Raw genomic sequence first — 55,462 nt, 5'->3', positions numbered from 1 at the left:
TGAGCACTGTCTGTGTTCCTGAGTTAATCCATCAGCACTGCAGCTCTCTGGTGGTGGAAATATCCCCACCAGGATCTTGGGGCTCGAGCTGCCTTGCGTCTTTAGTTATTTGTGTCTCCTGTGTTAGGCTCCAGTTACCTCCAGCTTCTCATGGCCCTGCTAGATATCCCCACTGTGATCCATGGAAGTTGCACCATCCTCACACTGGGAGAGAGCATAATTAGGATTAAGCTTCTTAGCAAAGGGAAAGCAGGATAACTGCATGAATGGGCAGAGGGAGCTTTAGAAACATGCCATCAAGCAAATTACTTAAGTTCTAATCCACCAGAGTTTATCCTGTTGTATCTTGGGGTGCAAAATCAGACACTGTTCATACCTGAGTTTGGAATCGCTTTCCTTGGCTCCTGGAAATACTTCACACCTCCTGCCTCTGAGCAGCTCTGCAGTGGGGCACCTTCTCTGACTCATACAGTGGTGTTCCTCCAGGCCCACAGGTGTGTTTCCATTTAAATCCCACAGAATTCAGCCCTTGTACTGTGAGAATCCTCCAGGAAGCTTTGATATTCTATAGCAGCTTTGGCCAGAGGGTCTAAATATTCTCCAGCAGATGTTAATCATCAGCAGGAGATGATCATGCACATGGCACACAGAGTCAAAGCCATGTCACCGGACCAAAGGGGAAGTGTTTTCTAGAGTCATGCAACAGATTGGCTCAAGGAAGAATGGACTGCAGACTCTGCTGGCTCCAGGAATGTTTCTATACATTTATAGTCCATTTCTACACGACGCCCAGCTCTTTCTTTCTGTATTTATTTGCTGAAGATGAACTCAGCACCACTACTTCCCTCTCTCTGCTTCCACTTTGCTGCGGTTCCCCCATCCCCGTTTTGCCTGTGCAAACTGGGTGCAAGTCTGGCTTTGTCTCTCAGTCAAATGATAGTCTTTGTCTCTGCTCGGCTTCAACAAACAGCACAGCAAAGTGCCAAGTAAAGGCTGTTTACACCCTCCAAGTTCCCTTTGAGCCTGGCAGGCAGAACCAGCAAGTACCTCCTTAACTTCAGACACTGTTCTGTCTCTGTTCTGTCTCTGTTCTGTCTGTCTGTCACCAGCTCAGAAAAGACCAAGCTCCTGTGCCCCAGTTTTCTTTCCATCAGCACGTAAAGCTTCCATGTCAAGAGCATCCGAAGCCTGCCTGATGTTCTGTGGGGAGCTTTAGATCCCCATGAGAATGGCATCTGGGGAAAGAAGATAAACCCTGCTGTAAGGCTGATAGTGATAGAGCCCCGTTATTATTTGTTCAATTAAAGAACTCCAGGCAGATGCAGAGGCAACAACTATGTCCCTTAAAGAACTTTGACAAGAGCTGAATGAGTTAATGGCTTATGAGAGGCAGACAAATTATTACAGCTAATGGTTGGGCTGTCATTTATGAGCCTGCGGTATATGGAAGTAACCATTCACAGACCAGAATGTGCACGACATAAGGACCACAGAGTCCACATAATGTCAACTTTAACGGGCTTTTTGCTCTTTCCATTAACGCAGAGCAGGCAGGCAGCAGTTTGCTTCTGGCACGAAGGAGCCACGGAATGAAGCTCTTCATTCAACTTCCTTCATTACGCTTTATTAACAGACTTCGGAACGTTTAATTGGGGAAATAAGTTATATTTAAACTATATTTATTTCACACACCCCATTTTCGGGGGCGTGCGTTGGGACAACGGGGACTGGCGGAGGTGCCACTTGCCTTGGACAGACAACACGGCCACCACCCATTCCAGCCGGCTGGAATGTCGATGCGAAGGGAAGCCTTGCAAACACTGCCACCCCCTGGCTCTCCTTTACATACCCCCAAACCCATCTGTGCTGCACTCCATACCCCCAAATTCCACCGGGAAACCCACGGCGCGAGGGCAGGGATCGGCTCTTCCGCACCCTGCTGGAGGCACGGAGCGCTGCGGCCTACCCGCCGGCCGCCATGGCTCCTCCTCCGACTACAACTCCCAGCAGCCCCTTCGCTGCTCTGCGCTCCCGCCTCCCCTCCGTGCTGCTTGGCCGAGCGCGCAGCGAGGCGCTGTGCCCTTTTCCATTGGCTCCCAGAGCTGTCAGTCACGAGGCGGCCGACTGCCGGGAGGGCAGGCAATAGGATGTATTCTCGAACGCGAATTACGCCATTTGCGCAGAGTCGGGTTAGCTGTGGGTGCGAAGAGGGTGGTGGCGTAGTTGGCGTGGCGCATGCGCAGAGCGGCGCGGGGCGAGCGGCTACGGGGGGTGCTGCTGAGCCCCGGACAGCTGAGGGGGTAAACAGGGGCCGGGCCGGGGTACAGCGGGGCTTGCGGCGGGGGCTCCGGGGGACGAGGACAGGGATTCGCGGGGCTCCTCCGGCTGCTCCTTCCGCGTGTCCTGCGCTGCCCCCTGCATGGATGGAGCCTCGCAACTTCCAGTGCCCGCGGCGCCCGGGAGGCCTGACAGGTAACGGTCCCAGGGCCGGCCCGAGCCCGCGCAGCCCCCCCGCCCTGTCAGCGGCCCCCGTGCCCGGGGCAGGCGGGTCACCGGCCCTTGTGTCCCTTTCCTGGCGGTGCCCCGCTGCTATCCCTCTCTTTCCTGGCGGTTACCCCCACGCCAGCTCCCATCCCAGGCACTCCCCACACCTATTTTCTAGGAGCCTGACCCCATCCCAATTGAGACCTCCCCCCCGTCCATTCCCCCCATTATCTTCCCCTTTATCCCCCCATTTATCCATTCCCTCTCTACCCCTCCTCTCCTTTATCCATTCCCTCTTTATCTCTCCCCGCCTTTATCCTTCCCTTTATGCAGCCTCCCCCTTTATCCAGCCTCTCCCCCTGCTAACAAGCACCTCTTTCCCCTTCAGCTCTGATGATACCTGCATCTTCTGGCTGGTCCTACCCCCTTGTCAGGTTCAGCCTCTACTTCCTCACTCCTCATTCCCCCTCCTGCATTTGGTGCTGCCCTGTCCTCACTTTCTCCTTCCCTTTACTAAGGGCTGAATCTGCCCTGCTTGCCTTTCCTGTGCTAGTCTTCCCGTGGAGCTTTCAGTGAGTGTCCTGCAGCCCTTTCCCTTGGGAAGCAGATGAGTCTTTTCTCCTCTGTCAGCGTCTGCTGCCTGAACTCCTTCCTGCAGCCTCTGGACCATGTGGGTCTTGCCATTGGCCTGTTACTTGTGCTGGGCTGGTGAAGGGTGGCTGGAGGATGCCTGAGCTGTAACCACCCTGTGGGCATAGCAAGGTTGTCTGGACCCGGCTGTGCTCCTGTGCTGCCTCTGTCAGCTCTCAGATCCTACCTCTTCTGCCCACCTCTGTTGTAAGCAGCTGCTTCCTCTTTTGTTGGCCTGCTCCATCTGTCCTGGGGAGCGACTGCTGCTTCTGGCAACTCCTTCAGGCATAGCAAAACCTTGTTCTGAGGTGTCTGCTGCACACCAGGTCCTTGCCTCTCGTCTCGAGGTTTGTTAAAACCGGTCTCTGTGTATCTCTCTTCATTTGATCTGTGACCTCTGGAAAATCAAGATAAAGAGGAAAGGGAAAATAAGTGGTGAGGCTAAAGTTGGGGCCTAAGTGGTGTTTGGATGGGTGATGTCATTTGTGGATGCTTCAGGGCAGGGTCAGAGCAAGCTTCCTTTGGGATGAGCTGTGTATCTGCAAGGCTTGGAGCGTGCAGAGTGCTGCTTTTTTCTTCAATGACCTTGAGTTTGGAGACTGGGGAACTTGGGTGCATCAAACAGTGAGGAGTTGGGTTGCTCATTTAGTGTTGCTCATTGAAGAGTGATCCCCAGAACTCCATTTGGAAGTGGACTTTTCCAGGAGCTGAAAGGGCTCAGAAGGTACTGAGAAGGTACTGACGTGTGAGCCTAGCCCTGGAGCCTGCAGAGATCTCTGCCTTGTTAATTTTTGACTGCAGGTTTAAAGGCTGAGTATTGCGAAAGTTCTGCCTCTGGAGCTTTGTGTTACAGGAGCAGAAGAGGCCAGGAGTGACCTGCAGCTGACTGCACCTCTCTGTGCTTGTGGGTGCAGTGTGAGAAGAGACTGTCACTGTGGCTGAGGTGACAGCTGGAACTAGAGCCCAGCTTTTGAGTCCTGCCTGGGTGTTCCAGGCAGGTTGGGAACAGTGAGGGATGACAGAAGATTGTCCTTGGAATTGAGTGCAGAGATGCCATTGAAGCGGGAGAGAGAAATGTGCTCCAGTGTCAGCTAAGGGTCATAATTTCTTACATGTAGTCAAAGTGAAGCTCCTTGTGGGGTAATCACTGGTAGCAATAGTGCAGATTGATCCAGAATTGTTCCTTGTCACTGGGACTTAATCCTGTCATTTCAGTGTGAGTTGGTTGAGCAAGTTTTGTTCAAAGACAGCTGCATGAATGGGTTAGGAAACAGTATGTCTAAAAGTTAGGGGTTTTGCTGAAAGAGGAGCATCCTATGCCAATTTACATGCCTTTACTGATAACAAATGGCCAGAGGTTTCAAAGGGGCTTTGTGAAGCCTATAGGTGGCTGAGAAATTGGAGTCACAGTTGATTCTTGTCAAAATATTGATGTGTATTTTCCAGCAGACCTACAAATCTTGGGGCATTTTATGCTTTATGTGCTATGGTCAAGTCATAATGTAATTAGAAACTTGTTCTACGTGTGCAATGGTGTGTGTGGTCAGTATAGTCTTTAGCATAAACAGCAACCCTGGGAGAAGGACTTGAGGGTGTTGGTGGATGAGAAGCTCCCCAGGACCCATCAGTGTGGCATGAGCCCAGGACCCCCAAATGTGCTGGGCTGCACTCCCAGAGTGTGAGCAGGAGCTCAGGGAGGGGATCCTGCCCCTCTGCTGTGCTCTGGGGAGACCCCGCCCCTGCAGCCCTGATCCAGGTCTGGGGCAACAGCACAAGAGGGAGCTGTTGGAGTGAGTGCAGAGGAGGCCATGGAGATGCTGCGAGGGCTGGAGCAGCTCTGCTCTGGAGCCAGGCTGAGAGAGCTGGGCTGGGGCAGCCTGGAGAAGAGAAGGCTCCTGAAGGGGAGACCTGAGAGCAGCTCCAGTGCCTAAAGGGGCTACAGGAAACCTGGAGCGGGGCTTTGGACAAGGGCCTGTAGGGACAGGCCAAGGGGAATGGCTTTAACCTGCCAGAGGGGAGACTGAGATGGGCTCTTAGGCAGAAGCTCTTCCCTGTGAGGGTGCTGGGGTGCTGGCACAGGGTGCCCAGAGAAGCTGTGGCTGCCCCATCCCTGGCAGTGCTCAAGGCCAGGTTGGACACAGGGGCTTGGAGCAAGCTGCTCCAGTGGAAGGGGTCCCTGCCCATGGCAGGGGTTGGAGCTGGATGAGCTTTAAGGTCCCTTCAACACAAACCACTCTGGGATTCTATAATGCTTGTTTCGTAGTAGGATCTCTACATGGATTAACTCAAGAACTTAAGTAACTGTCATATTCGTGGTGTGTGTGAGTCTGTAATTGCGACCACTTGTAGCTAATGGACAATGTCTGATGTGGAAAGAGACAATTTGGGACTTTTTGTCCGTGATTCCATGATCATTACAGGTTGCCAAAGCCTTTGCAGCAGTGGAATACCTGTAGAGCAGCAAAACCCCCCAGCTCTGTGAAGGCAAGAAAGGCTCTTAGTCTTTGCAGCCAAGCATACACAGCGCAGGCTTGGATGCTGGTGCTGACATCTTTAAAGTCAGTTTTGGTTTAAACTCTGGCTTATTCCACTTTGTCAAGCACAGGGTTGATTTTGTGGATGATCTTCTTGATCTATATCTTTTAAGAATTAAAGTTAAGATGTGTTGATGAGCTGTTCAGAACACCTCTGAGTTACTGACAATGACCTGTCCAGAGAGTTGGGAAGCTCCACAACACATCTATAACTCTAAAACCACTCACATGTGCTTTGCTCCACTGGCCACTCCCCTGGCCAGTGGGAGAAGGTATCAAATGCTATGGCAGAGGAGACTTGGTTGACAAGCAAGAGAATCTGAGTCTTTCTTCAGGAGTGGTAGGTTTTGAGGGGGTTGAATGTTTGAGGTCTCTTTGGGGTCTAAAGAGCAAAAGAAACCCCAACTGCTCTTACAGAGGAAGACAAACAGGCCCTGGCGGGGAAGAAGTCAGCTGGGTGCTGCCTGGAGAGGGGGACTGCAGATGGTGGTTGGGAGTGTTGTAGGGAAGCTCTAAGAAGAGTGAGACACTGAGATCTGCTGGAATATTGTCCCTCGTGTCTCTTGACAGTGTACTTTGTATTAATGGATCACTCACTTCTCTGGGAAAAGTTGATTAAGTGTCACTAGTCACTGGTCACAAGCAGTGAGGTTGGGTGGCTGGTGTGTTTAATAGGGCTACAAAGAGGAGGGGAGCCTTGGGATATCAGCTTAGAGGTAAGAAGTTTTTAGAGTCCCTGGCCTGAGGGCTGAACTGTCGAGGTGTCACAGTGATGGAGGGTCTCTCTGCCCTGTTGTAGCTGTGGATGGAGAGAGCATTTCTGTATACTGGAGGGTTTGGTAAGGAGGGCAGTCTGTGGGGATCCAGCCCAGGAGAAGGGCAGGCAGAGGCTTGTTAGCTCAGAAGGATGTCTGGGTTCATACTGTTGTGGTTTAAACCCAGCCAGTAACTCAGAACCATGCAGTCACTCGCTCACTCTACCCCTTCTTCCTTCCACTGCTCCCAGAGGGATGGGGAGGAGAATCAAAAGAGTGTAACTGCCTTGGGTTGAGATAAGAACAGTCCAGTAACTAAGGTATAACACAGACCACTGCTGCTGCCACCAATAATAATAATGATAAGGGAAATAGCAAGGGAAGAGAATACAACTGTTCACCACCTGCCGACTGATACCCAGCCCAACCCGAGCAATGATCAAGCCCTTCCGGGTAACTGCCCCCAGTTTATATACTGGGCATGACGTGCTGTGGTATGGAATACCTCTTTGGCTAGTTTGGGTCAGGCATCCTGTGTCTGCTTCATCCCGGCTTCCCCTCCTCCCCGGCAGAGCATGAGACTCACAAAGTCCTAGGTCAGAGTAAGCATTACTGAGCAATAACTAAAAACATTGGTGTTGTCAGCGCTGTTCCCAGGCTGAAAGTCAAAAACACAGCACGGCACCAGCTACTAAGAAGGAGAAAAATGACTGCTACTGCCAAACGCAGGACACATCCCTGCATGCTTGGTCTATCCAAACCTGAAACTGCTTTTTGAATTAGCAGTTCTCTGTCTTGGAGAACTTGGCAGAGAAGTGTTCCTGGAAAGCACATCCTCATGGGTGTCTCCAGCAATGGAGCTTATCCAGCCCAGCTGGCATGTATATGTAGATCTGGCCTTGGACACAAGCAGCAGGGGGTCTCCCCTGTGCTTACCTCTGTGCTGCAGAGTCCAGAGGATCCACCTGCCCTTGTGCTGAGGTGCTTTGCTGCTTCCTCTCCCTCCCATGCTTGTGAGCTCTTCAGAACGCAGTTGGTGGTGTCTGCTTATAGACTCCATCTCTATAAAGAAGCAGAACAATACCTATGGAAAACCAGAGGCCAAGTATCAAAATCTGATCACTTCATCATCTTACTACAAGAATTAGTATGAGATACTGATGATCAAACACAGTCATGGTGCTGCCTCTTGCTGTTAACCCTGGGATGGAAGCAACTCTTGCTTAACAAGAGGGTGAGTGAAGGTAGAGGTGCTTAAAACATGAGGTGTCTTCCTGGTGTCTTTCATGGAGTTAATTCTGGAGTAAAAGGAATATGGATTAAATACACTTGTGATGAACTAATATGTAGGGAGTAGCTCAGTTTCAGGCTGACCAGTGGATTCTGGGGGAGTGTGCCTTTTGTCTGTGTTACATTGGACTGATCCTGTGGCTACCCTGGAAGTCCTGCTTGGGAGCCCACTGCAAGAAACCTGGCTTTTCTTTTTGTTTGGGTGGTGGTTCTTGCTATCTATAGGTCTAACAAGGTTTCTGTGTTCATGGAGGAGCCAGCTGTGTTAGGAAAGCAATTGAAACTTCCACCTGGAACAAACTCGGCTGTCAGGAAGAATGAATTCCTGGTACTTCCTACCCATGGGGAGATGCCTGTGTATGCACACTACCAGGCTTTGGGAAGCAAATGGAAGCTGAAGCCCAGGGCTTTGGAGCTCCTGGGGTACAGGAACCTCATGGATTCGCTGTGCACAGCAGGTCTGCCTCATTCTACAGGCTTTAAATTATTTAGCTTAGTGCATTAAATATGGAATTCCATTAGGAGGGTGGCAAACTCTGATTCCTCCAGGATATACAAGTTCCAATAATCATCCCTTTCCTAGTGCTAATGTAATTGGGTGTCCAAGTGATGGTGGCAATTGAGTGGCTGATTCCAAAGAAACACTTAATGTCCTTTTTGGGGGGGTTGGTTTTTGGCTGATAATCAAATGTAGTAAATGAGAGGAGAGGTGGCCACAAATATCGATGCCTTCTTTACTCATGGTGTAAGAGGTGGTGAGGCACTGGCAGAGGCTGGATGGGGGTTGAAGCAAGCTGCTCTAGTGGAGGATGTCCCTGCCCATGGCAGGGGCTTGGAAGTGGATGAGCTTTAAGGTCCCTTCCAACCCAAACCAGGCTGGGATTCTATAAGCAGACACAGAATGGCTGTGAACCAGATGCTGCCCTGGACTGGCAGGGTCTTTGGCACAGAAACATGGCTTCTCTAGGCTGGGTAATCCTGGAGTTCTGCTTGCTGGGAATTCCTCTGCAAACTCAGGATGTTCTTCAGTCTTGCACTGCTCCTTCTCATCGAGTTTCTTCAATGAGCCTTTATACAAAGCTTTTCACTTCTTAGCCACTGCTATTGAAGGTGGAGTACTTCACATTGTATATGACTGGCCTAAGGTTTGTATGCCTGCCTTTACTTTCTTCCTGTTCTGTCCTGCAGGTAATTAAATGCCCTCTGTGTGGATCTTTGCTCTGGTGGCATGCTTGGATGTACAGCAGCTCTTCCAATAGCTTCTTTTTGTCTGCCCCATCACAAGAAGATGGCAAAAGCAAACATTACCAGAGACATCATCCACAGACAGATCAAGGTATGTGTTAGCCAAGTGTTGCTCCTGGTGAGTGGACAACACATAGAGGATTGGTGTTCATGGCCTGGGAAATACTCGTGGTGTTGCCTTCTGAAAAGACCTCTACTCCTTACATATTGATAAGCTGTGTAAGAAGCTTAAGAGAACAAATACAAAGGACCTGTTACTATCCTTAATGAAGAGGTGGGCTGAAGTATGGCAGAACGGGAATACAGCTCTTCTCCCTAGCAGGAGCTCCCTGTGCTAGTTTGACATCAGCAGGTCTGTTCCTTTTGAATACAAGGATGAAGAGAGGAATACAGCTACTTGTGTTTGAGCACCAAAAAGGACCCTTAGCTAGCTCCCTACATGAGCTTTCTGTCAGCTGCTTTCTGTGTTCTTTTTGTGTGATCTTGCCATCAGAGGTATTTTCTGACTGCAGTAAAGCTAATGATCTCTGTCTCAGTCTTCTGGCTCTCTTTCTTTACAAAGTGCTGTGTTGCTTCCTTTGTGTAGAGAAAAACTTGTCCTGTGGTCGCATCAGTCATCTGATGGTTGCATTTGGTGAAAGATCTCTTAACGTGAAAGGACCAGCTACAGCAGACACAATAGGCAATTATTACTTGGACTCAGAAGCCTTAAATCACTTGCAGCTTTGCTGGTAATCAGCATTCATGCAAGTGGGTTGGTAGTGGCCAGAATAAGGAACTAGGAGCTTGAATGCTCTCTCCACTGTGCAGTTTGGTACCACACTTTGTGGTATAAACTTGTGATTTAATCCATTTGTTTTGCTGCTCTAACAAGGAAGGGATGGGTCTGTGCTTAGAGCCTTAGCCTGGCACTCTTTCACACTCTCTGCTCTCTTAGACTTTGATGCCTGACCTTGGGAAGATTTCTAAGTCTGACACTTCCTTGTAGGAAAAGCAGTATCCCACAGACCTCAAAGCCACTGGGGTTACCCTAACAAGGCAATTAGAACTGCTGCACCTTGCACTGTGCCTAGGAGTGTTTTGGGAATGTTACCGTATAAAAAGTGATTTGTCCTACAAAAAGCCTGTTTCGCTTCTCCTTTCCCCCTTTCTTTCTGTCTCTATTTTGTTTTTCAGTAGTTTTTGCTGTGTGGAGTTCATTACTTCATATGGGGCTGCAGAGCTGTAATGTGGTGTGTCAGTTCTCTGTGACTGCTGACATACTCCTAGTACCTAATCTAATGTTTAATATCGGTGTTCCCATCTCTAAATGGTGCTAATAAAGACTTAAGTTATCTTCACCTGACTGTAGCATGGCACGAGATGAGACCAAGGAATGAACCTCCTTGGACATTATATGTTCCATTCAGAATATGACTTGCATTCCCTGTTCCTCAGGCCTGCCTCTGCAGTTGGCCTTCTTTCATCGAAGCCATCTGCTCATGCATCTGCAAAGCCTGTGAGATCACAGGGGAAACAACTGCCCTGCTTTTCTTCACCTTCATTTGTACTGACGCAGTCCTGTGGCAGCTGCTCTCCTCTCTGTAGAGCAGGCTGTGCTGTGGCACTGCAGCTACGTGCTCCCACTCCAGTCCTGCTGAAAGAAGCCATCTCTAAAGGATGCTGTCCAGTGATATGCCCCAGTATTTGCCCGGTGGTGGTGGTGGTGCTTCAGGGCAGGATATGTGCAATGACAGACATCTCCTGAGCAGCTGTGCTCTAGTACTGCAGTGGCTGCTGAAATCCTTGCCAAGAGATAATGACAGGCATTCCCAAGCTCTCTTGTATCTCCTGGTTATGGCCCGAAGTAGGCACAATATTCTGGCCTAGTGTGGGCATCAAACCTTGTCTTGGCCACCCAGCTGGAGCTTAGCAATGAGAAAAATATCACTTTAAACCAATTCAGGGGCAAGGATTACATACTACCTGCCTGGAGATGATACAAATGACGTCTCCTTCCTACTGGACAGGTACTTGATGCTATGGACACCCCAATACTTGGCAAGGTCCCAGCTTGAGTTTTGAACCTTCTTTTAAAGGGCAAAGGGAGTGTTTTGTTTGCTGTAGTGAGTGTGCTGCTTGTTTGCCTCCTAGGAGAGGGGTGCGCTGGGCTTTGAGCGACACTATCACGTCACTGACCCTTTCATTCGACGCCTGGGCCTAGAAGCAGAGCTGCAGGTGAGTGGGTTGTGCTTAAAGAGCAATCAGGGCTACTTGTGCAGCAGAAGTCTATGAAATTCTCTCTTGTATGGGATAGATGCTGATTACTTAGTCCCCTAGACTGCATTAGAGCCAGGAATAGCTCAGTGAGAGCTTGTGTTGAGCTTTCTGCATTACCTAACACACACCTACAAGAGCCTTTAACGAGTGTGTAGCAGCTAATCCCAATAGTGGTGCCTGAAGAAGGCAACTGTCAACTGTTCAAGATACTCAGCTGGGATGTTGAAGAGGGTAATGTGTTGCCTAAAGAATAGGTTGTTGTATTGCAGTCTGACACGGCTTAAAAAGATCTTAAGCTTCTCTTGGTTTGGGGGAGGACAGATTCTTTTGTTCTCCTTTTCAGTTGCATCTCCTGTATTAAACACTGCTCAATGCTCCCCTAGTCTTCCCTGGGACAGTTGTTAGTTCATTTCATAGAATCATAGAATCATAGGATATGTTAGGGTTGGAAAGGACCTCAAGATCATCTAGTTCCAACCCCCCTGCCATAGGCAGGGACACCTCGCTCTAAACCATCCCACCCAAGGCTTCATCCAACTTGGCCTTGAACACTGCCAGGGATGGAGCACTCACAACCTCCCTGGGCAACCGATACCAGTGTCTCACCACCCTCACAGGAAAGAATTTCCTCCTTATATCCAATCTAAACTTCCCCTGTTTAAGTTTGAACCTGTTACCCCTTGTCCTGTCGCTACAGCCCCTGATGAAGAGTCCCTCCCCAGCATCCCTATAGGCCCCCTTCAGATACTGGAAGGCTGCTATTAGGTCTCCACGCAGCCTTCTCTTCTCCAGGCTGAACAGCCCCAACTTCCTCAGCCTGTCTTCATACGGGAGGTGCTCCAGTCCCCTGATCATCCTCGTGGCCCTCCTCTGGACTTGTTCCAACAGTTCCATGTCCTTTTTATGTTGAGGACACCAGAACTGCACACAATACTCCAGGTGAGGTCTCACAAGAGCAGAGGGGCAGGATCACCTCTTTCGACCTGCTGGTCACACTCCTTTTGATGCAGCCCAGGATACGGTTGGCTTTCTGGGCTGCGAGCGCACACTGCAGCCGGCTCATGTTCATTTTCTCATCGACCAGCACCCCCAAGTCCTTCTCTGCAGGGCTGCTCTGAATCTCTTCTTTGCCCAATCTGTAGCTGTGTCTGGGATTGCTCTGACCCATTTGGATGGAGATGGGTTATACAGTCACTCAGCAGCAAGGTGCTTCTAAAGGAGTTACCAGAAGTGCATTTCCCATGCGTTCCCAGAGAGCCTGTACATGTAATTTGTCAGCCTAGCCAAGGGCTTTGGAAGCAAAGTCACCTTTCAGTGTGTGCAGCAGGAATTCCTCTGTAGCCTCTGAGATTCAACTGCCATTTTATTCAACACTACCTATTTTTGTCTTATTTATTTCATTTTGCCTGTTCTAACCCAACTGCTAGAGCATGGCTGGAGGTGCTTATCTGCTATGTGGGTGGGTTTTTCCACATTGGAACAAGCTGTTATGTGTGGGGAGCTCTCTGTGTCCTTGTCTTGGAGCAGCTCTGTTTGAGAAGTCTGAAGTTTCTGTAATCCTCTCTTCCCATTATGTTTTCTTCCTCAGGGTCACTCTGGCTGTGTCAACTGCCTAGAATGGAATGAAAAAGGAGAGTAAGTATGTGGCGTGACTCAGGGGATCAACCAACTGATAACTGCAGGTTCTCCCAAGAGTAAGGTGCTTCCCATTCCTAGTAAAGCTCCAGCTCCAAGTTTTGAACTATAGTAGAGCACACACTTCAAAAGCAGTTTTATTTTGTTAAATAGATATTTATATTATTAGAAATGCCCCTTTCGTGAGTTCAGAAGGGAAATGGTCAGCCTAAGAAGTGGAGATTGAAGCCTGCTTCTCTTCTCTTAAATGGTATTACGGATTAGAATGGAGCTTTAGGATTTGCCCAGCTGGTGGTGACCCCACCCCCTTCCCAATGCTCTTAAAAGCTTCTGCTGGGGGACAAATACATAGGGGAGTGAGGCAGAGCACTTAACTCCTCTGCAGTTTTAGAGGGAAACTAAATACAAGAGCATTATCTGCATGAGAAATGACTGGGTGGAAGGAAGAGCATGTATTTATTGTCATGCCTCTCACAAGATCCCAAGTCTGATGCTCTTTAGAATGACTTCCCAGTAAAAATGTTGTGTTCTTGAAAGAGATCTGGCTACAAGGAAGTAAGTTTAAACAAGCTAATGGTTGGGGATGTCAAATGCTTTTGCTTCATTGACATAGATGTAAAAGGCAAACAGTGCCTTGCGGTGTCACTGCCACACCCTGCACTTAGTGAATCACTACATGAGCCCTAGCTTGGGACTGTTTGGGCCCATCTGAAGTCCAGGAATGAATGCCTTGGCTTGGGCTTATAGATGATGTGGAGCAGTTCATGCAGCCAGGCTAATAAGCATAAAGGAGGCTCTGCATTTTGTTGTTGACCAAATGCTCCTATTGTCTTCCCCTGTGCCACTGGTGTCTGTGCTGAACCAACAAAACCCACTCACTTTATTGTCCATGGAGTTGTTGTTTGGCTGATTTAGCTCCCTAAACTGGCTCAATGGATGGGTGCATGTGGAGCAGCAAGAACACAGAGCTGAGAACAGAGAGGGAAGTGGGCTTCTTAGAGCTGAATTAACTTACTGGGTGCCTGTGGTCAAAGCACTGCAAGAAATTGGTCACAGCTTAGAACAGAAGAATACATGACGCATATTTCTCTTCTTCTTCTTTTAGCTTGTTGGCCTCTGGCTCTGATGACCAGCATACCATTGTCTGGGATCCTTTGCACCACAAGAAGCTTCTTTCTATGCACACAGGACATACTGCAAACATCTTTTCTGTCAAGGTATATCATTAGATAGAATGAACAACTATCAAAATGAGCAACCTGAGCAGCAAGAGAACAGATCCTTGCTGGGAAACATTTGCCTGCAAGCAAATTCCCCTGCCCAAAAAAATAGGATTCAGTATTGCTAATGCTAGGAAAAAATACCTGCACTTCTTAGGTTGTCCAGCTCCCACGTTTATCTCATGCTCCCTATAAAGTCAAAGGGAATGATTGTAGCAGATTAGGATGTGTGATGAAGAGACTATTTTGTGTGCTGCTGTAGCTGGTGCCTCCTGAGTGTGGGTGCGTTGCGACCTAGGTAAGAGCCCAGGTCATACTGTGTTCCTAAACCTGTGGGAACAGGTTCAGCACTTCAGGTTCGAATGTCAAATGTGTCTTCCAACAGTTCTTGCCACATTCAGGGGATCGGATCCTCATCACAGGAGCTGCAGATTCCAAGGTGCATGTCCATGACTTGACTGTCAAGGAGACCATCCACATGTTTGGAGATCACACCAACAGAGTTAAGCGGATCGCCACAGCTCCCATGTGGCCTAACACCTTCTGGAGTGCAGCTGAAGATGGGCTCATCAGGTACAAAACTCTAGTTGTTCTGCCCCAAAATGAACTGGATTAGGCTCCATTGCAGTATATGTTATGCACACATCTGTCTCTCTCTGAAGAGCTTAAGCTCATTTCTCCCTTTCCTGGGACTGGAAGGATTCATCTTGAAATGTAGACTCCTCTGATAAAGACTCTCCTCAGCTCCTCTGTTCTCCTCTACTGCAAAGGGAGGCCAAGAAAGGAGCAGCCTCGTTGAGTGGGAGATACAACACTGAGCAATGTTTTTCTCCACAGTCATTGAGACTCTTCAAAGAGTAAAGTTACTATGAGACTCTGTTCCACTTTTCATAGAGGCATACACCAAATGACGTGAAGGACACACATGGAGAAATGCATGTTCACAGGAAGCTGTGCCTCCCCATACTCAATAGACAAGCTAAGCCCTCTCTTAGTGCTGATTCTGTTACCTGGTGCACAGATTGACCCTCTCTTCCCTTTGCAGACAGTACGACCTGCGAGAGAACAGCAAACGTTCAGAGGTCCTCATAGACCTCACAGAGTACTGTGGGCAGCTGGTGGAGGCCAAGTGCCTGACGGTCAACCCCCAGGATAACAACTACTTGGCAGTGGGGGCAAGTGGCCCCTTTGTGCGGCTCTATGACATACGCATGATCCACAATCACAGGTAATGGCTCTTCTGGGCAGACAGGAGTGGTCCAGGGATCTGTTCAAGGCTCTGATGGGAAGGGGAAAGACAGGGAGCAATGTCTGGGGCTCACTGAAGTTTTGCCCAGTCTGTCTCTGTGGTGTGGAGCAGGCTGGTGAGCGCACAGCTGTATAAGCAGGAGGCCTTGCCCTTGTGTGTGAGCAAGAAGTGTCAGTCTAGACCAGGCTTCCAGCAGTTGAATGCTGTGGTCATAAGGCTGTTCTTCTTTCTGGTTAGGAAAAGCATGAAGCAGAGCCCTTCAGCTGGAGTACACACATTCTGTGACCGACAGAAACCCCTCCCGGATGGTGCGGCGCAGTACTATGTGGCAGGTACTGGCACCTATGCTAGGGGGACACTGATGGGACTTAATGCCTAAGAAGTGGAGTTCTACCTGTGACAGAAGCAACCACTGCTTGGAACAATTCTCTGATACAGGGATGGTCCATGGAATAGTAGTTTATTTCACTTCTATGCTGTGAATTCTTGTTTATGGTACCTGCATAACAGGTTACCTGCGTATGTTACCTGCATAACACTCCCTGATTTGGCAGTGGTGTGTGGTGGTGAGCTGGCCTTCCTTCTTGGATAACTGGGAGGCTATAGGTTTCTTCCTGGAAATGGTCCCAGCAAGGCTGCTGTTCATTGTCATCACTGTCTTTCTGGCACAGAAGAGAAGTGGCTTGCCCTCATTCTGCAGGTGAAGCATCAGTGCTGTAGTATCTGGGCAACAAAGGTGACATTCTGTCCAGTGCTTGTTAGTTACAATCTTTTTTTTCCCAAAAATGTTTGGTTTTTATCTAACTCTTAGACCAGCATGTTCAGCAGACCAGTTCTGACAGTCTTGCTGCTGCTGAGCCCCGCTAGAGGATTTCTTGGGTCTCCTGAATTGTTCATGCAACACATCTGCTGTCTGAAGCAAAAGAACCTGTGTGTGAGCTGAATATTTAGGAGCTTTGGGTTGGTTGTGCTAAGGGCTCTATGAAGGGAGTCTGATGAGAGGGTTGAGGATGGAGATATTTGCTTGCAGATGGCCATGAGTCACAGAGGCCAAATCCAAAATGAATCCCTAAAACTGAGATTTACTGGGTTCTGCAGCCTTTGTTGCTAGCAAACTAGTTGTAAGCCAGTCTTTATATGGAGATGGCCTTGCAGAATTGATATCTAGAGCTTGTGAAAAGGCAGCTATGCACATCTGTGTGTTTTCGTAGAATCATGGAATGGTTTGGGTTCAAGGGACCTTAAAGCTCATCCAGTTCCAACCTCCTGCCATGGGCAGGAACACCTTCTACTAGACTAGGTTTCTCTAGCGTGGCCTTGAACACTGCCAGAGACGGAGCCACAGCTTCTCTGGGCACCCTGTGCCAGTGTCCCGCCACTTCGTGGCAGAGGATTTCTTCTGAAGATCTAAATATGGTGGCTGATGGAAGGATTCAATAAGTATCAAGGGGAAATGGAAAATCACTTCATACATTGCTCTCCTACCAACCGCCTGTAGAAGGGAGCAGCTGGGGTGGGACAAAGCCAACAGTTGCAAGTGAAGCTGATGTGTATGGACCATTTCTTTTCCCAGGGCACCTTCCAGTGAAGCTGCCAGACTACAACAACAGGCTGAGAGTTCTGGTGGCCACATATGTCACCTTCAGTCCTGATGGCACTGAGCTTTTGGTCAACATGGGAGGGGAGCAGGTAAGGAGGCAGCTCGAAAGCTTCATGTGGGGCTGTGTGTGTTGGGTCACCACACATTGCTGCGTGTTTAAAAAGGGGTGTAGCCACTTCTCTGTGAGTCCTATGATTGATTTTTAACCTGCTTTCTGATTCATTCAGCCTAAATGCCTGGTGTTAGGGATTGATTTGTTGTGCTCCCACTGATCAGACTTGAACCACATTCTCTTTGGGTTTCCCAATTCCGATTTTACCTTCTGAAAGAGGGAAAAAAACCCAGTTCTGGAACTGACCTGTGCAGTCCTAGGGAAGATTTCGTAACTCATTCCTGAAACATCAGACTGCTTCTGTACTAGAATCTAGTGAATTAAGGAACTTATGGAAGCAAAGGCCTTCGCCTGGAATCTTGATTGCTTTAATTAGAAGTGATATTCATGGATCTTTGTAAAGCCTGTCAGTGAAATGAGAAAATACTCCTGCCAGCATTCATCCACATGGATGAAGTAGGACCTTTGCTTGTCCTCGACAGATCTTTCTCACACATGCACTCATTCTCTTTGAGAGAAGGTGCTGGGTTAGATGAGTTGCAGCTCTGAGCTGAGCTCTCAATTCCTATCCCAATGTTACGCCAGGACTTTGCAGGGCTGCTTTCCAAGCTTCTCAGGAAATCCTGGTTTCATCTTAGAGACACTTTTGCCTTGGTTTAGGGTTTTCTCACCTCTTCAGTAAGACAAGGCTCCTGTTTTCCAGTGTTCTACTTTCTGAAGCCAGTGCTGGAGTGGGACACACCACTGGTGCTGCTGTCAGCCTGTGTGTACCCATCTTTAACCAAGGTTCCCAGTTAGAAAACTGGAAATAGCAGAATGCAGGTGTGGAAGTGAATACCCAGCCAGCCCTGTGTTTCTGTGACTTGAGCAGCTATGCGTCACTCACTTTTGTCTCGTTCTTTTTCTTCATTCCTTAGGTCTATTTGTTTGATTTAACATACAAACAGCGACCGTACACTTTTCTCCTCCCAAAGAAGTGCCACACTTCAGGGGGTGAGTATGATGCTAGCGTGGAAGTGAGTGAAAGGCAGAGGGAAATTGTGTACTACACAACTCTTTTCAGTGGTCAGCCCAGTCTGGGCAGGAACAAGGAAAATGAAGCAGGGGTTGGCTGTTGCTGGGTTGTTTCTGCAGTGCAGTTCATACCCTGGGTTCTAAACCCCTTCTAGAGAGTGACAAAATGTGTGTCTTGAGGGGAGAAGTGAGCTGTTGCATGTGTGAACTAAGGAGAACGCTTAAAGCTGTGCACAAAGAATAAAGTAGACTTCGTAGAGGGGTTGAAGACCTGGTATCCTGCCTTCAGCTCAGGGGGAAGCTTTGTGCACAGGCAGGAAAGTGGTATATTGTTTAAGCTTACTAGTAAAACGTTATCCCCTCATGCCTGTTATCCCCTCCTTCACCCATTAGGAAGGAGAGAGAACAATTTCTTCTCTAGTCTAAGAACTGGGGGTTGGAACTAAGTGATCTGTAAGGTCCCTTCTAACCCAAACCATTCTGTGGCTCTGAATCAGGCCTGACACCAGCATCCCTCCTGGTGCTGAGATAGTTGAATCAAAGTAATTTATTTGATGAGTAAGTGTATCCAAAAGCCTTTTTATTCTTGGCCCTGTTTCTTCCAGGGCCTGTTTGTACACACAGATACTGCAGTGCTCAGAGCACTCTGGCACAGTTTGATCTGTGTACTCACTGTGCTTTAGGCCTTAATCTAACCCTCACATCCTGGTAGCAAATACATGCCCTGCCTTTCTCTTATGTCTTGAATGAGTGTGGGTGATCTGGACTGTGGTATCTGGTGAGGTCACGCTTCCACTGGTAGGACAGTGTTTGAACAGGCTCACAGGGGTGCAGCAAATGCTCCTCCCTTTTGGGCACAGAAAGTTCAGGTAAAGGCAGTGTGAGTACAAAGGCTGAGCTTCATGTGCATGCATGTCTGTGCACACTGCAGTTGCTGAGCAGTGCAGTGCATGGCTTGGAGAGTGGCCCCAGTTTCCTAGGCTGTGAAGCTGCAACAGAAATGCAGATTGTAGCCATTTAAGCTGAGTATTTTGGGTAGAAATGGCAGATGATGTGGCTGCACGACCTTCAGAGGGTTACTTCAGCTTGTAACAGCTCCTGAAGCAGTGGGGTAAGGAAAGAATGGAAGGAAGAAAGCATGTAGAATTCCTTTCCTGGATTCCTCCAGTCATTCTGCTCCTCCTTGTTCTATTAAACATAGCTCTGTGATTCTTTATCTGAGTGAATCTAAACTAGAAAGTTACTGATGTTAATAAACACTTCTGCAGTGTTAAGTATCAGGCTTTTGGTGATTACTTACTAGAGACTCAGTCTGAAGGCAGTTCAGTTCAAGCTGCCCTCTGTGTGTGTACTTTGTTCTATGTGTATCTATTTTCAAACATTAGCTTGTATAATCCCCATTGATGCTTAGCATGGCTGTGTATTTTTGGTGTCTTTCCTAACCTTCAGAAGTGCAGAATGGCAAAACCTCTACCAACGGAGTGTCCAATGGCATCCACCTCCACAGCAACGGCTTCCGCTTGGCTGAAGGAAGAGCACATGTGAGGTAAGGGGACAGCTCTACCTGCATGAAGGCCTCTCCTGGTTGTTCTTGTCCCTCTGTACTGGAGGGATCTATTAGATTCTATGGTTCTTCCTCTTGCCATGGTTAGGTGCTGCTAAACAAGGTGTGACGTGCAGATTCACTCAGTGTGTTGACTTGATTGTTAAGTTGCCTCTGTCCCAGGAGCTGTATTTGCTTCTGATGTGAACAAGAGTCAGATCAGCCAAGAGTGGCCTAGGAGAAATGTTGTCCATGAGCATTTTTCCCTTCTTTATAATGAATTACTGTGGACAAAATGAAGAAATGACTTTTCAGGCCTGAAAGCAGAGTGCTCTTAGTTGTTCTGACCTGCAGAAACTGTCTTGGTAAATGGGAGAGGCTGTCAGGTCCAAAGAGCCTTGCATTGCTTTGCCATTGTTTAGGGGCATCTGCCTGCTGCAGACTGAACTGAAGCAGCCAGAATTGCTTTACGCCAATGCCACTGGAGTCATTACTCCTGCAGTCTGCATGGGAACTGGGAACGGGTGGAGAACCCTCCTCTATTGTTCCTGGGGCTCTCTTTTTAAGAGCAGAACGCAGCTGGGTGAAGCAGCAGCAGACTGGAAGCACATCTTGCTGCCTGCTTTTCCTCTGGCTGATGAGCCACGGTTAAAAGTCAAGGCACAGATGCTTAATACCATATATGGGTAGTCTGGGTTCTACAAAGTCACTTTGTTCGATGTTTTCAGCTTGTTTCCTCTAGATGGCCCCTCCAGCACAGCAGCAGAGATGTAGCTGGAATGGTGGGTTGCTGAGCATGGGCCTTGTGCAGCTCGGGATGCCTGGTTTCCTGCTGAACTGGTGTTCTGGGATTGGTGATATTGTTTATCCAGTCAAAGCGAAGCTGTCTGAGGGATTAGATGCTTATAATACCCACTGTTCAATTGTGGGTGTATGTCTGCCATATAAATGATGGTCAAAAAGAAACCTTCCTACTAAGTCCAGTTTATGCAGGTACAGGGTATCTTCTGCCTTTGACATTTCTGGTATTAGCTAATGCTTGCTGGGACTTCTTAAGCTAGAACAAAGCACTGCAGACAGTTAACTGGAGTTCACAGAGCATGTGAGACTTACCTGTGCTCCTTCCTTCTTCCTCTTCAGTCCCCAAGTGGAGTTACCTCCATACCTGGAGAGAATCAAGCAGCAAGCCAACGAGGCCTTTGCTTGCCAGCTCTGGACTCAAGCCATCCAGCTCTACAGCAAAGCAGTCCAGAAAGCCCCCAACAATGCCATGCTGTATGGAAACAGAGCTGCTGCCTACATGAAACGCAAGTGGTAAGGAAGCAGACGGTGTCAGAGGTGACTGAGATCTGGGTAGCACTGATGCCTTATCCACTGTACAGAACCTTTGTGCAGAGCAGGGTTGGGGATTTTGGATCAAGTGGGTCACCTCTGGCATAGAACAAGGGGTTTGCACAGCCCACAGATACTGCACAGGCAAGCACAGCTGGTAGTAGCTCCTCATTTTGCCTACTGGCATGCTGAGTAATGTTCCTTTCCTGTTTGAAAAGAAACCCAAAATCCACTTCTGAGTAACAGCATTATGAGTGTCTGCAAGGGTGTTTGCATTTCTTTGGATAGTTCTGATCTGCATTAGAGTATGGGTCAAAATCTGCTGGCAACAGATGAGGTAATGTTTACAGTGTTTTCTGACTTCATCTCTCATGATAGAAGGTTGTTGTAGGGCTGCCTGGAGTTGCTTTGCTTGCTGCTTTATCCAGGTAACTAGTACTGCAGATGATCAGGCATGACCTGGTGGTTCCTGGGTTAGCCCACCTTCCCCTTTACTGAAAGCAAACCTCTCTGAGGGATGTGGGGAGGTGGCAACTGGTGTCTCAGTGTCTGGGGGAGGTTCTGTCTTTGCTGTTGCAAGACACACTGTTAGCCTCTGCAGTAGGTAATGTCTTCTCTGACCAACAGCCAGAGCTGCATCTGCAAGGTACACTTGACTTATTTTATTATCTGTCTCCTTGAGCAGAGGAAGACTGAGCAGAATGACTTGCTATGAACATAGTTAAAATAGCTGTGGTCCTTCATCTCCATTTGCTTTGTGAGGATATCCTTCTCCTCTCCCTGCTGAAATCCCCAGGATGAATTCTCCTCTCTTCTTGCCAAGATAAAGAGCAGCCAGCAGTTGTTGTGACTGTTGGTAACTGGCCTACTCGCTGTTTTGCAATAGCAGAGATTTGGGAGCTGCCTCAAAAAGACCTCAGTGTTCAGAGGGAGAACAATAGGTTGGGATTAAGGAATGGGAGGCAGAAGCTGAGTGCTGAGCTCATGAATGACATTTTCCTTATAGGAATAGTTTTTCCCAAAGGATGTTGGCAGATCTGAACCTTTCTGTGTGTCAGCCCCTGCTTTGCTACAGCTTTCAGTAGCAGGAAGATGTGAAAATGTATGCACGATGGGTTTCTGTGGTGGGCAATGATTAGAATTTAAAAAGTCCTGAGCTGGATTCTGCTCAGGTATAGGAAAGACTGGACAGTTTCCTGCTGCTGGATGGCAGAAGGTGATGGGATGTCACTGAGTAGCTGGACAGTGACCCATGCTGAACTCCTCTGTGTCTCTGAGGTGTGCTTTGTGTTCGCAGCAGGAGCTGTGCAGGATGCTGCAGGTCTTGCTTTGGCCTCATTCTCTGAATAACACAGAGACAGATCTCTCCTCTTGCTCAGCTCCCCTCAGCACTTCTAAAGCTGTCCTCTTAAAATCTGCTTCTAAGAGCCAGCTCCATCAGTCTCCAGCCCTGCTTTTAGCTGTCCATGTTGACAGTACTTAGCTGATTCAAACCTGTAACCGTGGGAGAAGTCAGGTCCTGCTTTACATCTCAGTATTTCCACACCAGTCTCTTGGGCTGGCTGACACTGGGATTCGAGGTTGGAAGGGTTTTGGGGGTGGCAAAGTAGCTGATAGCCCATTCTGCTCTGAACTGATGAGACGCCCATCTGTGTCATCCAGTTCCAAACCCCTGCTACAGGCAGGGACACCTTCCACTAGAGCAGGTTGCTCCAAGCCCCGTCCAACTTGGCCTTGAGCACTGCCAGGGAAGTGGCAGCAACAGCTTCCCTGGGCTCCCTGTGCAAGTGCCTCAGCACCCTCTTCTGCCTAAGAACTCATCTCAATCTTATGACAGCTAAAAATAACAACATTCCATCAGCAGTGGTGATCACTGGTCAGCAATAACAGATCCTGTGGAGACCTGGCATTCTCTTAAGAGAAGGTCTTCTCTGTGATGCCTCTGGACAGTTGAGGCTCAGTGCTGGTGCAGCAGGCGTGCAGCCCTGCCTGACTTCTCAGCCTCTGTCAAGCTGAAGGGAATGCCAGCATGCAAAACTCAGCAAGTCTCTCCTGCTTCCAGAGCACAAGCAGAGGCGTTCTTATTCCCACAGCTCTGGAGCTTAGGGGAATCGAGCATAGCCTCCAGGAACTGTACCCAGGATATAAATATCCATTATGATCCCAGTCTGCTGTAACACTTACTTCCAAAACTTAAAGCTTTTTCCTCTAAAGGTGAGAAAAAACTGCTGCAATAGAGATTTCTCCATCAGGGTGCTGAAAGTGTGCTTCTGTACCTCCTTCTTGAAGCCTACAAGTGATTGGGAGTGTGGGCAGCAAAAGATGCTACCACACTGTGTGTCCACAAAGGGGCACGCGTGAGCTGCCGTGCTCAGAGGAGGCTCTGCTCTCCTTGCAGAGAGGCCTTGTGTCTGCTTGGCCAGAGGGCTGGAGCATCCTCCATCTTCAAAGGACTTCCCGAAACGTGTTCTATCCGTCAGCTCTGCACAGTCGGTTCTAAAATGGCAGGTCAGGACTTGCTGGGCTTCCCTGTGTACTTACACTGCAGTCAAGGATCTGGGCTTGGTCAGATGGGGCCCCTGAGAAGCAGTAAGCGGTATTAGCATCAGAGTTTGTGGGGTGTTTGAGTGCATAGAGAGAGCTGGAAACAACAAGCTTTGAAGTGAAATGAGGGCTGGGAGCAATGGTGGGAAATGTGTGCTGGGAATGCTTGGGCTGTCTAATCCATGCTCCCTTTTCTACAGGGATGGGGACCATTACGATGCTTTAAGAGACTGCCTGAAGGCCATATCCTTGAATCCATGCCACCTGAAGGCCCATTTCCGCCTTGCCCGCTGTCTCTTTGAACTCAAGTATGTGGCAGAAGCACTGGAGTGTCTCGATGACTTTAAAGGGAAGTTCCCAGAACAAGCACACAGCAGTGCCTGTGATGCACTAGACAGGGACATCAATGCAGCCCTCTTCTCCAAGAGTGATAACGGTGAGTGCCAGTGCCTGCTGTGGTGCTTCAAGGTTATACTGCAATCTAATGATGGGACAAGGAATGTTCTCCTTAAACTGTCCTTCTGAAGTAAAACTCCAATTGGAGAGAGAGATTGATTGTTCTTGTGCACAAAAACTGGCCTGAGCCTGTTCTTTCCTTGTGCCTGGGCCTGGTTTGCTCTTGAGCAAGACTGTGATAAAAGGAATCTGATGTACCCAGGAGATAATGTGGAAGGAAGCTTGTGCTCTAAGCCCTGCTCCCTGCTGGAGTTGTCCTTAACTCTCCTCTAAAGCTCTTGGGGTCTCCTGGAGTGCTGTTTGCTTTGAACATGTTCCTCCCCAAGTTGTGATGAGGGAAATGTGTTGTCCTTCCAGCTGAAGACAAGAAGGGGGGTGGCCCCATCCGGCTGCGAGCCACAGGCCGCAAGGATTCCATCTCGGAGGATGAGATGGTGCTGAGGGAGCGCAGCTACGACTACAAGTTCCGATACTGTGGCCACTGTAACACTACTACAGACATCAAAGAGGCCAATTTCTTTGGCAGGTATGTGGCAGAGTGTAAGAGGGATGCAGCAGCAGAATGAGAATGCTCCCTTGCATCAGATAAAGCCTCCTGTAGCCCCATGTGACTGTTCATAAAATGATGCTGACACTGATTTGCAGGGTTGAGAAAGATGACAGAAACCCTCCTCTTTGTGTGGATGCATGAATAGCAGGTTCAGTAGCAGACCCATAGAGGACCCAGTTGGGCTAGCATTTCAGACAGTCCATTTGGGATTGAAAACATGAATCCTGGGGATGGAGGGAACCAACACAGGAAGCTTTATGTGGATCTGTGAGCGTGAGGGGTGGCAGCCTGCTGATTATAGAAACCAACTGAGATTCTCATGTCTGCTAGAGACTAGCTGTGGCTCTAAGCTGTGATCTCCAGCCTCTGCTCCTTTCACCCTAGCAATGCACAGTACATAGTCAGTGGGTCAGACGACGGCTCCTTCTTCATCTGGGAGAAAGAAACCACCAACCTTGTTAGAGTGCTGCAGGGAGACGAGTCCATTGTGAACTGTCTCCAGCCTCATCCCAGTTACTGCTTCCTGGCTACCAGTGGCATTGACCCAGTTGTACGACTGTGGAACCCCAGGCCAGAGGTAAGAGCTGTGCTTGGTAAGTAAGGCTGTCTTAATGTTGTTGAGATATAACAAACACTGGCCTTGGGATCTCTTAGGAGTTGCAGCAGCAGTAACCTCTTTAGCCCCTCTTTGGTGCTGGCATTGCCTTGCTGAGTTCTCTCCTTTCTTGTGTCACAGAGTGAAACCCTGAATGGCCGCGTGGTGGTGGACATGGAAGGTGCTTCCCAAGCTAACCAGAGGCGCATGAACGCAGACCCGCTGGAGGTGATGTTGCTGAACATGGGGTACCGGATTACAGGACTGACCAGTGGTGGGGCTGGAGGCTCAGATGATGAAGACAGCTCAGAGGGGCAAGTCCAGTGCCGGCCCAGCTAAAACAGAACTGCCTCTCCTCCCTCTAACTGTCTGGCTGAAAGGGAACCTAGTTTCCTTGGTCCTGGACTTCCTCTGATGAATGACTGCACTGTTTCGCACTATGCACAGAGTAGGACAAGCTGGCAGGGGCAGGAGCGGCCATCTCTAAACCATCACCACCACCTCCTCCTCCTCCCCTCACGCTACTGAGCAGCATGGCAGTGCAGTCCAGGGTTTGCCTTTAGTGGAATTTAGTCCCAACAGGGGTCTTTGAGTTGTCTGTAAGCAGTGTAAGCTGGTGATGTTGTTTTCCAGAGTTGCTGTATGTTCTGGTACAGGGTTGGCTGCATTCATGCATTTGCAGAGGGAATGTGAAATTCCTGAATAAAATACAAACCTAGGGCAGGGCTTATGGAATGAATTCACTGCAGTGAGCTTGATCTTGAAAGCTTGACTCTGCTTTTGTGCTACCAGCCTGTCTCGAGGCCCCTGGTTTAGGGTTGTTGGCCATAAAACACCTCGTATGTCCCATAACATCTTTCTTCTGGCTTCCATCTCTTACCATTTTGTCACCAGATGTAGCTGTGTTGTGTTAAGGACTGGATGTTGCCCATGTTATCCCTGGGTATCTGTCTTAGTTGATGGATCAGTGAAGGCACTGAGTTTGCGCAGCTCAGCAGGGCAGGGGGTGCTTGCCATGGAGAAAGGTGACAGCAATGAGAGCAGGTTTGAGCAGAGGCTTAGGACTCACATAACTGAAGCTGCTGAGGAAAGGGGCTGGTCTCTCCATTGCCTAAAACATGTGTACCTGTGTTCACCTCTTCTCCACGTCGCCCATGCTGGAGCTGAGAACGTTGCCACTATGTACATGTATCTAAAGTGTCAAGCTCTTAGACAGCAGCATTTGTGTGCAGTCAGCTGTTCTGTCTTGGCCAAGGTGGGCCTCATTGGGCTGACATCTGATGGGTTAGTGGTTCTCTCAGGAACCCTCCTCCTTCTTCCTTCTCTCGCCACGTGGCTGCAAAGCCAGGAGTGCGCCTAGAAATGCAGCACTGCACTTCCATCCTTTGTCATGTCACATGCAGCCCTGATCTTCCCTCCTGCAGTTGCCAGGCACTAACTATCAAACAGATCTTCCACAGCTGTGCTTACAACCGGATCTGAAGAGGTTGTTTTTTCTAGGACTATCAACTAAGACCAAAGAGCCCCTGGAGATCTTCACTGCTCTGTGCTGTCTCGTATCTCTTCCTGCTGAAGGTCTGAACATGGACCCCTTGGTCCCAGGGGTGTGAGATGTGTGTCTGGGAGTGTGTGCGCATGTGTGTGTGCTGCATTAGGGCTGTTCTTCCATGTGGTGCAATCCCTGGTCTTCCTGTTGCTGCTGTGGATGAGAGGCCTCCCTTTCCTCCTCTGGCTGCCAAGCACTGATGAGAGACTGCACAGTTCTGGCTGATGGAGGTAACTGCTTCCTCTCCCTTCCAGAACAGTCTTGGACATAAGTGAGCCTTGTACAGGAGGGAAAGAGGCCACAGAGCCTCGTACCTGCAGCATCTCTCCAAGGACACTGCTTCCTGCACAGAGAAATCCCCCAGTGGAGTTAACCAGGATCAGGTCTCTACCCCTTAGACAAAGATGTCCATCTGCTCTGTCCCGCGTGGCACTGAGCCCTAGTGACCCCCAGCCTTGTGGGAGCATGCTCCTTACCACCTGGGCACTGCTGAGCTGTGAGGAAGGCTGAACCAACCATCCTTTGCTGGAGTAGAGCTCTCCTGGGACAGATCCAGATCCTCACTTGGCTCTAAGGGCATGGTGTAGATGTGCCTGCTCACTCCATGTACCTGTGTGGGGTTCACAAGCTGTCCCAGTGTACTCCAACACTCGGTGCTCTTCCCAACCCAGAGACAGCAAAAAGCCTCTTCTCACTTGGGTGGCTCTTTGCCATGGTCTGGCCTTTTCTTTCCTTGCTTCAGGATTCCCTCTTCAACGCAGCCTCTTTTTTTTCTCCTCTCCTCCTCCCACTCAAACTTTGTTTTCCCAGCTTTCAGGAGACAACGTCTGCACACTTTGATTTCTAACCGGAGACACCAAGATTGGAAAGCTCTGAAGAGAACAGGCCTCTCCCTCCCCATTCACCTTGTGCTGTGGCAGCTATTTCTTGTTGGGTTTCCCCTTGTGAGCTGTGGGAGAGCTGGAAGATTCCCTGCCTCTGCAGTGGGTTGCTTGTTGTTAATGGCTGCTTTGGTTAAAAGATGACGAATGATAATGGGAGAGAAGGGGAGGGAACAACCTTTCTGCCTCTGGCCCCTTGTCCTGGGCAGATTACCTGCTCTGTCACTTGGTAATGAGGGCTTTGTATTTATTGGTGAAGGAACAAAACCCATGCTGGGGAAGTAGGGAGAAGATGTTGCTTTATTGACCTCTGCTGTTTACTTCAACCCCCTCTTTGGGAAAGCTTCTTCCTGCTCTATCTGGTTAACTCTTTCTAGGCTGGGATATGCAGGGATGCCTCCTCTATTTTTGTACTCTAGCAGCGGGCTCTCTGTGAGGAGAGCCTAGGATTCTCTTTAGTAGTGCAATGACCATTGCTTCTTGCTTTTCCAAGTACTAAAGGTGATCAATCATCTCGTAAACCTTGCCCCTGCAATTGTAGAAGTAACACACAAGCCTTACTGCCCTCGTTAGAAGGAGCAGAACACTTGTTTCTCTGGTCCTGGAAAAGAAAGGGTTAAAGAGATTAAACAATTCTTTCTCTAGTTTTTTCTTGGTGTCATTTTGTTTGGGGGATTGATCTGCCTTTGTTCTACCTTTCTGCTCCCTGGAAGTGGATGTGGAGGGAGGAGGGAGGCCTGGTGGGGCTGGGTGTTGTCTACTCAACCAGGCTTCATGGGGAGCCCCAGAACTCGTTTGGAAGCTGTGGTGGCTGCTGGGTTAGTGCTGATACTGGTTTATCAGGTGTGGGAGCTTGGCTCTGTCAGTGCAAGGAGGCTGGGGCTGTGTTCAGGGGCAGAACCCACCTCTGGCTTGGTTCAGAGCCAGAGCTGCGGATGTTGGGGTGAGGAGGAACAAGCTGGCGCTTGCTGGGGAGGGAAAAGTGACGCACGTGTCTGACAGGGAGAGGAGTGGTGTGAGATGGGGCTGGTTTCTCTGAGTCATGTCTTGTCAGGGTGGGGGATACATCTGATCAAATCCTCATGGAGTCCCTGCTGAACCCAAGAGTTAGAGGTGCACAAGGGGGAGGCAAAGAGCCAAGGAGGAAAAATGGTCCTGTCTTGCCTTGTCGCTCATCTCAAATAGCCTTGTGCCCTGAGAAGCAGAGCCCTGGGGACTTAGGCTGTGGGTCACCGGCCTGAATCCTCACATAAGTAAGAGTTCAAAACCCAGTTTGCTATTTTCAGCATCTGTTGGAACTCTTCTCTTTAAAAGATTCCCATTGGACATCTTTCAGCTGTAGGTCTTTGGAGGCCTCTTCATTCCCAATCCTGTCTGAATGAAATGATGGGTTTAAAAGGCAGCTCTGCTTCTAACAAAGCAGTGTGCATCCACAGCTGGAATTGGCAATCAGCTAATTGGGTCAGATCGTGGAGTGAATGGCTGGACAAAGAGGAAGTGGGGAAGGGAAAGCCAAGTGGTTAATTTGTGGGTGGAAATGGGTAGAAGGACCCAGCAAATGAATTTTGGTTTTGATTTAGGTAAAGGAATTGGGTTGAGGAGGGTGAGGAGGGACATGTGCTGGGATGTGGGGAGAGGAACAGTCCCAGCCCTGCTGATGAGGTCACTTTTCTCTGATGTAACACTTCCCAGTGCCAGGAATACATCTGCAAAGGGCTCAAGATGGTTCTTGTCTGAGCAAAATGGGAGCAGGCTGTCGGGAAGCTGCCTGCTGCTGCTGCAGTGAGGAATTCAGGCCTCTGCCTGTTCTTCTCCTTGGAGCTGATTCAGGCCTTGCTACTGCAGGAGCTGAGGCTGATCAGGACCCCCTCTGGGGTCAGCAAAGAGAGAAGATGGGACTTCAGTTGGATGTGGTAGCTAAGGAATCCTTGTGAACTGCATTTGACTTTGTGCTCTTCCACTTTGTCCCTGAGAAACTGGTGGGTTTTCCTTTAACCAGAGAAGTTGCCCTGTGGATGGGCTGTGTCACTTGGAGAGGGAGAGGAGATGCAGCTTTCAAGTGCCAGGGAAGCAGCAAAGCCCTGCAGGTTAGAGCTATGGGGCTGCAATGGCTTAGGGGCATGCTTTTTGGGGTGGGCAGCTGAGCTTGTGACTGTTCTCAACCTGGTGAGGAGCAGCCCCATCAACACAGCTGTGAGTGACTTTCCTGGTTCCTGCTGAGCAATTTGGGGCTGTCAGATTGTAGCAGGCAGGGAACAAAACAGCAGCCCACCCCAGCATCACCTCCAGCGCAGGGAAGGATGCTTTGGTGGTGACATCCTCACTAGGCTCCTGCACGGTGCTGCTGCTGCTGCCTCTGCTGTCAATGTCAGCAGGGGGAGGGGATCTCTTCCTTGAGTGGTTTGGTTCTGGCAGTCCCTGCAATGTTTGAGCTGTCACAACAGGGAAGGTTCCCAAGGAAGCTGCTCTCTGAACAGGAGCTGGCTGGGTGCCTGCTGTTTGCAGGCTCTGCGATGAGCTGGGGTGGGAAGGGGAGGTAACTGCATCCCCTGGCAGGCTCAGCTCCAGCTCCAGCCATGGTGGTGTTGGGCTTCCACAGACCCACATGGGTGCTTGGTCTGGGCAGCAGTGGATGGACTCCCCTTCAGAAAGACTCTGGTGTGCTGGCACCTGCATTGAGCAGGCAAACGTCCTCTGTGTCCTGAGGATGCTCTGGCCCGACGGGAGGTAGAGCCTCGTCCTGGCAGACAACAGTGGCAAGTTGCTGGTAGAAGTGGGAGTGAAACCTTTTGTTTCTCACATGAGAGATTGCAGAGGCAATGATGGCAGCATTCCTGCTCCCTCCATCGATCCAGCCTTGGCGGCAGGCGGGAGAGCTGCAATCAAAAGCCCGACCTTTCATTTTATGCATGGAGAACTTCTTACCTGCTCTCCCCTCCCTGTTGTGTCCACTACCCCCTCCCCTCCCCTGCTCCCCCGCAGTTCCTTTCCCAACTGCAGCTATTTTTCCTTGCTGACTTCAGGTGTTTTTTATTCTGCTTTGATCAATAGGCACAGAGCAGCGGCAGCTTCCCAGTTGTCACTAGGAAGACCCTGCTGGCAGCTACAGCTCACCCCTTTTTTCTGCCAGTGCGATGCTGGGGACGGAGAGCCCTTCTGCTTGCCTGACAAACACAAAGCTGTGCAGTACAGGAGTGCTGCAGTGATTTGTGTTACTGCTATTTGTATGATTTCCTGTCGGTCGAGCCTGAGGAAGTGTTCTCCCCGTGCTCCAGCAGCTGCCTTTGCCTTCCTGCCTTTGGGTGAGGAGGGAATGAGCTGCACTGCCCCTGCCCATGCAGCGAGGCTGCACTGCAGGGAGACGTGTCCTGCTGTGGCTGTTGGCATTGTCCTTGCTGCATGGCTTTGCCAAGGGAGCTGCTCTCTGGTGATAGGCTGTTGAGCAGCCTCTGAAACACAAGCAGAAAGAGCAAATCCGTTGCCTAATCCAGGGACTGTGCCAGGTCCACATGAGCTGATGTGAACATTGGCCCTGTTCATGGGTTTTTAACAGTCCCTGATATTTATGTTAGCCCCGAGCAAATCAATGTAAGGATTTTTCCTCACTGAACAGAAAGTGTTCAGTTGAAATACAAACAACTTCTGTGTGCACCTTCCAGCCGAAGTGCCACAATGGGAAGTGTTTATTAGGAGCCAAAGCACCAGGCATGGCTTTGTGCTCGAGTGCCTGCCTTTCCTCAGCATTCTCTCCTTTGGAACTGGACTGGTTTGTGCGTTCCCTCACCCTCCCATTCCCAGGAGCACAATCTCAGGCTCTTGATCGATTCTTGATGCAGTGACAGGTCCTGCTGCGATGGTGCCCGCGCTGCAGCTGGACCTGGGGCACTCATGGCTCTGCTTCCACGCAGCAGCTCCTTCCCTCTTGGAGGGGCTGTCCTAAAACGTGGGCTAGACTAGGAAATGAGGTGGGATGTTAGGAAATGTCGGCTGCAGTGCGTTACTAAGCCAGTTGGGTTGAAGCCTGAGTACTCCTACAACATGCATAGTGTGTATTGACGGCATGCAGGCCACCTCTGGACTGTCAGCCAGCCCTTCCTACTGCCATTCTGCAGCTCCACAGGGGCATCCCCTCTGAGCCTTTCAAGCTGGAAGTTTCACTGGTATCTAATGCAGCCTCAGAACAGCGAGTGCATTGATGAATGGGGAAGGGTGGACTTGGTTTCGTCGTTGAGCAAAGGCAGGTATGGGAAAGCAGAGAGAATTCTTGGCTGAAGCAGCCACATGGGAGGAGGGCCCGGCCATGTGCAGGAACCAGCCAAGGTGCAGGTGAGCAGAACCCCTTGGCTTGGTGCTGTGAACACAACCAGGATGGAGATGGGCACCGCAGCCCCAGGGCTCCGTGCTAGGAGGGCATGAGCCAAGGAACGCACGGCAGGACACAATGAGACCAGGGACCATCCTCCCTCTTCTTCCCCCTCCTGCAGCGCACTGTCCCTGGTGGGTGACCCCTGCGACAAACCCATTTCTCCCTCCGCTCCCCGTGCAGTGTGAATCCAACCAACAAAGCAATGGTTGTTCTCCTAACCCGCTTCTCCCGTTGTAGATGCTCTTCCTGCCCTTTGCGGTCCCCTCCGAGGGGTTCATCCCCTCCCTCCCCCTTTGGCTCTACGGAGGAGCCCCGCGGAGCCGCACCGAGGGCCGGGGGTGTCCCGGCCCCCGGCCCGCTGCTGCCCCCCACGTACCGGGCCGCGCACTTCCTGGTTACCGGCCGTGCCCGGCAGCGAGCGCGGTCTCCAGGAAGTGACGGCCCGCGGCGGGCAGGGCCACGCCCGGGGATGGCGGAAGCGGAGGCCAAGATGAAGCAGTTCGGCGGCGGGGCCGGGGCCGGGCTGGAGGCGGAGCGCGGCCGCTTCCCGTACTGCGTGGTGTGGACCCCGATCCCCGTCCTCACGTGAGTGCGGGGCCGGCACCGGGGTCACCGGTAACCGAGGTGCGGGCGGGGAGCGGGAGCGAACGGGGTCTGGGTGCGGGCTGCTGGGAATCTGTGCGCGTCACTCGTGACAGGTCAGGAGGTGCCTTGTGGGCCCCGGGGGAGCTTCCCGGTTTCCCTCCGGCTGTGGGGCAAATCAGGCGCGAACCGCGGCGTCGGGAGCGAGGAGGCTCGGGTTCGTCCTTCCTCTTCCCCGCCGGTGCCGGTGAGGTGATGGTGTTGGCTGAGCCAGAGTGGAAAGTCAGGCACAAGACGCGGTGTGCGGGTGCCAAGGTTGGGAATGGCACTGTTGAACCTTCTTGTGAGGGGAAGCTGCAGCTTCCCTGTTGCTGTTTCCCATCCGGCCACAAACCAGCTTTGGTTTTACCTCTTTTCAGTGAGGTTTCAGTTAAGATTCACACCTTGGTCTACTTTTCCTAAGCTTTTATCCTCATTTCCCGCTGCAACTGCTGAAGAGAGCTGTCCTGCTGTCATTCACATGGCATCGTATCTGTGGGTTCATGCCCTGATGAATAGGGGCATCTTCCTCTTGATACGGTTTTGCTGCAGGAATGTCAGTGTTATACTCAATAACAGCTCTGTTTTCTCCCTCTGACACTTCCTGGCATCCTTGGAGACTTGAAAGAGTGTTGAGAGGCGAGTTAGGAGAAGGAAGAAGTGTCCCCTCTGAAGCACTGTAGCAGTGTTACATCCAGCCGTGCCTTCTGGCGGGTAAACCCTTGCACAGGTGGGGAGGAGAAAGTCTTGGAACCAACGGGACCATTTAGAGGAGGGAATGCTCTTCCTGGAGCCAGGATCCCTGGTTTCTGCCTGGGGCGCTTACATCTGGTTTGCTGTGCCAGCTCTCAGCCATGTATAATGTGTTAACTGGGCCTGTCTGTGCTGTGCCATGTGGCTGGGTGTGCTCTTGGCAGCAGTCGCATGCCCTCGGTGTGACTGGGGGGCACATACCTCAGGTGATGGCTGTTTCTTGCCTCCACAGATGGCTCTTCCCGATCATCGGCCACATGGGGATCTGCACATCCACTGGAGTCATTCGGGACTTTGCGGGGCCGTACTTTGTCTCAGTGAGTAGATGATGGATGCTCAGTGGGTAAACGATGGATGCAGGTGCTCAAGCAGAAGCTGTGCTTGAGCACCTCCTCACCTTCACTGGTATAATTACAGTAACATGAGGAGTAAAAGCCGCCTTCCAAATTCCTCAGCATAGTAACAATCGTGCTGCTTGGCACCAGGTGTGTGCTAATCCTCGAAGCTGCTTCGTAGTCCAGTGGACTTTAACAGTAAGGTTATAGTTCAGTGGATTTTGAAAGTAAGGGAGTTTTAATTTGGGATTATTAATACTCTGAATAACTTGGGACGTTTAACAAAGTGTTAACACTTGAAAACAAGGAACAGTTAGGGAACAAAGGATTTCTACCACAAAGCTAGATGTCTAGAGTATAAATTTATTTGTGCCCAGGAGCATGAAAGCAATTGAAACCTAAATCCAGACACACAAATGACAGGCTGCTGAGGCAACGTGGCAGCTTCCTCAGTAAGTGGTGGCGGGCTGGAACATGGGCTTCCAGCAAGAGGCATGTCATGGATCTTGTGCTGCCTTCTATCCTCTTGAGATGGTTTTCCTCTTTTCTAGGAAGACAACATGGCATTTGGGAAGCCAGTGAAGTAAGTGCTCCTGTTGGTTCTTATCAAACTAACCAACTAACCTGCTTAATGGGTTTTAGAGAGGTGCCTGGGCTTTGGTGTGCCTGTCAGAGCAGGTTTACACTTTGAATGGCAGAAGGCTTCCTATGCTGGGATGTGAAAACAGTCCAGAGCTTTGTCTGTGCCCCAGAGATCTGAACGTTCTCTCGGCTACAGAGGTGCCCCAGGGGCTTGGAGACAGACAGAGAGCTGGGCTGGTTCAACCCGGAGAAGGCTCCTTAAGTGGGAGACCTTAGAGCAGCTCCAGTGCCTAAAGGGGCTACAGGAAACCTGGAGAGGGGCTTTGGACAAGGGCCTGTAGGGACAGGCCAAGGGGAATGGCTTTAACCTGCCAGAGGGGAGACTGAGATGAGCTCTTAGGCAGAAGCTCTTCCCCGTGAGGGTGCTGAGGCGCTGGCACAGGGTGCCCAGAGAAGCTGTGGCTGCCCCATCCCTGGCAGTGTTCAAGGCCAGGTTGGACACAGGGGCTTGGAGCAAGCTGCTCCAGTGGAAGGGGTCCCTGCCCATGGCAGGGGTTGGAGCTGGATGAGCTTTAAGGTCCCTTCAACCCAAACCAGGCTGGGATTTGATGACTTTTGAGGCTGTGAATTTCTCTTAAGTTCATTGAACATCTTCCTGCTGGGAAGAGCAGGAAGTTGTGAAGGTGCAGCAGTGATGCAAAAGGATCTGTTCTCATACTTCCAGGTACTGGAAACTGGATCCCAGCAAAGTATACTCCACCGGTTCCAATGCCTGGGACACGGCTGTCCACGATGCCTCAGAGGAGTACAAGCACCGAATGGTATGGTTCTAGTGATGATGTCCTGGCTGTGCGTGGAGGGAAGCCCCAAGAACAGGGTTTCTAATGCTGTGCCCCTTTCTGTGTTCCAGCACAACCTCTGTTGTGATAACTGCCATTCTCACGTAGCTCTGGCCTTAAACCTGATGAGATACGATAACAGCACCTCCTGGAACATGGTGAAACTGTGCTTCTTCTCCCTGCTCTATGGGAAGTATGTGAGGTGAGTGGAGGAGCAGCCTGATTCAGCAGTCACAGGAGTTGTTTCTTTCCTTCTTCCAAGCCCTGTAAAGCTTCAGCCTGTCCTGGAGAGAAGGGAGAACCATCTCTCCCCCACAACATGTGGGGGTGTTGCTGGTAGCTGATGCTGTCACTGCCAGTTCTTAGGAGAAGAACCAAGAGTGCCCCAGATGCTGCTTGCAAAACACTGTATCTGGCAGCTCATTTATGGCACTTGGAATTTGGGAAATGCTCACTAAAGCAGATCCCCCCCTTGTGTTGTCCATTGGCTGGGGTAGGTCAGAACATAAGGTCACAGCATAGCTTGTCTCCAAGGGTTACTGGTTTCTCTGTTGTCTTGATTAAATACAGCAGCAGTCAGCCCTTGTAACAGGGCTTCATATTTGGTGCTCTTCTGTCCCTGCTCCTGTCTGCAGGTTTGAAAGGTGCTGGTCTCTGCCTTCAATTGAAGCTGGAAGCTCCCTTTTGTCTTTCTCTGCTCATTTCCCATGTTTAAACACTTCTCCTCTGTCCTGTTTTGCAGCATAGGGGGATTTGTGAAGACCTGGCTGCCCTTTGTCCTCTTCTTGGGGGTGATTGTGACCGTGGTTCTCACTCTTCATTTGCGGTGATGGCAGCTCTGAACTCCCCATCCCATGGGCACCCAAAGGAAGAGACTGTGACTGATGCAGCGAGGTGGAGGCCTGGCACTCTGGGAAGAGTTTTCCAGGGAAGGTGGCAGCTCGCTCCATTGTAAACAGCTCCTCTTGAAGCTTCTTTTCCTCCTTTTGTTCTGTTGGTGGCATCTCCCAGCAGCAGGGCTTCCACAGCCGCCTACTCTCTCTCTTGCTGCAGCCTGGTAGGTAGGGATGCAGCCAGGAGAGGAGAGGGAGGTGTGGGCACCTTTCTTTCATCACCACATACAGCCACAAGGCAAACCCTGCCTCCTGGTTCTGGAGCACAAGATGCCCCTTGTAAGGTTCTCTCTAGTTGCTTCCTCTGGGCAGAGGTCATCAGATGCTTCCTCAGTCTCCACCAAGGAGCTGTTGTCTCCCTGTTGCACATTTCCAGGTGGAGGTGTGGGGTTCCTCCTGGGGATGTCGGGTGCCACAGCACCCCATTGGTGACAGGAAGGTGTTGATGCTCCTCTGAGGAACACTCTGTGGCAGGGCCAGTTCATCCCGTCCTGCTGGGGAGCCCAGGAAGGCAGCAAAGTCCATCCACTGGCTTGGTACAGTGCAGGGCAGGCTGTACACTTCCAATGGCCTCTTGCAGAGCTGGGAGCCTACTGCTGAGTCCCTTTTAGCTTGTGCCAGAGAACACAGAGCATCCCTGCTTCTCCCTGGGCTCTGAGCAGCTCAGGTTGTCGTTACACTGCTCACCAGCCACTTTCCTTCCCTTTGCTCCCCTGTCCTTTGTGTGTTGCAGCATTACTGAGCCTGCAGAGGCGGCTGGAGCAGCAGGTACATGTCTCTGGGAGGCTCAGTGTAGGGGTTTGAAAGCATCCTGAGACCTGAGGCCATCAGAGCTTAACAGAAGAGGTGAAGGGACTGGAAGATGCCCATGTTCTGGTTGGGTTTTGCAGCATTAAACTGGGGCCCTGGGTTCCTTGTGACTGGTTCCAGGGTGGTGCACAAGCTCTGAAGTGCTTTGCAGGACTGGCTTTGATGTAAGAGATACTGCTCTGGCAGCATCAAGGGGCTGATGGCCCTTTGAAGCCCTGGATGGGACAGGACAGGTAGTAGGAGGATAGCTCCAGGTCTCCTATGGAGAGGTTCTAGCCTCAGATGCTGCTTGTTGGGGGGCTCTGAGCCAGGCAGCCTGTTACACACGTGTGGCTAAAGGGTGATGTGCAGTTGAGCGGGGCCCCCAGACTGCAGAGGGAAGAAAACAGCTTTCCCAACTTCTCCAGCCCTATGGGAGGGGTGGGAACCCCTCTTTGACTGCTCCATCCCTGCATTTCCTCCTTTTCCTCAGTCACCTTCACAGACCCGCTTCCCCTCAGCATTCCACTGTGTGTCACCTGGTACTGGCTGTTGTGGAGTGGGTGAAGATGCTCAGACCTCACTGCATGGACCTGGAGCCAAAGCAGAGGTTGGTGCCTGCTCTGTGCAGTCATTCCAAGCCTGTGGAGAGCAAGCCCGAGGGTACTGGGCCTGGTGCTGATGAGGAAGCCAAGCTCTTGATCAAAGAGAGCCTTGTGAGGAAAGGGTGGTGTCTGGAGGTGTCTCCCAGCTCCCCTGCCTCGCTCTCTGGTAAAGCACCCCAGGATGAGCCGGTTGAACAGGAGGGGCTGGTCCTTTGCTCTGCTCTTGATGTGAGTGATTCCTCAGTGACCTGCCAAGGATGTGCTCAGAGCCCCTGGCCCCAGGGCTGGAGCCTCTTACACCGTAGCAATAACCTCGAGTCTCAGTGTCTCACACGTGGGGTCAGTGTGGTATCAATGCGAGCGTTGCCAAAGCTGAGACCTGGAGCTGAGAGTGGGGCTGCAGCCACATTCCCTGCTCCTGGCACTCCCAAAGCCATGTTCAGTGCCATTCCCCACCTCCTTTGCTCCTCGTGCTTGAACCAGAGCTGGGTTCCAATGGAGACTCCTCAAGCAGCAGCAGATGGGCTCGGAGCAGGATGGAGGCTGCTGGGGAGGAGGGCAGCGCTACACGCATGTCCTGGCTCTGCAGCCATCCTGCTCCCACCAGCAGAGATGGAAGGAATGGCATCCAAAGGGAACACCAAAGCCCAGAGCTGAGGTACCACAAAGCATTTGGGCTGGTTGGGTTCTTCCTGTCACTGTGACTGTGTGGGGAGTGTGCTGCTTCCTCTGGTGCAGGAGGTGGATGAGGAGCATCCTCTCCTTGCAGCTCCTCTCATCTCACCACTGGCTCCTTGCAGTGCCCCCCTGCACAAGCCACGTTAAAGCTTCCCGCTGTCCCTCACCTTCCCTCTGCCTGTGGTTGCGAGGCAGAGCTCTGGCCTTGCAGTTGCTCTCCAGTCATTTCCTCCTCTCTTCTCCTGCTCCCTGCTGGGCACCGGATCCCTCTGTTGATACTGAAACTGCTTCTGTGCTTTCAGCATCCTGAGGGGGGAATAAACTCGTTTCTGTGATGTCTCCAAGTGCTTCCAAGACTCTTCCTTCTCCCAGCACTCAGCCAGGAGCAGCGTTGATGTTCCCCCTTTCCCATTCCTCTCCTGCCCCAAGGAATGGAGTCTGGGGACAGGAGGGGCCCAAGTGCCACTGCAGGGAGCATCTCTTGGAGCCAGGGATGTGCCACTGTGGTTGGGTTGGGAGGAGCAGGGGCTTTGCCCTGGCTTCCCTGTTCGGTTCCCTGCCAGCACAGGAGCAGGAGCCAGGCAGGATGTGCAGATCCAGCCCTGTGTTCCCTGCTCCCAGCAGGATACCACTGCCTGGCCTGGGAGCGCAGGAGCTGGGCTGTGGAGCACTGCACTGATGCTGCTGCTGCAGCTACGTTTCTGTTCCATCCCATAGCCAGAAGCCAAAGCTGTGCAGAGTGGGAAGAGCAGCCAGGAATGGGGTTGTGGATAAGGCTCAGGGATGGAACGGAGCAGCCATGTCACAAGCACCACCTGGATCCAATCCTGCACAGCCCCTCCCTCCATCTGAACCACGCTGCGGGTTGCATGGAAGCAGCTGGGACAGTCACGCTCAGCACCTGGTTGTGCCCGGGGGCTGGGACATGCGATCCTGCTCCTCATTCCCTCTGCTACAGCCCAGACTGGGAGGCCACTACTGGGAGCCAGGGAGGAGGCCGGGAAGTGGGATCCATCCCAATGTGCTGCAGGGAACCAGCTCAGTGCGATGGAGCCTCGTGCCCTCCACGTGCGATGGTGCAGCATGACCAACCCCCTACTCCTGTGGGCTGGGGCTGCTTCAGCACAGGGAGCGGGGCTGGGGGGTACCCATGGGATAGGAGATGTGGGGCTGGGGGTACCCATGGGGCAGCCCAATGCAGCCCAGTGCAGCCCAATTTAGCCCAGTGCAGTTCAGTTCAGCCCAGTTCAGCCCATTCCAGCCCAGTGCACCATGGCAGGGCAGGGGGGAGAGTTGGGGGTCTGGCTCCCCTCACCCTGCCTGTGGGGGGGCTGCATTGGATCCCCCCATGGTCCATCCCCACCATCGCAGCTCGCTGTTGCAAAGCAGGATGGTCCCCCCCTCCCCCCCCGCGGCTCACGGGGAGGTTGGACTGGTTGGACTGGTGCGGGGGGGCCGGATGCAGCACCCTCTGCCGGTGCTGCCGTCTGCACCCACTGTTGGTGCCGCTCAGTTCCGGGGGGGGAACACCCCCGAGCGGGGCCGGTGACCGGAGACAGGCGGCAGCATCGTCCCAGTGACACCGGTAACGTGCGTGTGCGGGTCCGAGCCCCCCCGGCCCAGGTGCTGGGTGCAGGGTGCGGGTAGGGACATGGGGCGGTGCTCCTGGAAGGGGCCGCGGGTACTGTGGGCACACTGGGATGGGGAAGGGGGTCGTGGGGGGCAACGGGGGTGTGGAGAGGGGGATTGAGGTGTCCTTGGCAGCACAATGAGATGTGGTGGGGTGGGACTGGGGTGTCTCTTGGTGGACGGGGACATGGGGGTGCTCCTTGGGAGGCACGGGTTGGGGTGAGAAGGCCCCGGGAGGGGTCCAGGGGGTCTCTACCTGTCCCTGTGCAGACCCGCCAGTCCTGCTCCCCAGGGCTGGGGGAGGCGCACCCATGGGGCTGGGGACCCACAGGGCTCAATAAGGGCACCCGTGGGGCTGGGACAGGACCCTCTGTAGGGCTGGGGCCACTGGTGTCCAAGCCCCATGGTGACAGTGGGTGCTTGGAGGGTCCCCAGGGGGCTGGGGGGAGGGAGACAGGACTGATCCTGCCCCACTGCTGCTGCAATATCCTGCCCTCATTGGGCAGCACTTCCCCAGCGCTGGGGACAGGAAGGGCAGCAGTGGGGTGATGCACGAGCCCCCCTGGCAGCCGACATCCTGAGAGCTGTCACGAGCTGAGTCCGGTCTCAGCCTGGTTCGGCCTCAGCCCCCTTTACCCCTTGCGGCATCAGAGGGGACCCGTGGGAAAGCAGCAGGGCCGGGGCAAACACCCTTGGCAAACATGGGCAGATCCTGGCACAAGGCCTGGCAGCAGGAGGAGCTCCCTGAGCTTTCCCATGTGATTGCTCCTGCTCTTGGCACCCTCAGTTTGTCCCCACTGGGGGTGTTTTGGGGTGCAATGTGAGTGTGTTCATGCCAGGCTCTCCCTATCTCTCTGCAGAGGGTCAGGATGATTCCCACCCCAAAGTATCCCCAAGGTCTCTCTCCAGATGTTGGCATCGCTGGTGCACGCCAAGTGCACTGAGTGCCCCACATCCCAGCACCCACCGAGGCCAGCACCCAGGGGTGCCCCCGTCCCCACCATGGAGCTGGGGGCTGAGGTGCTGCTGGACCTGAGCTTCCTAACGGAGGAGGAGCGCCGCACCATCGCCGAGGTGCTGCGGCGGGACTGGGTGCTGCGCCAGCGCGAGGAGGGGCGCATCAGGTGAGGCGGGGTTCCCTGCTTGTGTCACCCTTGGGGACACCATTGAACCCCCCACGAGCAGGCGGGCTGGGGATGGAGGCACCCATTGAGCCCAGGGTGAAGCATCCCATCGGGTGATGCTATCGGGGGCCCCAACCCTGAACCAGTCCTGGGGACTCCATGAGGTGATGAAGATGGTGGTGATGGGGATGGTGGGGATGGGGATGGTGGGGATGGGGTCCAAGGCAGCAGTGTGGGGGGGCCCAACGCTGCCTCTGCCACCAGTGAGCTCCGCAAGTCGGTGTCAGACCTGACGCAGTTGTGGACCCTCACTGGGGACTGGTTTTGTGATGCCCGTGCCCAGCGCCACCGGCACAATCACCTGGGCTCCGACCTCGTCCGTGCCTCCATCCGGCGCAGGAGACAGCCCCAAGGTCAGTGATGGATGGGATGGGGTGAGATGGGATAGGATGGAACAGGATGGGGGGACACTGGGGCCATGTCCATCCCTCTGAGGTCCCCCATGTCGCCCGGAGCAGGGGAGCCGGAGCATGGCCCCAGCCTGGAGGCCATTGCTGAGCCACTGGTGGAGGAGAAGGAGGATGATGATGGTGTGGGGGAGCCGGAGGAGAGGTGAGAGTGGGAGCTCCTATGGGTACCCTGGGGTGCCTTGGCGGGGCTGGAGGTGGGAGCAGAGCCCACGGTGAAGGGGGTGGCTCTGGTGTCTGTCCGCTGTCCTGGTGTCTGTCTGTCCTCCACGCAAGGGGGGGGGGTGTCTGTGGCCCTGCTGGCCCCTATAAATGGATGTGGGGACGAGGGAGGGAGCTCTTCAGCCTCATGCCTTAATGAGACAAGCTAATGATGGCCTTTCCTCACAGGCCCCTTACAGAGGTACAGGCAGCAGCAACGCCCCAGGTTGGTGGCTGGGGGGCAGGGGGTATCTGATGCCCTGATGATGGGCTCAGTCAATGCCTGGGTCACCCTGATGCCGTAGCCCTGGGGCTGCGGTGTCACCCAGGAGGGTGCTGCAGTTGGGGTGTCCCATGGATGTCCCACATGTGATGTCCTCAGGGACCCAGAGGGGAGCAAGGTGGGGAGAGGTGTGCCCATTGTCACCATGTCTGTGCCACCCCGCAGCCCAGCCCCGCAGCCCCAGCTCTGGAGGGGACGCCAGGGCTGCTGCAGCAGGGGGACAGTCCCGTGAGGGAGCAGCATATCCCAGCCCAGCCAGGTACCTGTGATGGGGGCACCAGTGCTGCGCTTGGGGGGGGTTGGAGCCCCTCAGCGCTGCTCAGCAGCCCCCTGCCCCCTCCCAGCCCCACATCATCTCTTCACTTCCCTCTTGCCAAAAGAGGGGACCCCCTCTCCTATCCATGGGGGAGCCCCAATCCACCCCGCTCCCTTGCAGGTGGCACAGCCAATGGGAGACCCTTGGGCACATCCAGCACAGAGGAAGATGAGGAGGAGCCCCATTCTGCATGCTATGACCCTGGTGCTGGGGAGGTGGGATAGTGGGACGGGGGTGGTGGTGGGGTGTCTATGGGGCTATATAGGTCTCTATGGGGCTGAGGAGGCTGTCTGGGGGTGCAAAGTCAGCATGCTACTGGGTGCTGGGTGCCCTCAGGAGCCCACACTGAGGATGGGCTGCAGGGGGAGGTCCTCACCCCTCTTTGCTTTGCATTGCCAGGGGCTGGGGACCCCCCCAATGGTGTCCCCACAGAATGGCCACGCACCCCGAAGCAGCCTCCTGAGCACCAGCTCTTCCGTGTCCAGCCTCAGTTCCTCCACGGTACGGGGCAGGAGGTGGGGGTGTATCTGTATGTGCATGTGCATGTGCGTGTGCATGTGCGTGTGCATGTGTATGTGCGTGTGCATGTGTATGTGCATGTGCGTGTGTATGTGTGTGTGTATGTGCGTGTGCATGTGCGTGTGTATGTGTATGTGTATGTGCGTGTGCATGTGCATATTCATGTGCATGTGCATGTGTATGTGTGTGTGCATGTGCATGTGTATGTGTATCTGTGTCTGTATCTGTATGAGGGGGTCACCTCTGCAGCCCCCTCACCCTGTCCCCCCGCAGCTCAGCAGCAGCCTGATGAGCCTGTACAGCGAGGGTGAGCTGGGCAGGGTGCCCGTGAGGGGCTGTGTCCAGTTCTCCCTCCGCTACGACCCAGCCAGGAAGGAGCTGCAGGTCCATGTCCTGCGGTGCCGGGAGCTGGCCGAGGCCAAGAAGCAGCGGTCAGACCCGTGAGTGCTGCAGCAGCCCCCAGCAGTGATGCCTGCGGGGGTACCTGGTGCATCCTCACCTTGTCCCTTGGCTCCAGGTACATCAAGACGTACCTGCTGCCGGACAAGTCCAACCGCAGCAAGCGCAAGACCACGGTGCGCAAGAGGAGCTTGGACCCCATCTTCAATGAGACCCTCAAGGTTTGGGGTGTCCCTGGTTCGAGGGGGGATGCATGGCTGCAGGGGAGGTGACCTCACCCTGCCTGTGTCCCCCACACCAGTACAAGCTGGAGAAGAGGGACCTGCAGGGCCGGACCCTGAACCTCTCGGTGTGGCACCACGACAGCCTGGGCAGGAACCTCTTCCTGGGAGAGGTGGAAATCGCCTTGGGCACCTGGGACTGGGACAACACTGGCCCCGAGTGGTTCAGCCTCCAGCCACGGGTGAGCCCCCAGACCCTCAGCCAGGCACCCCCAACACCCAGCCCCAGCCCAGCGCCACATCCACAACACCCCATAACAGCCCCATCCTCCCCAGACGCCCGTCTCCTCAGACGGCCTTGCCAGCCGGGGCAGCCTCAACTTGGCACTGAAGTTCATCCCTGCCGGCTCGGAAGGTGAGAGGTGCCCTTGGGCGCCTGGGGCGGTCGGGCACCGCGGGGGATCCCTGACCCCTCTTGCCTGTAGGCGGGGGGATGCCACCCACAGGTGAGCTGCACATCTGGGTGAAGGATGCTCAGAGCCTCGTCCCCCTGCAGAGCGGCACCGTGGATGCTTTTGTGCAGTGGTAAGGGGATGAAGGCGCCCTTGGGGGGCACACATAGGTGCTGGTGGGGTGTGTGTGTCCCTCACCCTGCTGTCGCTCCAGCTACGTGCTGCCAGATGACTCCAAGGTGAGCCGGCAGAAGACACGGGTGGTGAAGCGGAGCCTCAACCCGCTCTTTAACCACACCATGGTGTACGACGGATTCCAAGCCAAAGACCTGGCCGAGGCGTGCGCCGAGTTCACCCTTTGGCACCATGAAGCCTTTGCCAAGCGCCAGCTTGGTGGCATCCGGCTCAGCCTGGGCACCGGTGAGCAGGGAATAGCTCCGGGTGCCCGCCGTGCTGTGACAGGGGGTGACACGGTGATCTTTCCATAGGGAGCAGCTATGGGCTACCCGTGGGCTGGATGGACTCCACAGCGGAGGAGCGGGGGGTGTGGGGCCGCCTGCTCCAGCAGCCCGGGCAATGGGTCGAAGCTCTCCTACCCCTCCGGACCAACCTTGTCCCCAGGGCATAGCCTCCAGCCCCACGGTGGGGGGCAGAGCTGAGCCCGGAGCATCACTGCGGGGCTGGGCTCTGTGCCCCATCAGCAGCAATGAAGTGGCACCGGAGGGCTCATGTGGTGGCTGTTTATTGCAGTGGGCACCGGACCCTCACTTCTCCCTCCAGTGTGGGGCTGGAGACACCCCCCCCCCCCACGCCCCACTGCTGCCAGTGTGGGGCTGTCCCCTCCATCACTGTTCCTGTGTGTGCCCCCCGGAATGGTGCCGAGCACCGGCAGAGGCGGTGCCCTGCGCTGAGCTGCCCCTTTCCTTGTGGGGAGACTCCGCACCGGGCTGCCCCGTTCCCTCCCGGATTGCTCCCTACCGGGGCCGGTTCGCACCGGGAGGGTCGGTCCCTTTCGTCGCGCTCCACTTCCCCACGGCCGGGCTTGGGTCCGGCCTCACCGCATCCTGCGCCCAACGGCACCGGTTGCAAAGGGCCGATTGTGAAACAGGAGAGAGGGGAAGGGGAAGCGGTGGCACCCGGGGCATGTCCCCGCTTCTCGGCGGGGCGAGGGGCCGGGCAGCACCCCCGTACCCGCACTGCATCCCCCTGGGCACGGTGAGCGGCTGGGGAGGGTCCCAGGGACAGGGACAGGGATGGAAGTGGCCGGGGCACCAGCGGGGAGCACAAGAGCTGGACACGGGGCTGTGACCCGTGGCCCTGAAGGGAAGGGCTCGGTCTGTGGTGAGGTGCAGGGGCCACACTGGGACAGCACATGCAGAGGAGGCACCCACCAATGTCCCCAGTGCAGGCACAGGTTTGGCACCCACTGCTCGGGCTCTGGGGGTGACAATGGGTGACAAGGACACGGACACCAGGAATAGCAGGAAAATCCTTTATTGGGTCTCTGTCCCCTCTGTGCCAGAGTCCCCCTGCTGCCAGCCATGGCTGCATGCCCTCTGATGCCCCCGAGGCTTGGATTTAGGGCTGGATGGGCCCCGTGTGCCTGCCTGCACCCCTCTACCACGCTGGGTGCAACAAGCCTGGAGCACCCACTGGGTGACAGGTCCCACCCTGGTGCCCCCCAGGGCAGAGCCAGTTGCATAGTTGTGATGTGGAGCCCTGTGGGGCCCCGTGCCCGTGGAGGCGGACAGTCCTGCAGCAGTCAGGGATGCTGGCAGGGATGCAGGCAGGGATGCACTGGCCTCTTCTCTGCCTGCCCCATGGAGGACGAAGGCAGCACCTCCCCAGCCCGATGGCCTCAGATCCTGGTGCAGTGGACAAAGAGCAGGCAGCAGAAAGGGCCCGGGTGGATTTGCCCAGCGGGGGTGGGGAGGGATGTGCAGGGTGAGGATCCAGCCCTTTGCAGCCCCCCCAGGGAGTGGGATGCAGGGAGGGTACCCAAGTGTGGTGGCAAAGCCATGGGGAAGGGCTGGTCCTGCACCGAAGAGGAGGGATGGGGGCACTTACTGTAAACCCCCCCCCAGCTACACCCCCACTGGACATGAGACAGAAGCCACCTCACAGAGTTTAATTGGGGCAGCCCCAGCTACAGGCGTCACCCCACAGCACACAGCACGCACCCCCCAGACAACACACAGACAGGGGGGGACCCCCCAAACACCCCACAGCAAGACAGAGGCACAGCAAAAGCACACAGCAAGACCCCTCTATGGTGAGCCCCATGGCTGAGGGGAGGCAATGGGGCAGGGGATGCCCAGGGTGGGGAGGGGACAGATGTGCAAGGGGCCGTGCATTGGCTCCATCCAGGTGCTCCATACGGGGGGGGGGGGGGGGGGATGGGACGGGACGGGACGAGGGGGGACCCCCTTTTCCTTCCTGCACTAACGACTCCCAGGAAAACAGCAAACGAGTTGGGAAACACCCCCCATGCACACCAGGAGAGGGACCACGACACCCCCGACTTCCCCCCAGGTAGGGGTGAGGGAAGGGTGAAGCTCTGAGGGTGCAGGTCCCCATTGCCACCAGCACCCAGGACCTACTGGTTGTCCTCTCTGGCAGCGTGCAAAGAAAGAGAGATGGGGCACGGCCCCCCCCCACTGTTAGACACAGTGAGCCCCATGGCACAGGGGTGAGCCCCCCACCTTGGCTCAGCCAGGGTCCCTGACCTCCCTATGGGGCTCAGAGGCAGGATGTGGCCAGGCAGCAACAAACTGAGGACACCATGGAGAGGACAGGCAAGGGGGGATGGAGCCCCTCCATCCCCAAAATCCTCCCCAAACACAACGGGGATAGGCACAAACAGCCACAGGAGACACCACTGAGGACATGGCCACAGAGCCCCCCCCCACTGACCCCCACTTCGCGCCATGTGGGACCCCCCTCCATCCATGAGGGCCTTACAGCGTTTGGTAGGTGCTGTCCTTAGACTTGATGAACTTGATGATGAAGAAGACCACAGCCTGGATGCTGAGCACCAGCACGATGCCACCGATGAAGCTGGCCGTGTCGAATCCAGGAGGGTGGAACTCAGGGCTGCCCGTCAATGGGGCGCTTGTGCTGGTGGTCCCTAATGGACATCAGGGATGGGGGGTTATGGGTGCTGTTGGCATCTGTGGGTACCCATGCTCCTGCCAAGGAGAGGGGATTCGGGATCCACATGGACCCCAGTGGCTCCATGGGGAGGGATGGTTGGATGTCCCCAGCAGCACATGGGTGCAGGGACAGGCTCAGCCCCTTCCCATACTGGAGCAGCCCATGGGAGAGGAGCCAACAGCAAAAGGATCCCGGTGGGATCAATAATTCAGAGGGCTCCGGGCTCCGGTTACTGGCTGTAATGAGCCCAGCGCTCTCCAGTTCCCGCTTCCTGGAAGAGGCTCCTGCTCCATGCCCTGCCCCTGCTCCGGACATGGCTCTTCCCAGCAGGGCTGGTTCCTGGTGGGCTGCAGGGTGTGACACCCCTGGCCGCATCCTGCCATTGCTGCAGCATTGCTTAGGGCACAGGGGGGCACAGGGACAGTGCTGTGAATGGGGACAGCGCTGGTACCTTGAAGCTCCATGGATGCAGCTCCAAGGGTGGCTCTGCTCATACATGGAGGGAAGCAGCTCATCCCATCCCACTGTCCCCTGTGGCACCCGGACCCCCCAGCCCAGCCCAGCACCCCCCGACCCACTCACTTGGTGCATGTGTCATTGTTGGCTCCTTGCCATGGGACCGTGGAGGCTCTTCAGTGGGGGACTTCAGCGCTGGCAGAGGATGGGGCAGAGGGAAAAGGATGTCAGGGGGTATCGCTACATCCCATTTCCTTGTGCCAGGGGTGGGATCTCACCCCCACAGCCCTGGCACCCCCAGCAGCAGGGTGCTGCTGGGTCTGGGGGTGCTGGTGGGGTTACCTCGGCACTGGGTGCTGGTGTTGTAGAGCACACAGGTTTCCCTTGCAGCGGCCCCTCTCCGCACGCAGCTCCCCTTCTCTGCAGGAAGAGGAGCAGGGTTTTCCTAAGGAACACCCAAGTGAGGGTTTGGGATGGGGAGAGCTCATTCCCAGGAGTGGGAACCCATCTGGGGGGTCACCTCCCATAGGGAAAATCCCCATAGAATGGCTTTGTAAACATTTTCCCCCATCTCCATTACTTGGTGCTGCTCTACTAGCATCTCCATGGAGGATTCCCAGAGTTATCCCAAGCCCAGCATAGCCACTGGATTCCCTGCTCGCACCAGGATGGGTCAGAGGAGATAGACATTGACCATGGGAAGCAGTGTGGCCCCAGCCCAGCAGTGGGGGCTGGGGGTGCCCCTCAGTGCCCCAGCCTCAACCCAAGCCCCTCACCTGGCTCCTCGGGGGTCCCACAGCGCACCCAGACACAGCCGGTGCTGTTGTGTGAGGCGGGGCTGCCCGTGCAGGTCTCACAGAGCTCCAGCTCACTGCACCCTCCTGCCAAGGCCAGGGGAAGGGGTGAGGCAGGGCCAGCACCCGTTCCCCCTCAGCCGGGATGGGGCTGGACCCTCTGCCCCACGAAGGAAGACTCCTTAGGATGCAGCAGGAGGGATAAGGACACCTCTTGCAGCACCAACCCCATTAAAATCATCCCAGGATGAAGGTGCATCCGGAGCATCTCTATAGAGGCAGTACCATGCAACCCAGAGCACCCAGGGCCATGCAGGGCTCACCCCATCGCCCCAGCCGTGAGTCACTTGGGTGCTCTGAGGTGCCCTGCCTGGAGCTCATCATTAATTTACGGCGCTGTCACAGGGAGGCTGCAGTGGGGAGCTGTGCCCGGGCCCTGCCTGCACCTCGCTGCATCCCACGCCTGTGCTGGCACCATCCTGGGAGTCAGCTGAGATCCATCCCCACCCTGGACATGATCCCCCCCGCCCAGGGCTCGCATCTTGTCCCAAGGAGTCTTTTGCCACGTTGGGACTGTAGAATCATAGAATGGTTTGGGCTGGAAAGGACCTAAAGATCATCCAGTTCCAACCCCCTGCCATGGGTAGGGACACCTCACACTAAACCAGGGCACCCAAACATTCCAACCTCGTTCTCGCTGCCCCCCCGCCCCGTCCCCTCCATGCAGTGAGTTTCCCACCGCACCACTCCTTTGGGGTGCACAGGTCCAGCCCGTCCAGCCCGTCCAGCCCCCCCCTCAGTCGGTAGGGCCATGCTCACTGATAGAAGCCTTTGCCTTCTCCCAAAGCAAAGGGGGTCACTGGTGGCATAAGGCACGGAGCGGGATGCTGTGGACCCAATGCATGGTGGGGGGCACAGCGCGGGTCTCCCCCCCAGCATCGCCGGGAGCCAATGGGGAAGTGGGACTTTGTTCACGAGGGTTTCAGGCAGGTTTGGGATTGAAGTTATTTTTATCGTGGCAGGCGCAGGAGCAGACGTTGGAGCCCAACGCTGGCAGCTCCCGCTCCTGCCCTCAGGTGTGGGGAGGGACCGGAACGAAACGGGGGGCAGCCGAGGGCAGCCCCGGCCCTGGGGTGCGCTGGGACACGTCACGGTGGAAATGCCCCCCCCCGAGCAGCGGGAGGACGGAGCTGGGGGGGGGGAGGGGTCAAAGACAATTCCCACCCGGAGCTACCCGCACCATGGGCAGGAGGGTGCCGGCTCCCAACCTGCCCCCCAGCCACGAACCCACCCGCACCCCGCTTGTCCCGCATTTGGGGGACCCCTCCGAGCACTGTGGGGGTTCCGGTCCCGCGAGTTCCCTCTCCCCAGACCGGACCCAACCGCTGGAAAGGGGCTCCCCATCGAGATGGGGGAAGGTCCCGCGGGGTTGAGGAGCGAGGGGAGCAAAAAACCCCCAGAAAAGTTCATCTGTCCCAAAGCTGCCAACTCCTCCCGCTCCCCCCCGCCCCCGGCCGTACCTGCGCGGGAGGGCGCTGGGCGCTGCGCCCATAGCAGCGCGCACAGCAGCGCGCAGCGCAGCAGCGAGGCCATGGCCCGGCGGGAGGTGTCGGGTGCGGAGCGCAGGGAGAGCGGAGTGGAGCCGCGGGCAGATGCGCGCCCGCGGGAGGCGGCCCCGTTGGGGGGGGGTGTGCGAGAAGGGGCGGCCCCGTCCCGCCTGGTCCCGCCCCGCTCCGCCCCTGGAGGCCAGGGCACGGCGAGGGGTGCTCCGGCGGTGCCTCCCCCGTTATCCTCCCATCCTCGTCCCATCGCGTGCGCGCTGCCGTGACCGTGGGGAAGGCCCTGTCCCAGGGCGGCTGCACCCTGAGCACGCAGGGCACGCACTGCACTGGGTGCGCTGCACACACTGCTCACTGCGTGTGCACTGCCCTCACCGCACGTGGTGTGTGCCCTACGCACACTGTGCACTGCCTGTACGATGTGTGCGCTGCGCTCGCTGCATGCCCTGCACGCTGACTGCGCACTGCACACCCTGCGCGCACTGCGCGCGCTGCCTGCAGGCTGCACTCTCAATACTGCGCTCACCGCACACGCACCCCAGAGCCGCTCCCTCTCTCTCCGCGCCCGGGGCCCCCCGCCCCTCCCAGGGGGTCCCTCTGCCGGTCCCACCCGGGGGGCGGCCACCGAGATGCGGGTGGGAGCCGGGCGCGTTCAGCACCGCGAACAGCTCCCGCCGGGCCGGGCCGAGCCGGGCCGGCTCCCGTCCCTCTCCCGGGGGCTCCCGCAGGGTCCCTCACCGGTCCCGTCCCGCTTCGGCAGCGGGGCCGGGCTAAACCCGCCTCCCCCGGGGGGTGCACAGCGCCGGGCTCCGAGGAACTGAAGAGGGGGAAAGCGTCCCGGCACTGTCCCGGGGGTGAGGGCGCCTCTTACCCCAGCTCCTCCTCCTCCTCCTCCTGCTCCTCCTCGCTCTCAGCCGCCTTCCCGAACCAACACCGCCCCCCCCCCCCCAGCCCTTCCCGCTTCTCCCGTCCATGAATTATTCATCCCCTCATGGGAGAGCCGTCGCGGAAGGGGGGGGGGGGGGGGGGTGGTGGTGGATGCTGAACCCCTCTTTGTGCTGGGGCGGGGGAACCCCCATTTCTCACGGGCCGCCCCTTTCACACCCCGTGGAACCCCCAAACCTCTGCAGCACGGGGGGACACAGAGGGGACGACCCCTCCTCTGCATGCACGTGGCGGGGGACCCCGGGTGGGCCGGTGGGGGAAAAGGGTGGACGCAGGAGGGACGCGGGGGCGGGGGGAGGCCGGGGGGGCTCTGTTTTTATGAATGGGCTGCTCCAGCCCCGATGCGATTACTATGCGGCGCGGCTCACAGGGAGCTGATTGGCTCTGGCGAGTCATTGACGTCACAGAGGGAAAAAGGGGATGGGGGGGGGCGGTGAGTCAACCTTCTCCCCTTCCCCATCACCCCCAATTCGCCCCCCCCCCGGCGGGGCTCGGTCACTATAAGTCGGCAGCGCCCATGGCAGCGGCGCCCGGGGCCGGGCTGAGCATCCCAGCAGGTGAGTGACGGGCACCGGGATGTGGGGGGACACCGGGATGTGGGGGGACACCGGGATGTGTCCAGGGAGGGAGTAAAGGGGGATTCCCCCCGCTGGGATGCTGATGGCGGGGCTGGGATGGGGCCGACCTAATTCACCTGCTGTTCGGGTTTCCATCAGTTGGGGCCCGACGCCCCGGGGATGGGCAGTAGAGGGATGTAGGTCCCATGTGTGTTCACCCAAGTCGTGCAGTGCACAAGCCCCCACAGGCAGAGCGGTAGGGGGTAGGGGGATGTGTTGTGCCCCCCCCCCTTTATTCAGATATTGGTTTTATTCTCTTGTAAATGAATTAAAACCAACCAAATGCCCCCTCCAGGAGCAAACACCCCTCAACACACAGCACTCTGCCCCCCTCCTGGGGACAACTTGGGGGGGGCACCCTGGGTCTGGTGTCCCCTCAGAAGTTGGAACCAGATGAGCTTTAAGCTCCCTTCCAACCCAAACCACTGGGCAGCTCTATGGAAAGACCCTGCCTGGATGTGGGGTGACAACATGGGGACCCAGGGGGTCCTGGTGTGGGTGGGGGGTACTGAGGGTCTGCCTTTGTTCTCCACCAGCATGATGGGGGAAAACCCCCCCAACTCCAGCGAGGGCCATCAAGGCTGGTTGGTGGCCTGGAACAGCAGCAGCAGCTCCTTGGACTTGGAGTCTATGGCGCAACCCCTTGCCTTGAACCCGTGGGATGTTGTCCTCTGCATCTCCAGAACCACCATCTCCTGTGAGAACGCCGTTGTGGTGGTGCTGATCTTCCACACCCTGGCTTTCCAGGCTCCCATGTTCCTCCTCCTCGGCAGCTTGGCCACAGCAGACCTTCTGGTTGGGTTGGGCTTGATCCTGCACTTTGCCTTTATCTACTTCATCCCATCAGAGGTGATCAGCCTGCTCACCATGGGGCTCCTGGTCACCTCCTTCATTGCCAGTGTCAGCAGCTTGCTGGCCATCACCATCGACCACTACCTGTCCCTCTACAACGCCGACCTCCTACTCGGAGAGGACAGTGACCAGGACTTACCTCATGTTGATCCTCACCTGGGGAGCCTCCATTCGCTGCGGGCTCCTGCCCATCATGGGCTGGAACTGCCTGAAGGAGCCCTCTGCCTGCAGCATCGTCAAGCCCTTGACGAAGAACCACCTCATCATCCTCTTGGTTTCCTTGTTCATGGTGTTTGTGGTGATGCTGCAGCTCTGCGTGCAGATCTGTAGGTTCATCCCCCACCATGCCCACCAGATTGCCGTCCAGAGACACTTCCTGGCCACTTCCCACTATGTCAGCACCCGGAAGGGCATCGCTACCTTGGCCATCATCCTGGGCACTTTCGCCTCGTGCTGGCTGCGCTTTGCAATCTACTGCCTGCTGGGGGATCACAGCCACCCGGCCCTCTCCACCTACGCCACCCTCCTCCCCACCACCTACAGCTCCATGATCAACCCCATCATCTACGCCTTCAGGAACCAGAAGATCCAGAGACTGCTGTGGGCCGTGTGCTGCGGGTGCTTGTCCTCCACCATGCCGTTCCGCTCCTGCTCCCCCAGTGACGTCTGACACAGCCCGGCCCTGTCAGACCCCTTCTCATCCCCTTGGAATCAGGCAGCTCTTCCCAACCCTGTCCTTTTGGGCTTCTCCTCTTCTATTTCCCCACTTTTTGAGTTGACAAGAGAGAAAAGCATATTTTCTAGCCATGATAAATATATGGGATGTGGGAATCCTCGTATTTCCTTTACATCTATTGATGATACTTTATTTTTCTAAGGGGGACATTCATTCACCTCTTGTTTTACAACCTCGTTCTTTACATCAGAGAATGAATCTATTTTGTACATTAGGGGCGGGGGGGGGTTGCACTCGCAGGAGGGAGTCTCAAACCCACCCCTTCTCCCATCCATCCGCTTATTTATTAACTTTAATTAGCATCCAATGTGATTTTCACACCTCCCTCCTGCCGGCTCAGCGCTGGGGGCTGCTGCCCTCTAGTGCTCGCTGCCTTTGGGTCCCCCCCCTCGCAGCGCTCCCCAGCCAGTGCCTTTGCACTGGGGCTGCACTCGCACGTGGGGGTGATGGGGACCCTGCAGTGGGTGCTCACAATGGGAGGTGGGGGGGATGCTTCTTGTTTACAGCCATTGGGGATGAGGGGAATAAAAGGGCTTTGTGATACGAGGAGCTGCTGTTGGTGATGGGATGGGGGTGGCTTCGGGGGGGGCGGGGGGTGTGTGTCCTGTGCTGTCACCCCACATCCAGGAAGCCTGCGGATAGAGCCATAGGTTTGGAATGAAGGGGGCTTAAAGGTTTCCTGTAGCCCCTTTAGGCACTGGAGCTGCTCTCAGGTCTCCCCTTCAGGAGCCTTCTCTTCTCCAGGCTGCCCCAGCCCAGCTCTCTCAGCCTGGCTCCAGCGCAGAGCTGCTCCAGCCCTCGCAGCATCTCTGTGGCTCCAACAGCTCCACATCCCCCTTGTTTTCCTTGCTCCTGGTTCAGAAATCCCAAGCGACAGCACTTCCCCCTCCCATCACATCCTGTTAGCAGGAGCCGGCCCCTGGGGAACCTTCACCATCCTCATCCTCATGGCACCCAGCAGGCAGAGGGGCCGCATCCAGCCTGGGGCTGTTAGTGCTGCCTCCATCACACCCCAGCCCTGCTCCTGGTACAGGGGCTCTACCCAGGACCACATGGCTTATGCTGCAGGAGGCAGAGCTCAGATGAGATGTGAGATTCCCATCGCTGCTGCCCATGCCACAAGGTTAACGATGGCAAAGCTAATCAGGGCAGCTCGGCCTCTCTGTGCCCCACAGCCCCCCATGCCCCTGCCCACCCTGTCAGGAAGCAGAACTGAGTGCTGTGACAGGGTTATGGCAGCAAAGCATCAAGATAGGGAGATGGGGCTGGGCTCAGCGCTGGGAACAGGGAACCTGGGGGTCCCATAGTCCCCACTGAGGTTGAGTCCAGGAGAAAGAGGCAAAGCTCAGAGGTTGAAGCCCCCCATGTCCTGGGGCTGAGCTGAGGACCATCCATCCATCCATCCATCCCTCATCCCTCTCTCAGCAGTGAGAGGTGCTGTGATTGATTCCCAGCCCTGCTTTAGTCACAGGCAGTTGGTACCGGTCACCTGCCGAGGACTGGGTGACACCGCTGCTGGCTGCAAGTATGGGGGTGAAGGCAGCACCATGCAGGGCTGCTGGTGGGATGGGATGGCATGGGTGGAGGCGTGGGGTCCCCAGACTCACCTGGGGGACAGCCCAGCATCAAAAGCCCCCCCCAAAACCCAGCCCTGTGTCACATCAGATCGAGGGGTCAGAGCTCCTCATACCCATCCGCTTGTCTCCCTGCTGCCAACAGCCATTGTGGGCCACATCCTGGCTGGAGAATGCATCCTTCAGCTCCTACCTGTGTCCAGATCCCTCCTGCCAGCACGGATGAGGAAAGCCAAGTCTGGATGAAGCCAGGACCCCGCCACAGTGCTGGATGCTCTCCTGTTACAGCGGCACATCCAGAGCCATTCCCGGCTGCTCCAGGCCTTTGGGGAATGCAGCAGGGATAACAGCCCACAGCAGGGCCCAGCCTTCTCTGCTCTTGGGTGGAGAAAAATGCTGAAAGGCATCGCCCAGCTGTGAGACACATCTGGCAGCCCTGCCCAGCACATGCTGTAAGCCATAGGAGCCTCCCTCCTCCAAGCTGGGGGCTCTGGGCAGCCTTTGTCCCCTTGGTCACAGCCCTTTGCCCCCCTGTCAGGAACGGCAATGTGGGGCAGAGTTAAGCCCCATGGCCAGGCTGGGAATGCCAGGCCGGGAGCTCTGGTTCTGGGTTCCATTGAAATGAGAAACCTCAGCCCTGGCTTTGGGGGATTTGGTTTCCTTGGAAGCGGGAGCAGGCAGGAAATGAAGGGAAGGCGGCCCCGCTCCGAAGGGCTTTACCAAATGCCGAAGGCAGCGGGAGGCATTTCCTGGTGCGGGCTGTGGAGCATCATTCCCGGCCCCCACCAGAGCTGCAGGAGGCATCACCGGTGCTTCCCGGGATGAGAGCCTGCTCTGCGTGGGAAGTGGGTCGCTCTCCAGCACCCTGCAGCAACACGTGATGGAGAAGGTGCCACCAGCTCAGGGGTGCAGGGCTCCAAGGCTGGCTCTGCCGTCACGGGCAGGGAAGGCCGGGCACGGCTCTGGGGCTCTGTCAACCCCAGCAGGACAGGAGATGCTGGTGGGGAGCGCACTCTGCCTGGCTGCGGGCCCGTTCCCATGCTGGCTGCCTTAAGCCGTCTCCATGCAATCCCTGGCCTTTGCGGAGCCGCTGCCCTGCCAGCCTGCAGCAGCTCGAGCTCCAAATCCATAATTCCTCTGGCACCCCGTGGTTATTTGTGAGCTGCTGTGAGCAGATGGAAGAGTTCTAGATAAAGCCATCCGCAGCACGGGAGCAGGCTGCCTTCCCCA

At 54.6% G+C, this 55,462-nt stretch overlaps 5 protein-coding genes across 10 annotated transcripts; 4 read left to right on the top strand and 1 right to left on the bottom strand.

The window, feature by feature from the left end:
• Positions 1-2,329: 2,329 nt before the first annotated feature.
• Positions 2,330-28,118, top strand: WDTC1 (WD and tetratricopeptide repeats 1). The gene is made up of 16 exons (XM_065698007.1): positions 2,330-2,472; positions 8,882-9,029; positions 11,072-11,155; positions 12,786-12,832; positions 13,938-14,049; positions 14,438-14,625; positions 15,098-15,280; positions 15,539-15,633; positions 16,875-16,990; positions 17,931-18,006; positions 19,477-19,573; positions 20,711-20,884; positions 23,647-23,882; positions 24,260-24,428; positions 24,837-25,029; positions 25,189-28,118. Exons 2-16 carry the CDS (start codon positions 8,922-8,924, stop codon positions 25,384-25,386), a joined length of 2,076 nt encoding a protein of 691 aa, XP_065554079.1. The 5' UTR covers positions 2,330-2,472; positions 8,882-8,921; the 3' UTR covers positions 25,387-28,118.
• Positions 28,119-32,269: 4,151 nt separating this feature from the next.
• On the top strand, positions 32,270-38,279 carry TMEM222 (transmembrane protein 222). The gene is made up of 6 exons (XM_065697814.1): positions 32,270-32,425; positions 33,447-33,531; positions 34,101-34,132; positions 34,856-34,952; positions 35,042-35,172; positions 35,713-38,279. Exons 1-6 carry the CDS (start codon positions 32,310-32,312, stop codon positions 35,798-35,800), a joined length of 549 nt encoding a protein of 182 aa, XP_065553886.1. The 5' UTR covers positions 32,270-32,309; the 3' UTR covers positions 35,801-38,279.
• A 1,106-nt stretch (positions 38,280-39,385) lies between these two features.
• SYTL1 (synaptotagmin like 1) lies at positions 39,386-44,275 on the top strand. 6 transcript variants are annotated; one of them, XM_065697543.1, is made up of 15 exons: positions 39,386-39,520; positions 40,425-40,688; positions 40,953-41,101; positions 41,207-41,300; positions 41,546-41,582; positions 41,805-41,898; positions 42,076-42,170; positions 42,355-42,456; positions 42,748-42,914; positions 42,992-43,094; positions 43,175-43,336; positions 43,431-43,509; positions 43,580-43,679; positions 43,761-43,966; positions 44,035-44,275. In XM_065697543.1, exons 2-15 carry the CDS (start codon positions 40,474-40,476, stop codon positions 44,172-44,174), a joined length of 1,743 nt encoding a protein of 580 aa, XP_065553615.1. In that variant the 5' UTR covers positions 39,386-39,520; positions 40,425-40,473; the 3' UTR covers positions 44,175-44,275. The 6 variants fall into 6 exon arrangements, with proteins under 6 accessions (XP_065553615.1, XP_065553614.1, XP_065553613.1 ...); XM_065697542.1 differs by having other exon boundaries at positions 43,416-43,509; XM_065697541.1 differs by having other exon boundaries at positions 41,739-41,898.
• A 775-nt stretch (positions 44,276-45,050) lies between these two features.
• CD164L2 (CD164 molecule like 2) lies at positions 45,051-49,618 on the bottom strand. Its single transcript, XM_065697474.1, has 6 exons — positions 49,470-49,618; positions 47,932-48,036; positions 47,498-47,575; positions 47,282-47,350; positions 46,508-46,673; positions 45,051-45,411 (listed from the first exon to the last, which is right to left on the bottom strand). The coding sequence occupies exons 1-6, from the start codon at positions 49,540-49,542 to the stop codon at positions 45,405-45,407; spliced, it is 498 nt and encodes a 165-aa protein (XP_065553546.1). The 5' UTR covers positions 49,543-49,618; the 3' UTR covers positions 45,051-45,404.
• Positions 49,619-51,607: 1,989 nt separating this feature from the next.
• On the top strand, positions 51,608-52,699 carry GPR3 (G protein-coupled receptor 3). The gene is given in 2 exon segments (XM_065697473.1): positions 51,608-52,023; positions 52,025-52,699. Coding segments are annotated over 2 exon segments (984 nt in total). The 3' UTR covers positions 52,593-52,699.
• The last annotated feature ends 2,763 nt before the right edge of the window (positions 52,700-55,462 follow it).

Source organism: Lathamus discolor, chromosome 18 (genome assembly GCF_037157495.1).
Source record: "Lathamus discolor isolate bLatDis1 chromosome 18, bLatDis1.hap1, whole genome shotgun sequence".
Taxonomy (NCBI): Eukaryota; Metazoa; Chordata; class Aves; order Psittaciformes; family Psittacidae; genus Lathamus; species Lathamus discolor.
Note: the sequence above shows the minus strand (reverse complement) of the source record. Positions and strands in the feature narration are given on the sequence as shown.

Bases quoted from the DNA above. Each gene is read 5' to 3' on its own strand.
- WDTC1 (XM_065698007.1), top strand. From the start codon at position 8,922: ATGCTTGGATGTACAGCAGCTCTTCCAATAGCTTCTTTTTGTCTGCCC. The intron at 16,991-17,930 runs GTAAGGAGGCAG...TTCATTCCTTAG, and splicing joins TCAACATGGGAGGGGAGCAG to GTCTATTTGTTTGATTTAAC. The intron at 23,883-24,259 runs GTGAGTGCCAGT...TTGTCCTTCCAG, and splicing joins CTTCTCCAAGAGTGATAACG to CTGAAGACAAGAAGGGGGGT.
- TMEM222 (XM_065697814.1), top strand. From the start codon at position 32,310: ATGGCGGAAGCGGAGGCCAAGATGAAGCAGTTCGGCGGCGGGGCCGGG. The intron at 32,426-33,446 runs GTGAGTGCGGGG...TTGCCTCCACAG, and splicing joins ACCCCGATCCCCGTCCTCAC to ATGGCTCTTCCCGATCATCG. The intron at 34,953-35,041 runs GTATGGTTCTAG...TCTGTGTTCCAG, and splicing joins AGGAGTACAAGCACCGAATG to CACAACCTCTGTTGTGATAA.
- SYTL1 (XM_065697539.1), top strand. From the start codon at position 40,474: ATGTTGGCATCGCTGGTGCACGCCAAGTGCACTGAGTGCCCCACATCC. The intron at 41,583-41,738 runs GTTGGTGGCTGG...TGATGTCCTCAG, and splicing joins AGGCAGCAGCAACGCCCCAG to GGACCCAGAGGGGAGCAAGG. The intron at 43,337-43,415 runs GTGAGCCCCCAG...ACCCCATAACAG, and splicing joins GGTTCAGCCTCCAGCCACGG to CCCCATCCTCCCCAGACGCC.
- CD164L2 (XM_065697474.1), bottom strand. From the start codon at position 49,542: ATGGCCTCGCTGCTGCGCTGCGCGCTGCTGTGCGCGCTGCTATGGGCG. The intron at 47,351-47,497 runs GTAACCCCACCA...ATCCTCTGCCAG, and splicing joins CACCAGCACCCAGTGCCGAG to CGCTGAAGTCCCCCACTGAA. The intron at 46,674-47,281 runs GTGAGTGGGTCG...GATGTCCATTAG, and splicing joins AACAATGACACATGCACCAA to GGACCACCAGCACAAGCGCC.